This window comes from Octopus bimaculoides, chromosome 18, assembly GCF_046866305.1.
Source record: "Octopus bimaculoides isolate indiv1 chromosome 18, ASM4686630v1, whole genome shotgun sequence".
Taxonomy (NCBI): Eukaryota; Metazoa; Mollusca; class Cephalopoda; order Octopoda; family Octopodidae; genus Octopus; species Octopus bimaculoides.
The window spans coordinates 55,793,068-55,865,156 of record NC_142945.1 but is presented as its reverse complement, the minus strand read 5'-3'; the positions used below and the strand labels follow the sequence as shown (position 1 = coordinate 55,865,156).

The following is a 72,089-nucleotide window of genomic DNA, read 5'->3' as shown; positions in this document are numbered from 1 at the left end:
ATTTATGGACATCACTGAATGCTGAAAATGTTCAACCGTCTTGGATAATTTTTAAATGGCAAGATATCTCAAGCGATAAATTTTAATCCCTTTTTAACCAACAGCATTAACCCTTTCATGACCATATTTCTACTGAAATATGCTAAGACATCTAATTAATTTTGAAATTAATCAATAATTAGAAAAGGTTTATTAAAGTAACAAACTTAATCATAATTTAACTGAGGTTTGTAACATAATTTCAGAAAAGCTTCTTGCATAAAATTCTGGTGAAAGGTTTTAATTTGAATATGAACACTTTAAAATAAGAGGGTTTGTATGCATTGCAATCATGGGGGGTTCCAGGTGAATTGGTAGTGAAAGGGTGAACAGACATTGTTCAGAATGAAGGAATAAATTGTTCTTTATGTCTTTTATGTCTTCTTTATTGCAGCTTCTTTTGCAAGAAATCAAAAGCTGTTCTCGGCCCAGAACAGTCATAAATATTTAAAAATGTTTTTCTCCTCGTTGAAATCAAGAACCATTTCCATAACAGGGAAGGTTCAAATCAAGATCACAGAAAGACAAAAAATGATTGAGTTGTAGTTTGGGGGGGGGGGGGGGGAGTCTAATTGTTGTTGTTGTTGGTTAACCCTAGGTCAACCTTCATTAAGCAGATTTATGGTCAAAGCAGTCCACACTTGACCACAACAACTCACTTTTTGGGATATTTTTTTAAACATACTGTGTATGACACTACAATATCCAATGTGTCCTACCATTTAAAACAACAGAGTGTGATTTGAGCGTAATTTGGCTGCTATTTCAATTCAATTTAGCTCCCACTTTCGTTCATGTTACAGCTGGTTGAAGCAATAGAAGTGGATCACAATCTAAAAGGCCATTGATTAATATCCTGTGTGTCACCAGCACTGTATCCTGGCAACAGCACTGTATCCATGGCAACAGCACTCAACTTGCAATGAACCAACCCACTCGTCTACAAACAGGTCCCATCATGAGACAATACAATTTAACACTGTAAAGAGCAGCAGTAGGTACAACTAATAGAATTTAACAAAACTTCTGTTAGCATGGAAGTGCTCAATACAATGCTGTCATCCTGTAGAGTCATGATAGAAACAGTGACTTCTGACCAGCACAACAAACCCATGCAACATGTGGTGCAACATGTGAAAACCATTAACTTTGATGTCTATTTAAGAACAGGACTCTCAAATTTCACTTGTTCACTTCGTTCATGTCAGCAAACACTGATCAGAACTGTCAACCTTTTCTGTTTCCATGTCTTCTGTGTTTGTCATTTTTTTTTTTGTTTCATTTAACATTTTATCATTTGATTTTTGTATTTTTATCCAGTCAAGTCATGCTACAAACCAAAACCTGTGCCATGTTGTTTGGGATAATTATTGATTCAGTAATGGAGAGGCAGAAGTGAGAGAATGTCAGACTAAATCATCATCGTCGTCACAAGCTTTTCCATGCTGGCATGGGTTGGATGGAATTTGGTTGAAGTAGGTTTTCTATGGCCCAGATGCCCTTCCTGTCACCAACCCTCACCTGTTTCCAAACAAGGGAATATTTGGCCTGACATGTTTCCATGGAAGATTGGAAACAAACAACACTGCTTGTACGACAGTGACACTTGCTTACAACTATCACACAATGTCAAAACAAGGAGAAACTAATACACACACACACATACACAATGGGCGTCTTTCAGTTTGCGTTAACCACATTCACTGACAAAGCTTTGGTCAACCTAGAACTGCAGTAGAAATGGAGGAAGTTGGAGGGAAGGAGGAGGAGGAGGGGGACGAGAGAGGAGACGGCGTAGGGGGGGGGAGAAAGAGGAGGAGTGGTGTTGATGATGACCCTTCGGGCTTTTCTTAAGGATCCCTAACATTTACAGTCAACAAGAGCCCCTTGTCAGATCAGAAGAAAGACTATTTTTGAAGATATAAAAACTAGTCATAAACCACAAATTCTTCCCACACAACATGGAAAATGTTAAACAAACAAACAAAAAAGAAAAGAAAAGAGTTAAGCGACGAAAGTTTGAGACTTTTAGCCTCAAATTGAAACATTTTAGCAGCACTCAACAGTGTTATCAGCCATGGTGGACATAGCACAACTGGTGGTGGTGGTGGTGGGGGGGACACAGGAATCTTCCTCGTTTCATTCCCCGCAAACTCCCCACCCTCCATCCACTTTGCATATTCACTGGCAAAGGAAGAAGAGAAAGATATATGAAAAAAAAATAGTTATCTGTAAAATGCAGCTGGTTGTAAGCTAAACTTAGTTAACAGCTTGGACTGACACTGATGCAAAAAGTGGAGGAAAGGGAGAAAGAGAGAAGAATTTTAAAAAAGGGAGAAGGTAGAAATAGGAAATGACTGATAAAGCCTACGATGTTAGCATCAATGCCAAAAGCGGGAAGTACAATATTTGGAGAGTAACTGTCAATGAAACTATTTAATTCTAATGTCATAAAATCAATTACAAAAGAAAATACTTCATATTGGGCAACAAGTACAGACATAAACTAGATACAGAAGAGAAAATGGTTGATGTGTGTCTATGCACATTCAATCCTGTGCAAAATGTGTGAGGGTTTGTATGTTTGTGACGATGTAAGAAATGTGTGTGTTTTAGAGATGTTTTATGAATGAACAATTATGCAAACTAAAAGATTCGTTGCCAAAGATAACAAAACTGCAGAGACTTTAAGTAAATATTATTTTTAAAAAAAGAAATATGGTGAGATATGTCCAACTCAATATTTATTGACGATTCATCAGAGAAGTATGGCATGCAGATTTGTGCTGAAGATAAATCATTCTTTGAACGAACCTACAAGTTCCTACTTGACTAAGTGTCTAGGAAAACGAACAGAAGGCAAGCTTGTGCTGAGTAAAGATCTAAACAGGAATAGCAACAAGGCTGAATGAGTAGAAAGGTTAAAGAGATTGTTGGAGCAGATATATTAGGAAAAGGTTTGAAAATGTACGACTGGAATTCTATTTTCTCCATTGATGTAACAACTGTCAGTTAAAGAGATGCTGAAATATTGCTCAGTCAAGACTCCTGAATTTCAAAGCCGACACTTCTAAGAGATTACACCAGATTTATAGCTGAGAATTCCACATGTTTGTTCTTGATTTAATAGTTTGGAATAATTACATGTTCCATAGTTTTCCTATTTCATAATGCACCGTTCTTTTATTATTGTCACCATTAAATCCAATTTACTCAAAACTGCTTCGGAATTTAAAATACTCATAGAAGTTGCTTCTGTATTTACAACTTCGATGCTTCTCTGATTCAAAATGTCGTGTGTGCTTGTCAAACCAAGCCATATCAAACGAAATGAAAGTTATAAATATCATAAGCAATTTAGAAATACCATTATCAATTTTTTTTTTAATTTCAGGAGTTATAATTTTCAAATTTTTAAAATTAATTTCATTTGATTTTACATGCTTTTTCTTTGTCAACCTCTAGATGTAAGATTGCAAAGAATTAACACCAATTAAAAATAAATAAAAATCCTCATTATTAATTTTAATATCTGCTTTCTGTTTTCCATTCTAGCATCAGTTGAACAGACTTACAAAGCACATACCTCAACCCCAACATTTGTGTTGACCCTTTGTTGACCATTAACACATTTGGAGTTATTTTCTATTATAATATTATTATTATTTTACCTGGGGCTTCTGCTTGTAGGTTTTATAACTGTGTACCATTCCTGTAACCAGTTACTATAGCAGTACAAGAATTAGAAGAAAGTACAGATTTGTTACAGAGGCTGAAGGCTCCAAAACGGGGGAGGGGGGAACGGTTGAATATATCAACGCAAGTACTTGAATGCTACTTATTTTATAGTAGTAGGAAGGATGAAAGACAAAGTCAGCCTTAGTAGGAACTGAACTGAGGACATAAAGGACTAAGAATAAATACCACAAGGCACTTTGTTTAATGCTTTATTGTTTCAAGCCGTCCCCAAATATTAACAAATCTTGCTAGGATACATGACCACAAACCAAAAATAAATAATAAGATTGGAAGCTGTCTACTGAAAAAGGTGAAGTGTTTTCATGGCTAAGATTTCTATGATGAAATATTTCCAAAGACAATCCAACATTTCCAGCCTTTCAGAGAAAATAAATAGCAACAGAATTAAGACAGTATTTTATATCATCATCATCAATGCATGACATGCTTCGTTCATTTGAGTGATAACCTGGTAGAGATGACTCAATACCACCACCACCATTTGATCTCTGTTAGGATGTTACTGCAGACACATAACCCATAAGTGGCTATCTCTAAAGAAGAGGCTACATTTGGGAGATGCAATAGTAGTAAAAAAAAGAAAAAGGTTTTTTGTTTTTGTTTTTTCAACAAGCATCCACCATATTTTAGTCGTCCAAGAATGGCCTTGAAACTGACCCAGTCATCTTCATAGACCAGTCACTTCCACAAGATCTGACAGTCACTTCTACAAGTTATTCCAATGTCTGCAGATATCGAATAATCTGCTCCAACATAATGTTGTGGGTTATTTATATTTTTGCTTGTTTCCACAACCTTAGACTCTTATTGCTGCATAATAGAGTCCAAATCTCTTCATAACAACTTAGTCTAACCATTTCTTATCTTGTTATAAACTATATAATCACTAAAATACATTTAGACTAATTGAAACCACACAAACAAAAGAGCACAACCTGCTGCTGCTGCTGGGATAAAATAAATGATTTCAATTCATTCCTGAGAAAAAAGTTATTTCTGTCTGAAATTTTGTCAGCTAAGCTGAGATACGTATCTTCTCTTGTTATATTGTTACCTTAAAACTAGTCACTGGAACATCAGGTCTTTACAAAGAAGAAGGACTTTAAAACAAAGGATTCAGAAACAAACAACAAGACACAAACAAGTTCTAATTTTTTTTTTCTTCTTCAAGGTTGTCTACAAAATGTTTCTTCTTTTTCTTTTCAAACAAGACACACATTTTGCCTATAAACACATTTTGCCTATAAACACATTTTGCCTATAAACACATTTTGCCTATAAACACATTTTGCCTATAAACAAATCAGTGCTTATTCTCCAGCTGGAAATCACGATGCATGGAATCATGTTACTAATTAATCATGTTACTAATGTTACTAATTAATCATGTTACTAATTAATCCGAATACACTTAACTGTTATTCCCTGGGTCCATCATTTTAACCACTCAACTATTATTTATTTATTTTACTTGATGGATTTGAAGGAAGGGACAACACCTTAGACTCTTATCAAAGACCAATGAGACTGTAGCAACTCAGTTTGTATTCTATTGGGTACAATAGTCCAAAGTAGACCAAATTCTTTACAATGACAAATTCCATTCAAATAAACCAACTTTTTCTTAATTCACAAATCATACAAAAATTTCCATTAAAGTATTAAAAAGAATCAGTTTTGGATAAAATCTTCACCATTCTGGGCCCAGATTGACCAATAGTGTCATCTTTCTTTACAGAAGATGCAGGCATGGCTGTCTGATTAAGAAGACTGTTTCTCAACCATGGGGTCTTGAGTTCAAGCCTACTGCATGACACTTTGGGGAAGCGACTTTTACTATAGCCAGAGCCCAACCAATGCCTTGGGAGTGGATTTGGTAGATAGAAACTGAAAGAACCCCATCATCATCATCATCATCATTAAATGTCTGCATGGGTTGGACAGTTTGACAGGATCCAAAAGGTCAAGCATTGTGTTCTAATGTCTGCTATGCCATGATTTCTACAGCTAGATGCCCATTCTAATGCCAACCACAATACAGCTTAGGTTTTTTTGAGGTTACCAGGCAACTCGCAGAACTACAAACCAGTGGGGGGGGAGCTTCATGCTAATGGGTGAGGGGATTGAACCATGAGAAGTGGGGGGGGGGGGCAGAGCGTAGGTTCTTGTAGAGGATCTGCATGGCTACTTGCATTGTGAAGATGAAGGAGTGAGAAAGGAAAATGAAGAAGGGGAGCTGGAAGAGCAATGAGGAGCCCAGGTGGCCCCACAAGGCCGAAGGTAAGTTGAAGGATCAGTTTGTAAGAGTGTATAGGAAGGAGAGTGAGGGGAAAGAGAGGCAGACTGCCAGAAAGGGTTGAAGAGTGGATGTGCAAAGAGCCATGAGTTGGGCAAGATAGAGGGATGTGGAAGGGTGGTGGGGATGTGGCAATGCAGGTCATAATTAAACATGAAATGAACTCAACTGGTTTCATCTCTCATAATGGAAAAAAGGGTCATTAAGCCAACATAGACAAACTGGATTATATCAAAGTACAGACCATATCGTTTCACCATAGAGCTTATTTGGCTATTTCAACTTGCCCAAATCACATAATAGACATTTTCCTCTTAACCTTTTCATATCAAGGATAGCTTACACTATTTTTGCAATCTCGTACAGTTCCTCATTTTTTTTTCCTGTAGAAGCTTATATGAAGGTTTCCTCACTCAACCCTGCTGAACAATGACATTCAATTATTCTTTTTTATTTCCTTTTTTTTTTTTTGTTATTTACACACTGTTTGGAAAATTCTATTCATTCTCTTCAAAAAGTTTTAATATCCATGGCTTGGACTCTAATCTAAATGTTTCTTAACCTTTTTTTTGTTAATTTCCTCTCTTTAAAAGTTCGCTATCATCACACACAGACACACATGAATATATGAACAATGAAAGAAAATGTTTTTGGTTTCTTGAAAGCAATTTGTTATATAAAACATTGCACAACTCAGAAGCCCTAAAAACGAAATCCAGGAGGAAATGAAGAGAAACAGGGTATCAGAACTAAAAATGACGAGAGGAGGCGGTGGACCATTCATTCTTGTATAAAAAAATAATAATAACGAATTAAGAAAGGAAATAAATATTGAGAGAGGTGGCTGGAATTGGAGTGTCTAACCTCAGAGGGAAGAACAAGGAGAAAGCAGAACCATCGATTCTGATTGAATTGTGCAGCCTTTGGGAATAACATTGATATCCGAATGAGTTCAGGTTTTAACACACACACAGACTGTACTGAACGAAGTCGTCATTATTAACTTTAAATTCAAGTGTTTAATTTTGAAATTCTCATCATAATTGTTAACTGAGGCCCTTTAAAGCAGTCAAAATACTTTCTAAAGAATCCAGATTCATACTAATTAGCAAACACATATAACAAATCAACGAGAGAACCTTTTACATGCTCGCTAGAGATTTTAGAAATAACAGTGAAAACGACTTCAAAATCACACCTTAGCGTTTTAATTAACAAAAGAACACCTTATCGTATAGTCCTTGTATACCCCTAGAACAGACGGATGGTAACAAATAGAAGAATGTCTTTGATTGACCAATGCTCGATCGAGGAGGGCGGGGATATAAGTTTTTAAAAAATCACTACCACCACCATCTGAGTGAGTTCGGAAACTTTGAACATTCAAAGAACATAAAGGATGTCTCTGTGGATCGTTCGCAATGCCAGAAATGGCAGCCAAATTCCTGTAGTTTGTGGGGGAGAAAAGGGCACTGGTGCACTGGGTAGTGGGCCCTAATATATAAGACGGATGGCCACCGATGGAACGCTTTTGATCACGTCTGTCTTTACACAATAATAAATACACGAGAGAAAGAGCAAATTAGAATTTCAAAAGAGAGATTTTCTCTGTTGATTCGTTTCTGGGATTTACTGAATTAGACAGGTTTACTTAATTAAAACATGTAAATGAAACAATGTCGAAATATAAAAACTCGTTTATACAGAAATACTAAATACTTCCTGGGTGGTTGGGAAAACTCACTGGTTTGTAGAGGAACCAGTTACGTGGTCACACAAACTGCTAAAAATGGCAGCCAAATTTCCTTCAAATCACCCCCACTCCGTTGTCTTAGATAATGACACATTGTTTAACGTGGTCTGCGATACTTTGCAAATGGGAGAGTCACGGGTGGATTGTTTCTGTTTACTTGATCAGGACTGACCTAGAGCTAAACAACACTAATATTTAGATAAATAAGAACTTGTAGCAAAAGGGTGAGAGAAAAGGAGAGGCTTTGTAAAGCAGGGAACCGACACGTGAAAACAAGAAAAAAAAATGAATGAAAGGAATCTATTGATATTAAAAGTGTAAAAAGTCTTCTTTCTTTACTTTCCTTTTAACATTTCTTCTTTGCTTCTGAGAAAGACTGAGCAATATTTGATCAGAAGAGAAATACGTGTATTTAAGAAAGAAAAGATAAAATAACGTGTTACATGTGGCAATGGTGTTGCTTTTGCCACATCGACAGTGGTCTCCGAAATGACCAAAGGTTTAATTAAAGTTGAAAACCAAAAAAAAAAAAAAATCTATGAAAGAAAACAACGTGAAACCGGGTTATATGAGACTATGACAGTATGTAGAATATCACCGAGGAATTTACAGAGGTATTCGTTGTATGAGAGGAAGAGAGAGAGAGAAAGAAAAGCTGTGTGTGTTAGAATCCTTCCGGAGCCCGGTCGAAATGTCATTAGGTCTTTGCGAAAGGAAAACATAAAACAAAATAAGTAGATAAGGAGAATGTTTCCATGCAACCTGGGGCAGAGTATTTGAATGACCTGACATAAATAAACACGGTAAAATAGAAGAGAGAAAGAGGAAGGGAGGAAACACGTTGCCGGGTTTAAAAGATTTTACCGAGAGGTTTGTTTAACGAAAACAAAATCAGTTCAAATGAGAAAAGGAGAGAGAGAAAAAAAAAAAGACAAACAAAATGATTAACGGAGAAACAGCTTTTGATCAATGAATATGTATATATACACATACACACACATGTGAAGATGTAACTATGGAGCGATAGTTGAAAAGCTGAATAATTTGTCATATTTGTAAAGTGTTGTTCACTTACCATTTAATGTTGTAAACGAGTCAACATGCTTCCGATGTGAGAAGAAGAACAACAAGTCATGTGATGAGAGAAAAGGGTGGCGGCTTTGGTGGCCATGTGACACGGCTGGGGCGGACCAGGGCGCTGAGCAGAATTCTCAAAAGCGACGATGGTGACACTATCAATTGTCATACGCACGCATACAATTACAATTAATATTACAAGCTGACAATAGACTTGCAGCTGCTTTAGCAAAGCTGTCTGGAGACTCCCTAGCTCAGCTCTGACGCACTGACAGTTAGCAAATAACTCCCTCAACCAAAGATATGCTCTGAAACTTTTTATTCAATTTTATTTTTTACATCTGCAAAGAATGGAGGGAAACATTATTCTGTCCACAATATGTTTATTTTCTCGCAGCAAATTACATTTAAAATATATTGGGCTCAAAATTTAAAACGAAAGCATTTCAGTTTCACGAAACCCCCGACCATTGTCATGTTGAGAAGCCATCCACACTGACAGGGATCTGCGGTTGTAAGCTCGTTGTACCCGGCCATTCTATCTTACGTCACCTCAGCTGTGAGGCTCAGTCGTCTCAGATCTGATTGAGTGCTTCTGGACCGACTGGTATCATTTTAATATCAACTCTTGATACTTTTTCGCTTGCTGTGCATACCATGCGGTGGCCTACAACTCATTCCTCTTACCCCCTTAACTCAATGAGTTATCTGATACAACCAAAGTGGTGGGAAGGCTTGTATGTGTGTGTACATGCATGTGTATCTATCTGTGTATGTACGTGTATATATATATATATATATATATATATATATATATACACACACACACATATATATATAATATGATATATATATATATATATATATATATATATATATACATACACACACACACATATATATATAATATGATATATATATATATATATATATATATATATATATATATATATATATATATAATATAATATAATATATATATATAATATAATATAATATATATATATAATATAATATATAATATAATATATATATATATATATAGATATATATATATATAGTTAAAAAAAACACAAAAAACAATAACAAAAAACAACAAAGTGAGGACGTGATACGGATAGTGTTATTGGACGCTCGGGAAAGGAAGGAGAGAGAGTATTAGGGTTAGGGTTGGCACTCTGTCAGTTACAACGACAAGGGTTCCAGTTGATCCGATCAACGGAACAGCCTGCTTGAGAAATTAACATGTAAGTGGCTGAGCACTCCACAGACACGTGTACCCTTAACGCAGATAGTTTGTGACAATACGGCACTTTGAAATAAGGTACAACAGAAACAGGAAGAAAGAGTGAGAGAAAGTTGTGGTGAAAGAGTACAGCAGGCTTGACCCCCCCCCCCCCCCACTGCATATATATTATTATTATTATTATTATTATTATTATTGCCTTTGCTGCACAGCTTCTAACACTGGAGTTGTCCTACGGTGCCAGCTGTTCCCTACCAGGGAACTAAGGTAACACCTCTTATTTTTCAAGCACCGTCCGGAGTATTCGAGCAGTTTCAAGCAGTGCTGTTTTCTGCAAGTGGCCCACCCTTATTGCAGCCCCTATTTGTTCCACGTACTTCTCGAGATTTTTGCTCACTGTTCCCAGGGCTCCAACAATTATTGGTACTACTACCACCTTTTTCATCGACCACAACTGCTTAACTTCCCAAGCTAACCTGTCATATCTCTTGACTTTTCTTTCTTCCTTATCGCATAATGTGTTTTGAATTTGAATTTGCATTAATCGATCCCACAAGTTGTTGCAAATAGATATCAGATGTGTGAAAGTCACCAGCAATAAACAACAGCCCATTCTCACAGGAGTAAATATCTCTCATCCAGAACTAAAAGAAATGGGTCTTAGAAACCTGTAATCATATTTTTTCCTCTAATGGAAGATAAAAGAGATCACTATTGGTTGAGCACCAGATAAAATTCCTTGCCATATCTAATTGCATTGTTTTGCATCTGGGTTCAAACCTCATAGCAATCGACTTGACTTTTATCTCTCAGGCGTCAGTAAAATAAGTATTAGTAATATGGTGAGACTAACTCTACTCTTTCTTAATTAATTATGTTCCTTATCAATAAATTTGATCTTTTGTTTTTTTTTACTAATATTGGAAATCAATATTTTTTTCTTCTTTCGTTAGTCCTGGCTTCAGCTAAGAAGAAATATCTGGAATTAATCATTGATTTGAGTTGAAAAACAATTCATTTCTTTAGGCTCAGCACAAATATTTTTAGCAAAGAGTGGTGGGAAACTGGAACATTGTTACCTTTCCTAAAGACATCAACACATTTAACTAACGAAACACCATTTATGGCTTGGAGTGGCCTGCTAGAAATAGCAACAAAAATTCCTTTTAGTTACACTCTTCCACTTCAATAAAAGGAAGAACACATTATATGGTTCTGAATATTTTGTCTTTAAAAAAATAAAAAGGAGAATATTTTTCACCATAGTTCTGCTTGATCAGAACTGATCTACAATTAAACAACAACAACAACAACGTTGAGATCTAAAATAAATTGAATTTGCCCACCACGACCACCACCACCAAGAATTGAAACGGAGTTATAATTGCTGCTATTGGTTTCTCACAACATTATATCTGGCTCCAACATATTTTCTGTGAATTAAAGGGAAGAATATTAAGATCTATTCAGACAAACACCAATATTTGGCACTGAAAAAAAATCAACAGACATTTATTGATCTCTTTAACCCCATAATGCCTCAATGATCAATCAATATGTTTGCACATTTTGGTGCAAAACAAATTGTTCTTTTACTCTTTTACTGGTTTCAGTCATTGGACGTGCAGCCCATGCTAGAGTACTGCCTTTAAGGAGATTCTCTTATTTCATAGGTGCAGGAATGATTATATGGTCTCAGGTTCAGTCCCACTGCGTGACACTTTGGGCAAATATCTTCTATTATAGTCCCAGGCTGACCAAAGATTTGTGAGTGGATTTGGAAGATGGAAACTGAAAGCCCAATTTTATGTGTGTGTGGAGAGGAGGGGGAGGAGAGAGAGAGCCTGCTTGTGCAAAGGCCGTCAATTGAAAGCCTCACAGACTGGATGCCAGCAGGTTTGACGGATCATCGGGAGAGAATGCAAAACATTTTGGGGCCTTCCTTCTGATGGCTTTACTCCAGCCCAGTTCTCATCGTTCAAAGCTTTCTTCTTCTGTTCTGGGTGACATCCAATGCCATCTTTGACCTCATAAATAGTTTAAGAGCTGAGATCACTTCATAGGAATTGACTGTTAGAGTCACAAGTAGCTTAATCTCACCTAAGTAGTTGAAATAATTTGAAATAATAAGGAAATTTTGGCAATTATAATCTGGCTGCAAGCCTTTATCCACCCACAAATTAAAATATCGAAGATTCTTATGTTTGGTAACGAGGTTCTAAAATGAAATATAGAAATCTATGAAGCTAAAAGACATGAATTTAAATGGTAACGGAAGTCTGCCAAATTAGATGTTTCTTTTGAGGTTCTGCAATTGAGAGTGTTTGCTTTTTCAATTGTTTCACAATAATGGAATACAATTAAAGATTAGTCAACAAACCAAGAGACACCCCTGAAAATAGAACTTTTGTCTCAAAGATTTGCTTGAAGAATTTGCTATAAAGCCACAGATTCATTCTGAAAAAATATATAAATTTTATTTGATGACGACCAATGCAGAAATACAATTTCCTCACTTCTCAGGTTCAGGGGGAAAATCAATTCTGAGAATTACGTTGCTGAGATGTTAAATGGCCAATTCCTGTTTTGCAGGAATTGCTCAGTTAAGTGTTTTGGTTTTTTGTTTTGTTTTTTTACCTTGCACAACTTAGCTATATCAGCAATAAACATCACCCTTAAATTGAAGTAGTAGTAGCAGTAGTAGCTGCACACTGTAATATTTTCATTGGTATCACCACCACAATCATAATCATTATTATCAAGACTGCATAAAAAAAGAAAAATCAATATTGATTTTTAATCAATTTTCACACATACAAATTTCGTATGTAACTTTGTTAGCAGTGGGCAGAATGTGAGAAAATAATATTGATTGATAAAGAACAGAATTTTTCTGTGTATATTCTGGGGAATTTCATGTCAGTAGATCATACCTCAAACTGTTTGATTGGTTTACTGACAGACAAGTTCTATTTATTTCAGTTGGAGGAAGATCAAAAGAACTCATTATGTTTTATGGCTAAACATCTTACATAATCTCACTCTGTTTGCCTTTAGATCTCAGAACTGTTTGAGATTTGTCTGCAATGATTTTACCAGATTGAAACAGTTTATTAAACCAGGTCAACTTGACTCAATAGGCTCAGATGATACAGAAAGAATCTTAGAAAACCACAGAGCATGAGATTAGCAAAGGGAAAAACAAAATTAGCAGCCAACTGATTAGGCCAGGCATTGGGATGACTGAATGGTTAAAGAGTTTGCTTCCTGATCACATGGTTTTAGGTTCAGTCCCATTGCATGGCGCCTTGGACAAATGTCTTCTATAACCCCCAGGCCAACCAAAACCCTGTGAGTGGATTTGGTAGGTGGAAACTAAAAGGAGACCATAGTATATATGTATGTATGTATGTCGTTATCTTGACAGGGGAAATGTTTATTTACTTGAGGGTTGGGAACAGGCAGGGCATCTAGCCATAAAAAGGAATTCTACCCCAACATATTCCATCTGACCCATTGCACGAATGGAAAAGGGAGAGAGAGAGAGAGAGAGAGAGGAGGGAAGGTCCAGCAGTTGGCCTGGTCTGAGGCCTGGTCGAGAGTCAAAGTGGAACCTATAACTACCTGCTGGGCACTAAAAAAAAACAAACAAACTCAGTACCCTTGTGTTTTAAGAGGATCGTTAGATCTGAGATAGAAATCCTCTTCAAGCAGTTATGAAAGTAATTGCTTTAGTAACTATTGAACACTGTTCAGCTGTCTTTTAAGTAAAACCGTTATCCTCATCGTCTGAAATCACCAACTCTTTCAGTGCCTCAGCCAACAATTCTTTGCCATTGGTCTTTATTTTCTGCTGTTTTAATTGTTGCATCTTTGTCTCTCTCTCTCTCTCTCTTTCTCCCTCTCTCTAATCATCTTGGCCTTTATCTTTTCAGGAGTTCTCTCAGCATCCAATAATTATGGTAGGCTGTCTGCCCTTTAAGAGACGTTTCAAATATCGAAGCTTTTGCTTGATCAATTCTTTTACAAAACCCGTTCAAATTCAAATTAATGCTCTTCTCCCTTCCTCTCTCTCTCTCCGTCGTTGTCTCCCCCCTCTCTCTTTCCCATAACACCAAACTTATTGAGAACTCTTTCTGTCAACTTTTTCTTAGAGTCGCCGACATCCACATCTCACCGTTTCTATGGCAAACATTAAATATCTTCTCTAATGTTTACCTCTGCCATAAACGCATTCTTTTACTCGTTCGTTAATTCATTCCTTCGCGTATATTCTGTTATATAGATTGTCTCCCTCCCTCTCTCCTTCTCTATTTCTGTATGCGTATCTAGAATTTTAATGTGTATCTATAATACGGCTAAATGATTGCTCCTTAAGTGACATCCAACACGTGGTTATCGCAGCATCAAAGCGAAACCAACTCCACTCTTACGACACGCCATTAATATGCCGTGCACTTATTTACATACACACACACGCACGCACACATACACACACAAGGTTTCTATTTAAGATAATGTCTATAAAGATGAGTATTAAATCATTAGGAATTCGAGTGAGTGTGTGTGTGCATGTGCGTAAGTGGGTGGACGTGTCGATTTCCGTAGAAAAATTATTGTTCTACAATACCTGCACGTTTCGAGGTTAAAGTAATCTGGCCATTAATATTTGGTGTATTATTGGTGAGAAGGCGAAACGTGGTGCCTGGTGGGAGATGGAGATCATACAAAGAAACTGTGGAAATGGAGTTGTAATGTTTTTTGCCTTATATGGCTTTGTGGTGAAGAAAGCTCCGCGAGAGGTGAGCAGCGGCAAGAGAAGCAACAGTGTTCTACAACTAATAACTGTCGTAGAGATTCTTCTTCATCAACATAATAACGACTGCATTACGTCATATCGAATAAATCTCCACCGTTTGCGATGTGAGGACGGATAAAGCAGGAGAGAAGATGTGAAAGGAGTTTAAGGTTTGTATCAAGCAGTGGTTGTCAACGGAGAGAAGTGACGATAGGAGACATGGACGACAGAGAGTGAAAAAGTGGGACAAGAAGAAATAAAGGAGTTCCCTTCGATCAGAGGAAAAAAGAGAAATAAAAACCTGAAAAGCATGTTTGTTGTAATCAGCTAAAAATTGGTTTCAATTTTTGTTTTTCATTTGTATTATTATATTTTTTTATTAATAACAATAATAATTTCTTTAATTAGCCACAGTGGCATAGATGGGGGGGGGGCATCACAAGGATAGTAAACAAATTGTGTGATGCTAAGGATTACTTTATTCTCATGCACTAACCAAATGCTCGAAATATATTCATTTGTCTGAAGCTAAAAAAAAAACAAAATTCGTCGTTTCTCGATAATTTAAAAAATTCTCCCAAGTAGCTAAGTGCTAGGGAATTAAATTTCTGTCTACAAAAAAAGGTTAACATATGGTGCAGTGTGTGGTGGGTAACGATGACTACGACGACGATATCGAGGGGTTTCCAATTTCATCAACTCCTGCGTTTGACTGCTCCCTCATTTTATCCACCCCAGAAGAGTCCACCACCACACAACCTCCGAATAATATTGTGTTGATCTACTTGTTATAAACAATAACCTAATCTCTCTCTCTCAAAGTTGCACCCCACCTCAAAGAGAAAATTAGGATATTTGGGATAACCTGAGACGTGTTTGACTGAAGATTAAATTAAACTGTCGTGATTGAATGAGTTTTTTTTACTGCTCACTCAACAGGAGCTGACCTGAACTAAATAACTATAAGATTGGTTTCAAATTTTGGCACAAGGCCGGCAAGTTCATTACATCAACTCCAGTACTCAACTGGTACTTGTTTTATCGAAGAGGCTGAAAGGCAAAGTCAACTTCGGTTGAACAACAACTGTAAAAGGAGAGCTGAAACCTTTTCGTCGCTCCGAAGCCAGTATGCTCCGTTGGATGTGTAATGTCAATGTGAATACCCGTCAGAGTGTAAGTATCTTGAGAGAAAAGCTGAACATTAGAAGCATCAGTTGTGGCGTGCAAGAGAGACGATTGCGCTGGTATGGACATGTGGTGAGAATGGAGGAGGATAGCTGCGTGAAAAAGTGCCACACCCTAACAGTTGAGGGAACCCGTGGAAGAGGTAGGCCCAGGAAGACCTGGGCTGAGGTGGTGAGGCAAGACCTTCGTACATTGGGCCTCACCGAGGCGATGACTACGGACCGAGACCTTTGGAAATGTGCTGTGCGTGAGAAGACCCGGCAAGCCAAGTAAGATCGTTGCCAGTGCCCCTGGACTGGTTCTTGTGCGGGTGGCACATGAGATGCACCATTTTGAGCGTGGCCGTTGCCAGTACCGCCTGACTGGCTCCTGTAGGATTTTCGAGCGAGATCGTTGCCAGTGCCCCTGGACTGGCTTGTGCGGGTGGCACATAAAAGACACCATTTTGAGCGTGGCCGTTTTCGTGCGGGTGACACGTAAAAGCACCCACTACACTCTCTGAGTGGTTGGCGTTAGGAAGGGCATCCAGCTGTAGAAACTCTGCCAAATCAGACTGGAGCCTGGTGTTGCCATCCGGTTTCACCAGTCCTCAGTCAAATCGTCCAACCCATGCTAGCATGGAAAGCGGACGTTAAACGATGATGATGATGATGATGATGATTTCTGTCACTCTGCCTTTGCTTGTATCAATTAATTTTGAAAATGATGATGAATTTATTAAATAATTTTGCTACATTAAGCTGGTGTTTGGAAAAGGGAATTTTGATCAAAGGTGAGAAACTTGTATCACAGAGCCAGAGACAGTCTCAGGCAGCCTGTTATCAAAAAGATTAGAGTTGATTCTGATGTGTTTATACTGTTTAAGTATGGGTCTCAAGATATCTTTAGTATAGAATAAGTCTTAGGATTAAAGGGGAGTTTAATCTGTAAGATATTTGTTGATGAGAGTGTTTGTTCCTAGATCTATCTTGCTAATGGTCTGGGATGTTTCATCAGGGATATTTCTGGGGTCTTAGAGAAGGATTTCAGCTGTTTCGATTTCAGACCAATGCCTCCACCCCTCTTTGCCCACTTGGCCCAACCAGGGTTGATCAAGTCCCCATTTGCATTTGCAATAACAGCAGACCATCACTCTACTCTATCCCAAGCCACCTAGTGGCCTTCTCTACAGATTCAGAAACAGCATCTATTGCTCTCTTCTTTACTGCACCAGTAACTTCAAGCCCAGTCAGAGCCTTGCAGAATGAACCCCTTACAATACCTCAGCAGCCCCCTTCAATAGCCTCAACGACATTCCTGGTTTCTGCATTGCTCTACCAGTTCCTCGTATTTGGCTTCCTCTCATCAGCCCCCTCCATGTGTTCCTGTCAGGACACAGACAGTCCCCACATGATCACTTGTTTGGTGCAATTTGCAAAGATCACAATATCTGGGCAGAATGTTGTTGGTGTGAGCTGAACCTACATCTGTCTGTCTGTCTGTCTCTTTCTCTCTCTCTCTCTACATACATACAAAATAAACTAAAGTTATATTTATTTTTTATTTTATCTTCTTGACCTAACCATATTGCTCATAGAGTTTTTAACCCCCCCCCCCCCCACATATAGGAATGTACCACTAAGTATTATGACTACCTCAATTCTGTTTCTAAATTCCAGTTGGTCGAATGTTTCACACTGGGTCAGATTCGTTGCATGAATTGATTGTCAACGCTGTTCTCACTTTCTCCTGCTTTTTCTTCTTTTATTTTATTTACTTTTCTGCTGATAAATTTCCGTGATCCAAATTGGTGTAATTAATTACTTACAATGATAACTATTATTATTATTATTATTGTGGTGGTTAAACCTGGGAATCACACTAACAGAGACAGCTGTAAGATGAGATTCTGTCTTTTTGTAATTAATTAATAAATGATAATTGATGTAAATCAATTGTTATTCATCAATTGTATTTCCATTTTCTGCTTTCCTCACACACACACACACATACATATCTTTTATCTTTTACTTGTTTCAGTTATTTTTTACTGTGGCCATGCTGGGGCACTGCCCTGAAAGGTTTAAATCAAACAAACCAACCCCAGGAGTTACAGGGATGTAAACACAGCAACACCAGTTGTCAGGGGTGGTGGGGGACAAACATATTTATATATGAATGTTTATATACATATTTGTATTCACACACACGAGTGTATATATACACACACATGCATGTATATACATTTGTGTATGTGTGTGTGAAAGAATGTGAATAAATGTGTATGTGAGAGAGTGTATGTGTGTGTGTGTGTGTGCTTGTGCATGTGTGTCTTATCCCAGTGCATGATATAAACACTGGTGGGAATCTAAGAACAAAGGACAAACAAAACCTTCTCCTCCCCCTCCCCCCACCATTGACATCAATCAGAAATGTAATAAAACTGTGATTGACCTGCGATGTTGTTGTTGTTATTGTTGTTGTATGCAGAAATGCAATCTAAAATAACTAAAGATATGAATAAGATGGTTAGCTTCTCAAATTCAAATAAGCAGCCACCAATAATCGAATAGCAAAACAAGGTGGATGCCAGTGTTGTATCAGGTGACATTGGTATGTCTACAGGGGATTACATTACAAGGAATAGCTTTAGCCGAGTTATTAGAGCATCTGACAAAAGATCTCAAGTATTTAGTTATGTTCTGTGATCAAATCTTGCTTAAAACTGAATTTCTGTCATGCAATTATTTTATATCACAACAGAGCCTGGTGCAGCCTCCTCGCTTCCCAGACCCATGCTAGCATGGAAAACGGACGTTAAACGATGATGATGATGATGATATTTATCTACATATTATGACAGAGATTTAAAAAACATAACCTAAGTTTTGACAGATAAATATCTTAACAAACTGTTGTTTATAATATATCTACTCTGCTGGAAGAAGTCAATACAACAGTGATTTATTTATACTTACAGGCATGAATACAGTATTAGATAGAAACATATACAATTGCATAAACATATATATACACATACAACTACATAAATATATATAATTATATAAACATTATACTGCTGAAAGTGAGTAGCGGTGGCAGTAGTCAGGGTAGCAGTTAACTCTGTGACACATTGCTGTCCTTATAGAAGCTTTATGAAATATAGTGTAAGTAAGAAATAGCCATCAAACCATTTCGGCCTCTACAAAGGATGACACTTAAGCCATCTCTAGAGTCTGGAATGGAGAACACCCTTGACAGGCCTACGAAGTGACTGGTTCCCTAGGGTTTAAGCTACCATAGAGACCAACTACACCGTGGTAAACTTCTTAGATGTAACACTCAACACAGCCCCCTTTACTGTTTAAAAACCTTGTAAAGGGTATCAGTAATAGGATTTCAAACCTTGAATAAAGAAGTGGATCCCTATTACAATGAGGCTCTAGTAGCCAGTAGGTGTAAGGATCACATCGCTTGTATGTGGCCCTAATGCCCACAAGAGAAAGTGCAGCCTCTGCTTTGCCCCACCTTTCTCACTCAACATGAAAAACTTGTATGGCAAGGACTTACCTTAGATTTGTAGATAAATATTTCACACAGTCCCATAGGTATAAGAGATTATTCAATGGGCACAACCTAAAGGTCTTGCTTAGCTGCGTGCCTGGTGTGAAAAAAAAGTAATAGTAAATGTTCCCAAGCTCTGTGCAGACAGGATGCTCATGTAGGGTTAAGCAGGTCTATGGAACAGATTTGTGGGACAAACTCACAGAAATAAGTTGGTGCAACGGAGGGTCCCTTTAAGGCCAGGTTAAATAATCACAGATTCCTCGCTAGAATTCAAGAGAGGTGCAATGTTACAACATTAGCTAGCTATATATTGTGATTCAAAGAGAAAAGAATACCAACAAAAAACAACTGGAACAGCCTGGGTTATGCCTGAATGGAAGTATATGTTGCAAGTTTTGCTTAATTGCCAAAAGAAACATTCTAAAAACTTTACACAATCCAGGTGACTTACAGAATTCAAAAATGTAAAATATATTGTTGCTGCCTTCATGCTGGATAGAGTCATCACTTTTTTTTGGATGAGAGAATGAAAAACATGTTCAGCCGATTCCTTTCGTCCGCAGCCGACATTGTACCAGGGGACGCAACTCTTCTTTCCTTCAGAAAAATGTTCAAACTTTTTATTCCTTTTTCAGTTCTGCTTTAATCATTCCATTTTTTTCTATCATCACCGAGTTAACCAAGTCTGCATATTCATCTCCAGCAAATAAGAGACATTGTACTTTTGGTTAGCACAATGCCTAAAGAGTCATTGATCTTGCCAAGTGCAGTGGTTGGTGTGAAACCATCAGTAACATTCTGACATGTCATAAATATATTGTTCTACAATATAAAAGTATGTATATATAAGTTCAAGAAAATATAAATATCTATTTTTATGAAATAAAACATTTACATAGTTCACCATTGATCCCATGTTAGTAGGAGGAAGGATATCTTGTGAAACATATCCTTCCTCTACCAAATCCAATCACAAGGCAACCTGGGACTATAGTAAAAAGAGCTTGACCAAGGTGCTGTGCAGTGGGACTGATCCCAAGACCTCGTAATAAGGAAGCAAGCTCCTTGACCTCACAATCACATCTAAACCAGGATTCAGCAAATAAGAAACTTTCCCTTTAAGGTGTAAAAAAGCAAAATTTTAAACATTTTTTAACAATCGTTTAAGCAATTAAAAAAAAGAAGAAATCAAAACACACTTTCATTTTTATGAAAATAATTTATTTTATTAATTTTACATCTCAATAAGCGGAATGTTGAGTGGAACAGATATAAAAAAAGGTAAAGCATTTTATTTATAAAGAAGAAATTATAAAAGAAAAATATCTCTTTGAAAACAGTTCCTCAATTTTGTGCTTGTCTCTTACTTTTGAAATATTAAATTATGTTCTTTGGTTCAACAAATGAATTTAACTCATTACAAGAATTAAATCTGGAAAAACTAATTTACGTAAAGATAAATATAAATTGTATGTTTTACTGCCACACTCCAGTTTCCATCAGCTGGTATTTCGGTCGTGAGTTTTGATACTGGTTTATGGAATGGGTTGTTTAATTAAAGTCACTATAATGAAGTATGTCTTCAATAATTCAGTCGACTACGATAGGGATTGAACCTCTGCTTCATAAGAAACGAATCCAATGTGTTACCAGCTCAGCCCTTGCAGATCTATAAAGTGTTCAATCCTGAATTACTTGAGACAACAAATATAAACCACATATATAATATATATAAATGGCCAACTCAATATGATTGAGGTCTAACAGACTTCAGAAGAAATAGAAAAATAGTATTTTTAAAAGGTCAATGGAAAGTATTCCTCAGTTATTGAATTGTTTTCTTTTTTCAAGTAAGTTTGGGATAATTCCCAGTTGATGCCAAAGACAAAGTGATAACCCAACAACCCCTACAATATAATGAGTCCTACATCAAACTTTGACCAATGTTTCCCAAGTATGTCACCAAAAGTCTGAAATATAAAAATAAGAAAAACTGATATGATTTGAAATAGAAAATCTTCTTAAATTGTTTCACAAATGAAACATATTAAGAAAACTTTCTATGATTTAGATAACTCTAATATCTATATCTATCCTCTTTAAACAGTAAAGTTTCTGATACCTTTCAGAAATACGAGACAACGAATTGGTAAAATCAAAACTGACCAACTGAATAACTTGTAGTGTTTAGTTATGTCCCTTTATCTTCTCGTGTTTTTGAGTCCTGCTAAGATCAACTCCACCTTCCAAAGTTGACAAAATAAATCGTTAATTCTTTCCTCGCATCAAGTGTGATTTTGTGCTGATGTTAGAAACGGTTATTTGAAATAAATGCCACACAGACCAGTTAACATTCATTCTAGACAATTTCAAGTCAGCTCAAAACTCATCAATGAAATTCAAAGGCCATTAATTTCAGGTGTGTGTGTGTAATATAACAACGGCTGGGCCTACTTGAATTTACTGCAATGTAACGTGTTGGCTATTTATCAACCTGTAATGAATTAAGCTTTTTATTACAGCAGATTTATCTTTTGATATTCATATGTCTATGGGGAGAATACATAAATGTATGCATATCTAGCTATAAATATATACACATCCAGTGTGTGCATGCAAATACCAATTACTCTTCTATAATCCACCAGCAAATATTTATTGCAGGCTGTTGCAAGATGAACTAATGTGTATCCCTGTCATACAGGCAGCCTTATTATTATTATTATTATTCAATTCTTATTACTTAGCTCATATTATCACCTTAATCAAGGTCATAATACAAGGTTGGTAACTGTATTAAAGCCATACCAAAAAACAGAGCAATATAGTTATTAAATCTTGAATAAACCAAAAATTACCTGAAGTAAACACTAGAGTTTTTCATCTTCAAACATCTCTTGCATTTTTTTCTTGTAACTGGAAAATATACATTACACAAATTAAATGATTAAAGATAATAAAAATAATTCTGGTAACAGATACACATCCCTATTCCACAGAACCTGTTATTAAAGCAATTATTTATTGTTCACTAAGTTACATATTCTTAAAGCTGAAAAACCCACATTTCGACAAACAGTTTCTACTTTATTTCGTCTGTACTCCACTCAAAAAATCTTTTTTTGAAATGAAATAAAATTTCCTTAAATCTGGCCAGAATCGAGGTCGTTAGAGTAAGTGACAGAGTACTTAAGATCAGACTAGTGCTTCATCATAGATTAGCTACTGTCATCTCAGCCTATGCACCTCAACCTGGGCTACCAGATGGTCTGAAAGACCAATTCTATGACACCCTCTTGCAAACTACCTCGTCGACGAGTGACAGGGACCTTCTCTTTGTGGCTGGAGACTTCAACGGTCATGTCGGACGTCGTGCTGGGGGCTTCCATGGCATACATGGAGGCTATGGCTTCGGTTCCCGCAACGAGGAGGGAACCAGACTGCTGGAGTTCTGTGATGCAACCAATCTTATGGTCTGCAATACCAACTTCAGGAAACCTGCCAGTCACCTAGTCACCTACCGCTCCGGCAGACACTCTAGCCAAATCGACTACATCCTCGCCAGAAATAGGGAAAGAGGGCGGCTTATAAATGCCAAAACCTACCCTGGCGAAGAATGTACCCCACAACATAGATTAGTAGTTAGCGACTTTGGGATCAAGGCAAAATGGGTGCCCAGAATTAGACAGGCTTGGAGAAGAAGGGTGTGGAAGCTTAAAGACCCTGCAAACGGACAGAGACTTAGAGACAAGTTACTTGAAGCATTTAACGAAATAGAAGGGGATATAGCATCATACAACGTGGAAGACAATTGGAGATTTCTGCGGGACAACCTGTTGAAAGCCACCGACCAGATTTGTGGGTGGTGTAAGGTCCCCTCCCAACCCAGAGTAACGTGGTGGTGGAACAAGGAGGTAGACAGGGCTATTAGACAAAAGAAACAAGCTTGGAAGGACTGGAAGAACGGTGGTAGCAGGGAATTGTACCAATGTGCCAGAAGGGAGGCTAGGCGACAGGTTTATTTAGCCAGAGGGGAAGCAGATAAGGAAAGATTTGCCAATGTTCTGCGCCGTGAGGACCAAAGACTCGAGGTATTTCGGGTTGCAAGACAGTGTAGGAGAGAGAATAGTGATGTTGTAGGAGAGAAATGTGTTCGCATGGATGATGGTACGCTTGCATTAAATGAGGATGCAAAGAAAGAGGTCTGGAGATGCCACTACGATAGATTGCTTAATAAAGAGAATGAATGGGAGAAAGAGAGCCTGCCTTATGTCGACCCAATAGAGGGACCAGCTATCCGAGTTGATAGTACCAGGGTAGATAAAGCAATTAAGAGTATGAAGACCGGGAAAGCCCCCGGCCCATCAGGAATCACTGCAGAGATGCTCAAAATATCTGGCAGTGTTGGCTATAGCCTAGTCACCCGTATTACGAACCAGGTGATACACGAAGGAGTCATACCCTATGACTGGTGTAGCAGCATCATAGTCAACTGCTACAAAGGTAAAGGGGACGCTTTAGATACAAATAATTACAGAGGCATCAAGCTGTTAGATCAGGTTATGAAAGTTACAGAGAGGGTCATAGCCCAACTAATTAGGGAGCAAATCAATTTAGATGAGATGCAGTTTGGGTTCGTGCCAGGTAAAAGCACTACTGATGCCTTATTTCTAGTGAGACAGTTGCAAGAGAAATACCTAGCCAAGGATAAACCTCTGTACCTGGCTTTCGTTGACATGGAGAAAGCCTTTGACAGGGTCCCCCGATCCCTTATCTGGTGGTCAATGAGGAAACTTGGGATAGAAGAATGGCTAGTGAGAGCTGTGCGAGCCATGTACAGAGATGCGGCCAGTAAGGTGAGGGTTGGAAATGAGTACAGCAATGAATTCCGGGTAGAGGTAGGGGTCCACCAAGGTTCCGTCCTCAGCCCCCTATTATTTACCATAGTCCTCCAGGCAATCACAGAGGAGTTCAAGACAGGTTGCCCCTGGGAGCTCCTCTATGCTGATGACCTTGCCCTAATTGCGGAGTCACTATCAGAACTAGAGGAGAAGTTTCAGGTGTGGAAGCAAGGTCTAGAATTGAAGGGCCTTAGAGTCAACCTAGCTAAAACCAAAATCCTAATAAGTAGGAAGGTAGATAAAACACAAACCCCTTCAGGTAGATGGCCCTGCTCAGTATGTAGAAAAGGAGTAGGTAGTAACTCTATAAGATGTACCCGGTGCAAGCTATGGACACATAAGAGGTGCAGCAACATCAAAGGCAGGTTAACTAGCAAGTTAGTTTTTGTTTGTGGCAGATGTTCAGGTGCAATAAAGACTGCAAACAAACAGGAAACAACTTCTATCTCATTCCAGGGTGAAAAACTAGAGGTAGTCGATAGCTTCCGCTATCTGGGCGACCAAGTTAGTAGTGGGGGTGGGTGCGCTGAAAGTGTAGCTGCTAGAATAAGAATAGCCTGGGCAAAGTTTAGAGAGCTCTTACCCCTGCTGGCGACAAAGGGACTCTCACTCAGAGTAAAAGGCAGACTGTATGACGCATGCGTACGAACAACCATGCTACATGGCAGTGAAACATGGGCTGTAACTGCTGAGGACATACGTAAGCTCGCAAGGAATGAAGCCAGTATGCTCCGTTGGATGTGTAATGTCAATGTGAATACCCGTCAGTGTGTAAGTATCTTGAGAGAAAAGCTGAACATTAGAAGCATCAGTTGTGGCGTGCAAGAGAGACGATTGCGCTGGTATGGACATGTGGTGAGAATGGAGGAGGATAGCTGCGTGAAAAAGTGCCACACCCTAACAGTTGAGGGAACCCGTGGAAGAGGTAGGCCCAGGAAGACCTGGGCTGAGGTGGTGAGGCAAGACCTTCGTACATTGGGCCTCACCGAGGCGATGACTACGGACCGAGACCTTTGGAAATGGGCTGTGCGTGAGAAGACCCGGCAAGCCAAGTAAGATCGTTGCCAGTGCCCCTGGACTGGTTCTTGTGCGGGTGGCACATGAGATGCACCATTTTGAGCGTGGCCGTTGCCAGTACCGCCTGACTGGCTCCTGTAGGATTTTCGAGCGAGATCGTTGCCAGTGCCCCTGGACTGGCTTGTGCGGGTGGCACATAAAAGACACCATTTCGAGCGTGGCCGTTTTCGTGCGGGTGACACGTAAAAGCACCCACTACACTCTCTGAGTGGTTGGCGTTAGGAAGGGCATCCAGCTGTAGAAACTCTGCCAAATCAGACTGGAGCCTGGTGTTGCCATCCGGTTTCACCAGTCCTCAGTCAAATCGTCCAACCCATGCTAGCATGGAAAGCGGACGTTAAACGATGATGATGATGATGATCTTCAATTTGTCTCTAATTTAACTAAAAACTACATGCGAGTGGCTGTGTGGTACCTTGGGCAAATGTCTTCTACTATAGCCTCGGGCCAACCAAAGCCTTGTGAATGGATTTGGTAGAAGGAAACTGAAAGAAGCCTGTCATCTATAATATATATATATATAATGTATGTGGCCATGCTGGAGCATTGCCTTGAAGGTTTTAGTCAAACAAATACCAGTCTCTTTAGCTGATTTGCTACATTACAGAAACGTAAACAAACTAACCCAAGCAGTCACACAGCCGGATGGGGGGGGGGGGGCAAAGACATATATCCAACTATACACATAAGAGAGGTGTGTGTGTGTGTGTGTGGTATGTGTGTACAACAGGCTTCCATACAGTTTCTACCTAACAAATTCACTCAGAAGGTAATACTTGGCCCCAGGCTACAGAAGACACTTACTCAAGGTGCTGTACAGTGGAACTGAACCTAAAATCATAGATCAGACATTCAATCAAGTTTTAAACAAAGTTTAGAAGTAAGTTTTCAATCATTATTTTACTCTTCTTTTACAACAGGTGAGATACTTTGTTTGTTTGTTTTTTTATTGATTTCTAAAATATTTTCTTGTAAACTTACACTTCACTGTCCGGATTGTTTTCCTGATTACGACATTTTTCCAACTTCTTCTCCAACTGTCGGATGTGTTCCCTCTTCAAGCTGTTCTGATTGTTCACCGTTATTTGAATTACTAAAGAATATCACAAAGATGACATTGGAACTTAAAATAGAGCAACATTTGTTCTATAGAAAACATGCACCAATCTGAGAAAAATGGAGAAATTTCAGTGGAAGTAATTGAAAGGACTTGTCTACTGAAACAAAAATACTTTCATAATATAGCCAATATCATTAATTAATTTTGATTTTCCAATATTATACTCCTCCTCCTCCACCTCTTCAACATAACGAGTTTGTTTTTATAGTTTAGTCTTGAATTTAGCAATGTCTAATTTTTTTTAGTTATGTTTGCTTAATTCACAAGAAACTTTGAAGTAATAAAATATTTATTAGAAATACTAATAATTAAAAATACAATAAATTGCATAGATTTAGATGTCTACACACACACAAATATTACAATCAGCAAACTTACATTTAATTTGTTGCATTGCTCGTTTCTTCTGGTCGGATTCAGCTCCTTTCATTAAAACCGATGTGACGTAACTAGTAAAAGACAGATTTAAGGAGAAACCAGTCAAGATAAATAAAGGTTCAATATTTTCTTTTTGAAAACAATTGATTCAACTTGAGGATACGGAGAGTTCTTGTTTTATTGATTCTGCAGAGAAGAAATCCACCCTAAAAAGATTAATATTTTTCTTTTCTTTTTTATTGCTTAGTTAAAGGAAGGGAAAGTAAAAAGTAAAATAGAAATTTTTAAAAAAACTGTAAAACTTACCTCATAATATCAATGTTTTTTAAAGAACAACTGTCCAAAATAGCAGCTAATGATATCTGAAAATTAAATAACATGTCAATAAATAAAATCAATTTGATACAATTCACTAAATAATATAAAGATTGAAAAAAAAAAAAAAAACCCCATTTACTCTATTGTCTTGCAATGACATTAGAATAAAATGGAGAGACTAAGAAGACATAGAAACAGGGTGGACGTCTTAGCAGAATTATTGCCCCCACCCCTAGACAAATACAATAGTAATATTTATTATACTTAACCTGGGCTGGGGAAACCAACAGACAAATATCAGTCAACATGGATTTTTCTAAAAATTCTTCAGCTTGTGGTCGCAGTATTTCTGGATCACTACAAGTCTGACAGTTTGTCTGTAAGTAAAAAAAAAAAAAGAAAAAGAAAAAAAGGGCTGATTTAAGAAATAAATTTCAAAACAAATATATCAGAGAAATCCAAAGATATGGCTGTGTGATTAAGATGCTCACTTTGCAACCACATGGTTTTGGGTTCAATACCACTGCATGGCACCTTGGACAAGTGTCTAAGTGTCTTTTGCTTATAATCCCAAGTCAACCAATGTCTTATTAGTGTATTTAGTAGATGAAAACTGCATGGATGCCCACCACTAGAACGTCTCCTCTTGAATAATGCATTACACAACATGAGGAAGGTATGGTAAAAGATCCTGCAATTAGGAAGGGAAATTCTAACCAATGCCTCTGACAGCAGAGAGATAGATTTCGATTGTTGTATTTTAGATGAAAACTGAGGATTTCTATGAAATACCTTGTTAAGGGCTATGGAGCAAAGTTATTTGGTGGTGGAATGATACAGTTTGCCTGAGTAACCCATCAAGGTGGTGTAAGAAGTTCTGTGAGTCTCACCTTCATATCAATGAGAAAACCTTCCAGAGGACGGAAAGGATTGTGCACAGTTAAATGATAAGACAGCTTCTCCATGAGCAACAATTCAAATCCAAGAATGACATTAGCAAATTTGTCCCGATCTCCTTTCAGATTCCCAACAAATTGGTTGATAGACACATTGAATTCTTCCACTTTGCTTGCTAAATATACACTTGTTAACCTGGATGAAGAAAAAAAATGTAAACTCCTTTTATTAACATATTTAACTATTTTAACCATACTTCTCTTGAAAAACACGTTTTATAATTAAATCCTATTTCTGTAATTTGAGAAGAAAAGGTTGCTTATTTATCAACAAAAAATGTCCAAGTCGTATAGCTCTTAAAATCTGCATCTAAAACATCATTCATGACTTCAAGCCTCTTCAAAAGAATTACTCCTAAATTAGTGAATGAAAATGTTCAGAAAGTAAAATTACTAACGTGATATCACGAGGGTGGAAATCCATAACTGAATTGTAAAGATAAAACCTTTTGAAATATGTCATGGCTGTTCCCTGAGGGAAGAAAACAAATTTAACTTTAAAAAACATACAAAACAATTCCAAAGATGCAAAAAGAAAACTAGTATTGCACACTTCTTCTAGTTTTAAACCAATTGTTCTAAAACTGGCAAATAAAAATTTTTAAAAAAAGAGTAAATTTTGTTTTTAAGAAAATGATTTGTTTTGGGGGACTCCCTTTACTTTTCTTTGGGCAGTAAATGCCAACAGGCATTATTACATTGCACAGCTTTTTGGACATGATGCAATTCAATAACTGACCCTTATGGAACACCATGTAAATGTATACAGGTGTTATACATGTATACAGGTATAAATGTATACAGGTATAAATGTATACAGGTGTTATACATCAACCTTGATGTCTATTTTATGAAACCTAGAAAAATGAAGAGCAAAGTTGACCTGAAAACATAAAAAGACCCCTAAATACACAAGGCTGTTTTTGAAGACTGCATTTCAATGGGCTGTTCCATAAAAATTCAATATCCTCCTGCTGAATCTGCTTGCAGAGGTCAGGTGGAATTTGTCAAGGTAGATTCTTTTTATGGACAGATACCCATCCTATCACCAATCCTCACCTATTTCTAAGCAAGGTAATCTTTTCCCATAACCAGACATGGAATGTCTGGAAATGAAGAATCTCGCTTGAATGGCTGTGATGAACTCATTTAAAACCATCACCTGATGTAGAAACAAAGTTACAGGCACAAACACACACATAATATATGTGTGTGTGTGTGTATAATGGGCTTCTTTCAGTTTCTGTCAACCAAATCCATTCACTCTACATCAGTAAAATCAGATTTCAGTAACACTACTAAATGGCTTACTAACCAAAACATATTTAGGCATTGGTGGCTGGAAACGATTGCAGAATTCTTTCATGATGAACTCATAATGACGGGCAAGTATATATTCCTCTTCATAAGTAAAGAGAACTGCTTCAAGATCTTCATCCTAAATGAGATAAAGTATAGAATCAACATTATTTACAAGGAATTGGCTTCCTGCTGTTTTACTCTTCTTCTTCTTTTTTCATGAGTGTCCTTCTAAGATCCTCGCCTTTCTATAATATACCGTTATCATGGAGTCAGTATTGCTCTTTAACCCTCACCTAAGATAAAATCATTTCAAGACTAAACTTTATTTTCACTGGAAACAGATTTCGATAGTAAATTGCAAACATCTTTAATTTCAGAATGACTTTTTCATTAAGTGAGGAGGAAGAGTTAGAAGAGGATCAAGACTGAAAGTTGGAAGGAAGTCAGCATCTTTGTTTTAAATAGGTTTCAGATGAGGTTGAGGAGAGGAGACTAGTCCAGAAAACACAAGAGGTTGATAAATCTGAATGTAATGAGTGTATCAAAAGTCTTACTGCTTTTTTCTCAAAGCTTCATCCTTATTCATGATTCTAGATCAATTTTTATTTCTCTCTTTTATTGCCGAGTTTATAACAGGTTGGCACACGCTTGCAACCGGAACGTCGTCAATATGTCTTCCTGTTGACACATCCCTCATGTCTTCGTTGTATTACTTTAGATGCAGCTTCTTAAGAGTTATTTTAAAGGTGTAATGTTTTACACCACCGAGAACTTCAATATGAAGATTAGGGACCTCCGTATAAAACATCCTGGAAGCCCTCGGTAAATTCTGAGGTTCAATGATAGCGTGGAAATAGGTGAAGCTTGTCCCCTCTCTCTCTTCCCCCTTACTCCAGGAATTACAATTAGGATGTTTTTCAAGTGGACTGAATTTAATTTTTATAGTTCTGAACGTCAGAGTAGCTTCCATTTCGTGTCTCAGCAATAGCAAACCTCATGTTAGCGCTTGTTAGCAAAAAGGCTTAGAGTCGTCAGAACAAGGAAGTTGAAGGGAAATAAAAACTACCATAGCACTAATTAGTCGTCGTCGTCGAAGAAGAGATGTTGGCAAAGAGCAAGTGGTTGTAGCTTTCACATAAATATTTATTTTATGACGAGAATACATAATTATGATGGATGCATGATCAATAGTGAGGATTTTGGGGGCTTTAAAAAGGTTAGCGACCATCGAAAGAAATGGTCATGACTAACATCCTCCCTTTTCATTCTGGTTCTTAAATACATGTTGAACAATTCTAAAATTTACTAACAGCACCATTTACTTTCATACACCAAATTCTTAAAAACCCCAAATATACCTCTCATTCAAGTTCTACATTTATCGATGGAAAAAGTACATTTTAGGCTACTGGTTGCTAGGGTAACGCTAATATTTAATCCATAAAATAAAGTTCCTATTCTGTTGTTTTCCAGATATTTTTCTCGAGTAATCTAAAATATTTTTTCACTTTATCCATGTCAATCGACTCTTAAAGATTCATCAAATATGTTAACATAGAAATATAAATTCGTATGTATTGGAGATATTTCTTAACTAGAATGAGAACTTCAACAAGAATCGAAGAAATAAAGATCTTATGAATCACTCCATTTCATGGAATACAATGAAGCAATAATTATTCGTGTAATCGCAATGAAATTGACGGTTTAAAGTTTCTCAAGAGATATACCTACCGAGATCGAACCTCTGTGGCTTTCAACGTAATCATCGTGAGCTTTTCTTCTCAGCCGTGTGAGAGCTGAGTCTGAGTCAAATGTCCAGTGTGATTTCTGTGTGCTAATGGCAAACATTACTATTATTACGGAAACAGACACAAAACACAAACCAAATATAACAATCCTGAACACAATTAAAACAACTCCGTGTTAAAGGCTTCCGATGTAATACTTTGCTAATTACATAAGTTAAACAGTTTGCATCTTTGCATAGTACCGTACTAGGCAACGTTAAATATCCAAGTATATAACCAATATATATATATATATATATATATATATATATATATATATATATATATATATATATGCAACACTGATGTTAGATATCCGACCAATAACACAATATAAACATCAATGAAGACGACTCCTCTACCATGTGGTCATTAAAGCGGAACTCACCTGACGTCACTTCCGGCTGCATAACCCCTCACAACAACCGTGAAACCGACTTTGAGACTTCCACATGTGAGTAACAAACGGCTATTTCTTGCCTGTTTTTATTATATTTTGGCTACAGATCTTTTCATTTTCAACTCAAGATTTCTTTTTCTACAGATTTTAAAACTGATGATTTGTGCAAACCATGAGATTTTCCTTTTCTCTCCTTTATTTAATATAAAATTTCGATGATCGAATCTCTGGTGTGAAATTATAAAATTTACCGATTTTCATTTCAATCGCTGCACAAACATCGATTGCATCTTTTTTAATAATTAAATGCAAGTAATGATTAGATACCAGTAGAACTTGATATTATTTAATTCTCCACTCTAACTAAATATTTACGACTGACTTAAATTTGAATCTGATTAAAAAGTAACCTTTTAACATTTTTAATTTAGTCATAAGTTTTAATTAATCCTTTTGACGGTGTTTATCAAGAATCTAAAATATTTTTGTTGTGCAAACAACTTTATATTTTATTTGTGATTTGTTCGGTTTCTCATTTTAAAATGTGAAATAAACTTGAATTTATAAACATCGAATGTTTATTTAAGAAAATAAACGTTAAATATTTTAATAACTAAAACGTTAAGTGCTTATTTAATAATTAAATGTTAAATATTAAATATTAGTGAACCAAACTCAAAATATTTCCTAAAAGTCTCAAAGAATCCAAAATTCGAACAAAAAAGACATTTGACTCCATCTTGGTCACGTGGTAGTTTCTTAAGAAATTTCAAATCAATTCGGGACAAAAACTCTTCCCCTCAACTCTTCTCAGCCGTTCGTTTATTTTTCTTTTATATATAAACTATCACTTTATATTCTGATGGTTTTTATTGCTTCACTGATGAACGAACAATTTAAATGTTGCTCTAAACAGTAAATATTTTTAAATGTTCGTAATGTTGGTAAACTAAGAACGCAGATTATCACCAAATTTCAGATTTGATCGGCTTTTCTAGATTAGCAATATTTATTTCTGCAGAGATATATTAATAACCTCGCCGAATTGTACATCAAACCGAGTGAGAGATAAAGTTGCCACTGAATTATGTTATTCATATTTTTAATTACGAAAACATTAAGATTAGCTTTATTTCCCTTCACAAAAGAATTAATTACGTTGTGGGTTTGCATAAAAAGCGACATGCATACACACACACACGTGCCTCTCCTGGTCTGTTGTTATTAGGGTTTTCCTGACAACAGAGTGGATTAGGGAATGATGGATCGAAAAGACAAACGCAAACTTGACCCCTTTTTTTTTTTCAAATACAATTAAAAAAATAATGTCAGAGCAAATAGCAAATATTTAGATCCAATAAAGATGTGTATGTTTTTTTAGTGTTGAAGCTACTGGTTCGTTTTGTATCTGAATTCATTTCATTTGATGACCGGAGCTAGAATGTTGCGATTTGCTTGTGGATAAGGAAAGTTAGTTTTACAGCACAGCAGTTACTCATCTTAAGCTGCGGCCATTGGTGCGTGACGAAGTATCTATCAAAGAGAAATCAACTGGAACTTATGCGTGGCCTATTTACCTGATAGGAAATCCATTGGTGTAGTTGATGGGGTTATGAAGACAACATCCTAGATCGGGTGTAACAGATCGTGCGTGGGGTTCGTGACAGCAAGATAATCTTTAAAAAATCATTGGGTCGCTTTTTGAGTGGTTAAAAGAATATTTCCAATAAAACGTGAGAGAATATTTGTAAACATCTGTGTCCCAACAAATTATTCAAGTCTTGATGAGAAAACGATTTCATTAAAGCAAGTACATTTAAGGCTTAGATAGATCTGGTTTATATTCAGCATCAGACACCTACACTACTATTACAATGTCATTTAAAAAATAACCCTGTCATCAAAATCTTAAAGCTACAGGATTATGCATAATTCAAAAGCAGTTCTCTTTACTTATGAAGAGGCTGTTCTTTCTACTGAATCCAAGAATTATAATTATTGCAACAACTGTTGATCTTGTTATAATATTTATTACTTTTGCTTGGACCAGGTATGCAACTCTCTCTTACAACCGGGCAATCCTCTTACCTGTCAGCCTTAAGATCTCAATTTACTACTTGACCCTACCACTTTTCCTATATTTTGGGTTGTCTCTATTCTACAAATTCATTAAACCGTTAGCTATCTGCAGCACATGTCCCCCTTTTCAATGCTGGCATGAATCATACATGTTTTGTTATTTTCATCTGAATTGGTACAGGGTTAACTAACAACCTTATCCAGCAAATGAGCTGAGAAGTTCATGGTTGCTTATATCAGTTGTCTTAGTGCACTTGTCGAAGACATCCAGCCATAGAAACCATGCCAGCATGGAAAACAGGTGTGAAACGATGATGATGACCTTTCCCCGCATGCTGCTCTTCCCTTTCTTATCTAGCTGGGTCAGGCTCCTTATGTGGACACCAATAAACGGTAGCTTTCTTTTGTCATCTCATAGAAAAATGACTTTTTCTTCCTTACAGTTAATATGTCGACTGACAACTCTGAAGACGAGGCTGTTTCAAGTGACTTTGAAAATGAACTTGAAGAACTCTTTAAGCATCGTTACACAGATGAAGACAAGGAATATCAAGAAGTTGTGGCACAGGAAACTGCCCCGCCGCCAGCCGTAATCCCATGGCACACCAAGTCCAAGAGAAACTACGATTGGTCAGGGTAAGTTGAAATAAATTGTCATTTCTGAAGAAGAGTAAACATCATCTGGAACTGAATGGAAATTACATCAAATAAAGAGATTTCCTTGTGTTTTGGGAGGGTCGTTATACCAGTAATGATAATAAACATATGCTCTGTTTCCTCGTCTTTATTGTGAGTCGATTGGACCAACTAAATAATGAATTGTTTGCCAAAGTCCCCTTTGTCGCTATTCACAGCCTCATCAATGCCCTCACTCTTCGAGGCAGGTGTGTGTGTATAGACACTGCTGGATAAAATCTTATGACCAGTGAAAAAAACTGCCAAAATGAACTCCTTGCACACTGATATATTTGACTATTTTTCATTATAGATTCATAATTGGCAAATAGAAAAGTATGCCTGGTCAGACATTTAAGACCATGACAAATAAAAAGTTTAAATCTGGTATAAAAATTCTAGTGTTTATGCTTTCTCTATGTCAACAACTGCCAGTCACTTGCTATCTGTTTCACAAGAACAACAATGAGTAAAGCTAATATGTTGATGAATTTTGAACTTGGTAGAATTGTAGAGTTCCAGAAGCAAGGTCTTTCTCGGTGTGCCATCTCCAGTGAAGTTGGTCGCAGTAAAACCACCATTGTGAACTTCTTAAAAGACCCTGAGGCATATGGATTGCAAAAATCAACCAAAGAAAATTTCACCAGCGTGGAGTAGAAGGGTTTCAGTTCTTCAGAATTGCTGCTTCCGGTTTCGGATACAGAAATGTCCAATTCATTGTCATTCACCATGTGCTTTTGTACCTCATTCATTCTTTTTCTCGATATCTCCATATCTTACAGTTCTATATTTAAGAGATGAGGAATTATGTACATTATTTACATTTGACAGATATTTGTCCTAATCTTGTTTGTTGTTAACACATTTTGGCTGATATACCCTCCAGCCTTCATCAGGTGTCTTGGGGAAGTTTCGAACCTGGGTTCTCATTCCTAAGGTATTTTTTCGATGTTGTTGTTGTTGTTCACTGCCTGGAATCAAACTCGGAATCTTGGGGCTAATAATGACCAGCAAATAATAAAGTTGAAGATTTTAAAGAGTTTTATTTTTGTTAAAGCTTTCAATTCTCTTGTAATGTAAATATTTATCAAGTAAGATGTGTCTTGAAAGTTGTGATTGAAATCTAATATTTTGTTCTCTCTGCAGGTATCATGGTCGTGATCGTAGAGGATGGCACGGTGGGCGTGGTGGTGGTGGTGGTGGCGGCGGCGGCTACAGAGATCGTGGCTATCATGATCGAGATGGAGGTTATTATGATCGCAACAGTGGTTACCGCAATTACCATAATCGCAATGATGGCTACCATTATCGTGACCGCAGTAGTGGCTATCACAACTATGGTGGTAGTGGTGGTGGCTACCATGGCGGCGGTGGTGGTGGAGGATACCATGGTGGAAGGAATCACGGTGGGGGTGGGGGTTATCGTGGTGGCTATCAAAATAATTACCAAGGACGTCCATATTACAATAGAGACCGATACAATCCATACCAGAGGAATTAACTTTGGGTCATTGGTATCTGGTGGTGCTCCAGTCTAATAAAAGACAGGGCTGAGGGGGAAGTATTGTTAAATCCTTTACTTGGTTAACTTTCAAATGAAATATGAATGAATTTCCTATTTTTCAGTCCATTGCAGAAAGACAAAAAAAAAGGTTAACCACCATTATTCATCGTTTTAAATTTGATCATTATCTTTTTTTTTAAACATTGGTTTTTGGAAAAATAAAATTAAAAATAACAAAATGTATTTGATTGTAATCTTTTTAAATCTGCAACTCTTTAATTCCATTTTACTCGGTTTGTGTCTGTTACAAATCGGCTGATCGTTTTTAGCTGTACTTCTTACTTTTAGGCACAAATGTAGTTCTTTCCCAAATAAATTGTACTTTATATTCGAGGCTCTGATGAAGCTGTCAGCTGTTATTCAGGTACTCAACTATGAGTCTGCTGCATCGCACAGCAGAAACAGCTGTAAGCAAATGAAGTTCATAAAATAATCGTTTATTCCTTTGTCATCTCTTTCTTCTTTATTACCATTCTATACTCAGCCAACGCTTCATTCTCAAACATCCGTATATTGAGTTCTACACAAAGTTATTGGTTTCGCGATGCCTAAATGAGATATGTATTATTGGAAGAAAGAAAAACTTGCCTCAACAAATGGAAAAGTGAACATTGAAGAATGCTGGTTATTATATATGCATATGTATATATATATATACACGGACATACTGGGTGTTTAGACTAAATTTGCACGAAAGGGAAAAGAAAACAATATCCCATCAAAAAATAAAAGTATTTAAAAAAATTTTTTAATTCTCAGATTATGGCCGGGAGATAACAGTTTCCTCAAAGTAGTATTGGTCCTCAGCTTCCCTTCCTCCACAGCCTCAAGACAGCTCTGGAATGTGGGGCATGCATTCCACTCAGTGTCAACACCTCCTTGGTGTTGCTGGCAGACTGGTCAGTGTGTTGACCATACCCAAAACATAGTAATGCATAGGATTACAATTGAGGGAAATTAGCTGCACAGAAATTGAAGTTGTGTAAGTTTTCAAACAACTATTGGGTTATCCCATAAATAATGCGTTTTTTTTTATGCTTCATTTATTTTTCAAAATTAACACAGAATTCTTTTTTAATCTAAAATATACACTCCTTCATTTTCTACAATGCTCTTCTTCCATCTATCTGATAAATTTGCAAGGCTTCTCTTCCAAAATTCACTTGTCCATGATGAAAAATACTCCTCCACTACTGTTCTAACCATGTCTACAGAATTCCTGTTTTTTCCGTCCAAATGATTTTGATGACTGTGGAATATGGTGAGTGGGGCATCATTTTCCATTCAAACTGCTCCAGCCTTTGGAATGTCATCCTTGCTGTATGTGGCCGAGCATTATGCCGATGAAAGATCACCTTTCATCTTGAAACCAAAGATGGTTGTGTTTCGTCCAGTACTGACTCGAATGACCAAATCCAAGCTTCTCTGCTAATTCCTCGACAGTTGCGATGGGATTTTGTTCCACCAGGGTTTGCAGGATGTCCTCGTTGAGTTCTACAGATCTTCCAGCACAAGGCTTATCTTCTAGGCTGTAGTTTCCAGTTCAGAATTTCTGCAACTACTGGTCAAGCGGGGAAGCTTTAGGTTATAACTGAGGGTGGGCTCTTGAATGAGGATAATGAGCAAGAATGTTCTTTATACTGGGACAGCAACTTTATGATATTTTTATCAAGCATCTATTAAAATTCCTCCTGCAATTATGGTTTTACCAGGAAATGTTTATCTAAAAGAGCCAGGTATTTCTTGACTACATTTAGGAAGAAAGTGGGGAGCAAATCTTTTTCCTAGGTCTATTTTTAGGTTTCATATTTTTAATTGAAGTGTTGTAAATATACCTTATCTTAGAAGCTGCTGTTAGCTAGGGTGTTATAGTAGAGGGCTGTCTTATGAAATACTTTTTAGAGCAGGACAGATTAGATATCCTATCATTGGTGATAGCTATCAGGTTTTTAAATACTATAGGGGTGGGGGGCACCACAGGATTGTTTGTGTATATAAGAGAGTTCCTCCTTTAGTTTATGGTGGGGTTTATAAGCATGGAAGTTTAAGGTCTAGGGAAAACGTCTGAAAAATTGACTTTGGACTGTGAGCCTGTAGATTGCTTGGAGACATAAGGCAAGTTATTAAACCTGCATAACCACATGTCTTAATGGTAAGAAACTATTCATAGCTCTATTTTAATACAGTGTACATTAAATGATATCTATTTCTCCATGGATGGAGTAATTTTTTTGTTGATCTTACCTTAACAAAATAATAAGCTGTGTCCACAAAAGCTCTCCCAGCTGCATTGTTCTGGGGTGGTGGCCATCTTGGATTTCCTTGCGTTCACATCAAAGATGATAGGTCACCTGAAAGTAAAAGAAAATTGTTAGGGAATCTGTGGACGAATTGCTTTAGATATAGCATCATGAGATCGGAGTGTTGTTATTAACACCCTGTATATATATATATATATATATATCATCATCATCATTTAACGTCAGCTTTCCATGCTAGCATGGGTTGGACGATTTGACTGAGGACTGGTGAAACTGGATGGCAACACCAGGCTCCAACATACATATATATATAAATACACATGTATATATATTGAAAACACTAAACGATATAAATCTTTTGAGATATGCCTTCATACACACATATTTTGATTATTTTATATACAAATAATAAATATAAATTACTAGCAGAAATACCCGGCGTTGCCCGGGTTAAAGAGAATAATGAAATCTAAAAACGCCGTCTAGACTACGCATCATCTTTATATATAGAGATGTATATACACACACACACCCAAACACACGTATATATATGTATATCAATATAAATATATGAAAGTCAATGAAGTTTCGTAAAAGAAGGTGATCATGTACATACTTTCTTGCTGTTGTGATTATAACACCTCATTGTAAACTATGTTCCTTGTTTTCCCTTGTGGAGCATATACAAATAGGTTTTTTGTTGCTGCCCACTCTTGAGCAGCCAACATACAGTTGTCCATGTGAGAAGCAGGGCTCTTCCAAGAGAAGACCAGCTACAGACAGTGTATGACCCTGATATTTGTTTATGGACATGGCAAAAGTCACACGAAGGGGGAATTGTAGTCTTCTGAATGTAAAAGGAATGTCTGCTCCTGATGGAGTAAGAGGAATTCTTGGAATAAAGACGTCATCCCCTTTTGCACATCCAGAAAGAATGGTAGCCTCGATAACGTGTGACATCATTTTCTAAATAATGCTCATCTGTTATGTTCGGGTTAAAATTTCATCAACATCAAAAATATATGAATTTTCATGGGAGTTATGGCCGTTATGCAAAGAATATAATTTCCAAATTTCATAAAGATCCATTCAGAATTTTTGACGTAGTTTTGGATAAGAAAACAAATGATTAATGTGTGTGTTTGTGTGCATGTGTATGTGTGTGTGGTGGGTGTATATATGTATAGATATCTGTATGCATGTATATATGTATATATGTGTACATATTACATGTACAACTATATATTTATATACATCTACACATATGTATACATATACATGTATGTATAGATCTATATATATATACATATACGTGTACATCTATATGTTTACATATACATCTCTCTTTCTCTCTCTCTCTTTCTGAAAGTATCTGTCATTACAGTATCGAAATGGTGTACATATACATGTATATGTATACATATACATCTCTCTGTCTCTCTCTTTCTCTCTTTCTCTCTCTGTGAAAGTATCTGTCACTACAGTATCAAAATGTGATTGTTTCAGTTAGTGGAATAGTTTCATTTTTAAAGTGAAAGTATTTGACATGAGTGTTTTTGTTTCACTTTTGACACGTAATACTTAAATAGTGGAGGAGATATTATGTTGCCGTGTGCTCGAACTCTGCAAGAAGTTAATTTTTTTTTACTAAAACACAACTGGAACCGTAAGTAAGGCATGTGTAAAATTTGAATGAAATTGGTTGCGTAGTTCTCGAGTTTTAGGGATTCACACAGACAGACACACATTCTCATTTTTATATATATAGATACAGGGATGAAAGTTTGAAGTGTTGTTTTTGCTGGTGGTTACAGTGATGGTAATGGTGTTGTTTAGCGCCAGATTTTCCATTGTTTTTCAGACTCTAAAACCAATCAATGCCATTCCATTCCAGCCCTGACCCTCCTGACCACCTTCTCAGGCATTGTGTATCTAGGATTACACCATGCTATATGTCCTTTTCAAGATGACAGTGTATATAACTTGAACAAAATACCTGCTATTTCTAGCAGGTTGACTAACTACACAGACTCCTAAATTTGTTTTGAAAGTCTGATATATAATATATATATATATATATATATATTTGTCATGGTGGCGGGGGGAGGGGCAGTTGTCTTTCCGAAAACTCCTCAACAGCAATGATTGATGGAGGAGACACTGAAATAGCAGCTGTGACCGACTGCCAGCTCTGCTCATAAAATAGCATTTTTGTTATTCATTGCACAACGGTTAATTTTTAATGACAAAATAGAGTTGAGAATAAATCATTAAAAGAAGTCGAAAGTTTTAAGAGAGGGAAAGAAAGGCATAAAGAATGGTTTTCTTCTTCAAATTTTAATTGGTATCTGGTGTCTCTGAGGTTTCCAATAAACTTGCCTTCAAATAAATAAAATAATTAAAAGATAAAAAAAAAATTAATATTACACATATCTGATGTCGCTAATGTATATATATACTGCTGTGTGTGTGATGATTTAATTTGCTTATGTTTCTTTGTTATCAATTATTCACTTTATTGTATAAACATGCTTCCCCACACTTAAACACATTCACAACAGAGGTTTATATGTGTGTTTGTGTGTGAGTATAAGAACAACAGTCAGTCACTAAACACACTCATTCCGGAAGGGGATGTTGTGTGCATGAATGTGGCTGTATAAGTGTGTGTGCGTGTTTGACAATAACAGTCTTTATATATTTGTGGATTTCAACGATATCTAAATTATATATTTATTTATATATACATGTGCAGCTTATAAAATATACAGGTATGTTTCCATATGTGTGTGTATGTATATACTATGTATACATGGATATAAAATATTCAAGCATTACTTTGGCAAAATATTTTTGCTGAACTAACAAATATGGATTATGTCTTTTATTTCGTTCACGCTCACACTTATCTTTGAGTACTTTATTCATCATTCAATGCTTGTCTTTGATGCTGGCATGGGTTGGATGGTTTGACAGTTTAAACACGCTGGAGACACAGAGCAGAGGGGCCCGGGAGAGGTAGGTGTTGGGAAACTGACCAACATAACCCTAGAGTGGACTGGTGTTTGTAAGGATATGGCTTAATCACTGAGCATAGAATGGCAACTTGAGTCATTTTTGTTTGACCTTACAAGAGGGGAAGGTCAACAGAGAAGATAGCATAGTGGCAAGATAAATGGTTGGCATAAATTTCTGGAAGCTAACAGCGTCACCACAATCTCTTCCGACACATCCACTGAAGAGACACAGGACATAGAAATCATGGGAGCAGGCCATTCTGGATGCCATAACAGATGATTCTCTCATCTGCCAATGTTATAAAAGAGCATAAAATTTATTTGATAGAAAGACAGGGTGGCAGGGATTTCATGCCACAGTTGATATGAGTTGTTGCTAGTTCCATGAGAGATGCAAAAAAAAAAGTCGCTAAACATTTTTGAAGTGTTTGTAATTTATTTATTTCAAATTTGATGATTCGCTCCATGTTTCTTTTCTCGCTCTGTGTGTGTGTGTGTGTTCAGGAGACAGAGATCAGTGTGTAGGCAATTATTGAAATAAATTGGTTAACTCTAAATACTTCAGCAATTACTTGACCACAAATAAATGTCAAGTAATTCTATTCACTTCACAAATTTTGAATTACCTTCCATTGCTACAATTACACAAAACAAAAATGGCAAATACTTTAAATACGCAATTTTCTTTTAGTTTTCACTTGGCTCAAATGGTCAGCTTTAAACATTTTATTGGATTTTATCCAATACAAACACAATTATTTTCTCAGGAAACTGCTTTCACTAAAAAAACATCCATTATAGCCACTACTTCTCAATTCAGTATCTTTTAGTCTGGCACCAACCAATCTCAAATGACTGTTCACCTTGTAATCTGCTTCACTGCTAGGGTGGAACCATGTCACTAGTTAATATCGTGAAGGAATTCCTGAAAGTCTTGAATATTCATTCCACAACCTCTATAATAATTCATAATGAAGAGATATTCTGTGAGAAATCAATACTATACAAGTTGCTTTTCTCTGGATAAAAAAACATGTTTACACTTGTTCCAGTGATCAATCATAGACATAAATCCGAACCATCTACAATATTGATGACAAAAAATACAATCAAGAAATAAAACAAAAATCAATGTAATGGTATACATGCGTCTTCAGTGGCTCAGTCCACTCTCCTATGTTGTACTTGTTTAAAATATTGTATAACTTGGAACAAAACAATATACAATACACACTCTCTCTCTCTCTCTCTCTCTCTCTCAAAATAACTACTAAAATACCAAGAGTAATTTGAGGCAATAGAAAACAAATTTCTGAAGTCAGTATTGATTTCAAGTTTCATAATATATTCTTGATTTTGAACTTAGCAAATTTTTCTGACAAGATTGTTACTGCAGCGGGTGAAATTTCAAATTTACTTTAGAGAAAGTGTGAAAGGGTCTTGTGATGTAATCAAGATATTTACTAAGCTGATGGTTTATAAAGTAGTTGTTCACATGAATCTTTTTATATGGATGTGAAACCTGGATATTCCATTGGAAAGACAGAAATACTTCCATTAGACAAAAACTACAAACCATCATGTGCATATATTAGCAAGACTATATTTCAAATAACAAAATTCTTGATCAGACAAGATTCAACAGCATTGTTGCTGTGGTGGTATAGCACCAGCCATGATGGGTTGGTCACTTTCAAAGAATTCAACTGTATTGACTCCTGCAAATGTTTAGGAACAGAGAATTACGAGAAAGAGAAGTCCATGGCAGTTGTGCAAAAGCCAAGGGGAACATTTAGAAACTTTGGATGTTCTGTCATGGGTTGTTGTTGTTGATGTATTTGAATCTTTCACTGGAAATGTAAATACATGATGTTGTTTGTTTCCAGTCTTTCCTTTGAAAATATGTGATGAAGAAATATTGCCTTGGCTGGAAACAGGAAAGGGTTGATTACAAAAAGGACATCCAGCTAGAAAAGATCTGCATCAACAAATTCTCTCTGATCCACGTGATCTTAGAAACCATCATCATCATCTAACATCTGCTTTCCATCCTGGCATGGGTTGGATGGTTCTGAGAACCAGCAAGCCAGAAGGCTGCAACAATTTGATTTGGTAAGGTTTCTACAGCTAGATGCCCTTCTTAACATCAACCACTCCAAGAGTTTAGTGGATGCTTTTTACATGCCACCGGCACTGAGGCCAGGTCTGTGAGGCCCAATGTTGAAGGTTGTGCTTCACCACCTCATCCCATGTCTTCTTGGGTCTACCTCTTCCACAGGTTCTCTCTACTGTTAGGGTGTAACACTTTTCACACACCTGTCCTCATCCATTCTCACCACATGACCATACCAGTGCAGTCGTCTCTCTTGCACACCACATCTGATGCGTCTTATGTCCAACTTTTCTCCCAGGACACTTACACTCTGTCGTGTATGCACACTGACATTAACACATCCAGCGGAGCGTACTAGCTTCATTTCTTTCAATCCAGCTGAGCGTACTAGCTTTATTTTTTAAATCATGATGATAATAATGAATGTAGGACAATAATGTTCAATGTCTAAGGAATAAATTTGAGGGAAATTTGGTTGCTATTTCTAGAAAGCGAGTGACCTCATAGAAGTTCTCCCATTGGTGAGGCACCTGGAGTTGTTATTGTTTCAGTTTTAGCACTGAGCAGTTCTATGAGCCAAGTGATTCCACCCATGCCCACCATTCAGTTTCCCCTGCCATATGCTTCACTACAAACCTCTCAGAGAGTGGCCGATACTTTGAGTTTGCCCTTCTTGGCTTGATGTGCAGTGGTGCCTGGGTTGGTAGTTGAACAACTAGAGGTTGCCACTGGAGAAGGCCAGATGAGGAAACAGAAAAATTGTCAAGCCAAATCCTATTAAATATTATATTATTTCAGAACCCTATTAAATATCATATTATTAAATTATCAACTAATTTATGATGAATCTACACAAAATCCTTTATATTTCTTCAATTTTGGGCCACTTTCTAATGCACTGTATTTGTTGGAATTTTTTGGCTTCATACCCTATTACATACCCGGGACTTCGTCATTTAATGTCTCCCACTAAAACAGCTGAGAGATTTGGTTGCTCTTTCTAGTAAGTCGAGTGACCCGTAAAGTATCCCACATTGCCTTATAGTGCCAAGAACTGATGAGGAAGAATATGATATTGTTAACAATGGTTCTTTGTTACCTCGGTGAATTGGAGGGGGGGTTAAGGTTTAAATCGAACAAGGATCAAAACAAATTAAATGAAAAATTGAGGCGGTTGACAAAAAGAAAAATGTTAAAATAAGAGAGAGGGGGAGGAGGCGGAGAGAAAGCAAAAAGAGGAGAAAAATTTGAAAGGAAAGATACATAAACTAACGAGAGGGAGAGGAAGAGTGATAGTCATAATGTACGGCGAGAGAGAGAGAGAGGGGGAAGATAGACAATGACAGAGAGAAGGGGGGAGGAAAATGAATGTTGAGAGAAACAGGAAGAAAGCCGTATTTAAGTCTTCTTATTTTGTATTTGACCGCCAAAACCAGCTGCTTTGTTTTGGCGGCGATTTTTCTACATAAACCAAGTGGCAGCTGGTGTAGAAATTAGTTGAAAAGGGATTCTGGTTTTGAAAAGAGGATCCCCCCCCCAAGCTCTGTGTGTGTGTGTGTGTGTATGTATATAACTGTATATGTATATTAGATTCATTATTCATTCGACCAAATTATTACACACGGAAGAAATTGCATCCACATAAAAAGCAAAAATAAATATTGAAATGTTTTTTTGTTGAATAGAAATTTTTTTATGGAGATTAGAAAGAAAAAAGTGACAGAAACCACAGATTTTTATATTCTATGGATCAATATAATTGAGTTTGGCCTCCGCTGAGTTTGGGTTCAAATCCCATCCAGTTTGACTCAGTCTTTCTCGCGATTAAAATCAATAAATAAGTATCAATATTCAATTAATTGATTATTTCCCCCACCCCCACCCCTGGTTCCACACAAAAAGGCCTTTTTTTCTTTTCTTTTTTGGCTATTCACCATTATATATATTTCATTTGCTAATAGGAATTAACATACTTTTACATGTTAGATAAACAGCAGAAGTGCCACAACAGGACACAGTTTGCATTTTACTACACAATGTGTGTCGATCATTTAGTGCCGCTCTCTGTTCTAATAAGCCTAGCAGAAAGCCTTCGCCATAATCTTGGATATTCAACCAAAGGTATTAGAACAATCAAAACATAATGTGGGGCACCTCTCAGGTGTGTTGAAGAATTTACTTCTCTTGGTTGTAAAATCTGTAGGTGGAAGGTGGGGGGAGATAGAGGGATGGAGAAGATAATGAGTGGGGAGGGGTAAGCAGCAGGAGTTGGGGAGAGGAGGACAAAAGAAAGGGGAGCTGGGTGGCACAAGAAGAGGCAGGCCTCGTGCACTGCAGATGAAGACGACTCACTACATATGTAAATATATATATGAAGCTTTAACGGTTAAACTAAGTCGTTTGACTCGGTGACAAAAATTGGGAAGAATTTGTTCCGAAATAGTTTTAGTTTCGTCATTCTTTTGAAATTTTTTTTTCAGATTAATGTTTTAAATATTTGAGATTATGAATCTTCAAAAATAGGCAGAACTTTTTTAAAGCATACATCTGAAAAAGTAAAATAATAAAAATAAAGTCTTCAAAATTGAAAAATTACCGTTTAAAGTGTGAATCAACCAAATTCTGACCCCGGAATTTACGATGCTTAAAACCTAATCATCCAAAGAAACGAGTTTTTGGCGCACTTCGATAATTTCAGACTATTCTACAGGAACAACCTCCAAATGCGTAACGTTTGTTAGTTTGGTTGTTGTTATGATTGTTTGGTGTTTGTATTTGAGTTGGTAACATATCCTAAACTGCTTTTATTTTCCGAAAATAATTTGTAGTTAATCGAAGTAAAACTCTCTAAAATCATATCAAGATATGTTTAAGAATTAAATGTTGATGTCGATGATGCTAATGTCCAGTTCCAAACCAACCCCGATCCAATGTTCAATTCCAATCAATTTATTTCAGCCACAGATTTCCATCAGAGTGGAGATTGAGGACAGGGGATTAAATGACAGGACCTTTTGCGCTTTTCGGAATTGAAATAAAATAGCAAAATATTATATTAATGAAAAGGGAAACAGTGATTTTAATCTCTAGTTTTTTTTAGCAGACCCTGGAATAAAAACTTTCCAGCCGTGACCAAACTGACTTTTAGGGATATTTACATGTCTTTATAACAATGGAGTGTGATTCGAGAAAAATTTAGCTGCTATTTCTAACAAATCGAGCATCTGCCTTGAAGGTTCATTTCGTTGATAAATGTCTCTTCAATGATTGTAATGCCGCGATTATTTGAAATCATAATAAGTGGGGAAATGTTTAGTCTCCCACTCAGCCAAGATCGAACAGACATCACAGCCGGGACCATCCCGTTGATTATTTTTTTTACACATAGTATCTAAGACGATATCATTTAATAATTTCCATCCATTTAAAACTTTTTTATTTTAAAAATGACTGGGCGTGGCTGTTATTTCTAGCAGGTCGAGTGGCTGTGGGAAGGTTTTCCTTGCTGGCTGTTTCTCTGTCTGGGTTTCTGTATTTACATTTTAAAGTTGGATAACATCCTAATTCCAAATACAAATTATACTCAACTGAAATTACGGTTATAATTTCAATCGATTCAACATTCTTTTCCCTATTTAGAAATCAAATCTTAACACACCCATTTGGGTCACCTGCACTAAACTCTAGTCTTTATCCACTGACGTCAACACAAACGATCATTATTATTATACAAGATACAAAATTAAACTGAATATGTTGGAAGCCGGCTTATTCTGGTGTAATGTTTTTGTTTTTTTTTAATAAAATAATAATGAAAAGGAGGATATATCTTGATTATAAGGTCTGCTTAGGAAGGTTGACCTGAGACTAAAACAAAACTTGTGTAGATTTATTTATCATTAAAAGTAGGATTAACAATTTCAGTATACGGTCGACACGCGCGCGCATGCAGGGGTGTGTATGTATATGCTGGAGTACACACGCACACATGTATGTATAGGTCTATATGCATATGTATGTATTGTATGTTTATATACTTATTAATGTACACACACACACACACGCGCTACGTTAAGGATTGTATTCAGCATTTAATTATCTGTAATAGGAAGAATTATCTATAATCATAATTATTTAAATATCTGTAAGTCTATATAATTATGAAGGATGCCAATGTATATACTATCCCAATGTATGTATTGTATATATATGTACACCAGAGTAAGCACATAAATGTCTGGTTTTTCTATGGCTGGGTGCCCTTCCTAACACCAACCAATCTGAGAATATAATGGGTGCTTTTATGTGCCACCAGCACAGGTGCCATTTGCACGACACCAGGATCTGCCACTTCTGTGATTTTACTTGGTTTGATGGGTCTTCTCAAGCATGGCACAATGCCAAAGGTTTTGGTCATTCATCATTGTCTCTGTGAGACCCAACATTCGAAAGGTGCTTTTCACATACCACCAGCATCGGCCACCTTGCCTTCGTGAGGCCCAACACTCAAAAAGTGCTTTTTACATGCCAATGGCACGGGTGCCAGTTACATGACACCAGCATTGGCCACAACTACGGTTTCAATTGGCTTGATGGCTCTTCTGAAGCACAGCATATTGCCAAAGCTCACATCACTAGTCATTGTCTCGGTGATGCCTAATGTTCGAAGATCATGCTTCACCATCTCATCCCATGTCTTCCTGGGTCTACCTCTTCCACAGGTTCCATCCACAGTTTGAGATCAGCACTTCTTATATATATATATATATATATATATATATATATATATACACACACATTTCAGTGTGTATGCGTGTGTGTATACATACACAGACACACACTCAAGAATCGCCTGCATTACAGAAGCAATGCATTTTTGAAAAACTTGCCATAATGCAAAAGCTGTTAGCTCTTTTGCATTTAAACTGGCCCCCATATCCAGCCAAAATATTCTGCATGTTTTATGTGCAAACTGCCTTGATCTGGTCTCTCACATCTATCCTACAATATCATTCTAAATATAAACTATCACATCATTAAAATCTCAAAGCTATGAGATAATGAATGCTTAATTAAAAAGAATGTGAATAAAGAAGCATTAGTTTTGACAGAGAAATCTTAATGCTAACGAGTTCAACCCAAATTAATTTTCTCACTGATCTTCTTGTTATGAAGTGATAATGCATTCCAATGGAATTTCAAGAGAGAGAAAAGAAAAAAAGAAAAAACAAGCACCATGTCCACTTTTATGCATAAAAATAACACTAACAGAATATGCAGACATAAAAAACATTAGAAGCAAAACACACTTGGGAATAAAGAATTGTTATAGGGTACCTTCTTAAGATGAGAGATGTTGACTGCTATGAGGAATGATGGTGGAATAAAAGTTAATAGGAGGATGAGGGGAGACTCCCTTTTATCTTATCATCATCATCATCAACAACATCTACTTGAGCAGCAAAGAACTTAGCCACAACTGATGCTTATGGTGCATCATCTCTTTATGCAGCTCAGTGCAGGAACTGAGCTCACTGTAAATTTCTCTTGCAATTCTTACGTTCATAATTAGGTTTTTAATCAGTAAATATTTATAGATCTTCCTCTATAAGTGCCAATCCTTAAGTAATATTCAATTGAGATGGAATTGGAAGAGTTTCCATTCACAGCTTGCTCTTCCTCTAACATCAATTCCTCATTAGATAAATTTTCTCTACAGAAAACAAGCAACTCAACCACATCATCCTTTAATAATGACTTCTTCAAATCTTACATCATTTGCAAGTGTCACAATATCTTTCCAAATCTGATGTAGTTTTTCTGCTTGTAGACAACTTGTAGTCACGGACACAGTTTGGCCTTATACTTCCCCGAAGCACCATTCATAGTTGATGCATTCACTTCATTCCATGATTCAGTAATGCCATCCACGTCATCCATTATGTTCAACTGTTCCTTTGAGTCCCTAACTCTAGGTTTATTCTCCCTGTCAATTACTTTCATAAGTTTGTTTAACAGTTCCTCTCTGATAATATGCCTTCAAGTCAGCTATCAAGTCTTGGGATATATTCTACTCTCATATATTAACAGAAAGCTCATTTAAGTTCACTGGGTGTCTTGGTGCATTGTCTAAAAGGAGTGAGGCTTTATTGGCAACATTATGCCCAACACCGTCCTTTTCAACTGTAGAAGAAAATATTTGAGAAGGCTCTCTTACCCATCCATGACTCCTTACTAGAACACCAAATCAGAAGTAAATAATCTTTGCCTCACCATCCAAAGCCCTTAGGTTTTTGGAGTGATACATGAGGAGGGGGTTTAAATCCTGGTGTTAATTTTTCTTCTCAAGAAATAAAAGCTCTGGCAGGCAAGAAGTGTCAGAAAAGTGCAGATTCATCCCACATTGTCTACTTTTGCTCTGATATGGAGACTCCCTTTAGCAATCAATTTTTATGTCTTCAGCTATTCAAGATAATTAGTAACAGCCTCTGTATCAACACTGGCAGTTTCACCAATCATTTTTTGTGGTGCAAATTGAAACACTTCTTAAACCTTTCAAACCAGCTTCCATCATCCAGAAAAGCTTTTCCATCAGAAGCTTCATCCTCCATTTTCTGTAAATTCTCATACAAACTTTTTTTTTTTTTTTTTTTAAATTACCATCATGCTTATTGCCAGGAGTGGTCCTTAATCTATAACACCCAAGAGCTGTCCCATTTTGATGGTACAATATAAAAAGCACTCATACTGGTGCCACATGAAAGCATCCAGGACACTCTGTGAAATGGTTGGCATTAGGAAGGCCATTCATCCGTAGAAACCAAAACACTAAAACAGACGCTGGAACCTGGTCTTGCCAGCCTCTGGCAAACTGTCCAACCCATGCCAGCATAGAAAACAGACGTTAAATGATGATGATGATTTTAATTACAAAATAAAGCTCATGTAATTAATGGATTAACTTCTGGAACACTTGACGTTTCATTTGGTTAATGTTTTGGCAAAATGGTTGATATTTTTCTCCCACCTGAAACGTTTATCAAGTTTAATATCCAGTGTAATTCTTTTACGGTTCCTTTTCGTGCTTTTACCTTCATTTCAGATAGTCCTATAAATATATATATAGACAAACCTACCTACCTGTAACAAACTTCACAGGTATAACCTGTAAATGGAACAACAAACCAGCTTCGTCATTGTCGGAAGAATAATAAATGAAAAAGAAGAAGAAATATAAGAAAAGAAAGGCAAGAGAAAAGCAGAGAGAAAGAAGGGGCAGGAATTGGGGAGAGAAAGATAGAGCAAGAAAGGAGAGAGAGAGAGAGAGAGAGAGAGAGAGAGAGGTGTTGGGAAGTCGTAGTTTCTGTCTTTCATTTAATTTTTCCTCTGAATATGAAAACATTTCATCCGTGTATGAGAGACATTGGTTAGGCAGAATAATTGTTTAGCATTTGTATTTTAAGAGACTGGTCGTTGTTAAGTCATCCCTTCTATGATAAAAGGAGTCCCACTTGACTGTCGTTTAATTATACAGTAATAAACAAGATATTATTCCACTCTTAATCTCTTTTCTTAAAGCGCTAATTTATGGTAGAACTGCGACTTCTAGTGGTTGGATTACCGCATAGACATTGCCTTGTTAACACGGATTAAAGTTTATATTAGTTTCATGGCAACTGGTAACTGGCGCATTAACGATGTCTGATTAAGTAGTGGCTTGCTTCTTATCTTGTTGAAGGTCCTTTAATGATTTAAACAAAAATAAATTGCTTAATATTTCTGTGAGAAAAGTGGAGGGTGTTTATATACAATTAGAATAATAATAATATTATTGCCATAGTCACAGGTCTTGCTTTCGATCCGCTAGAAATAACAGCCAAATCTTCCTTACATAAACGATAGAGAGGACAATCTAATCCCTTATCTATCTTTTATTAAGCATAGGCACATGTATATATCGTCTTTGTAGTCGCTTGCTAGAAATAACAGCCAAATCTCAAACTACACCGTACTACTGCCATAGTGGAAAATTTAATGTCGTTTATTTAAAAAAAAAGGGAGGGGTTCGTACCTTGTTCGAGCTACTTTAATAACTTAAATATCTTTAACAGTCAGGATTTGTTTTTTAAGTCTGATCTCGGCCTGAATTTTATATGCTTCGTTTGTAGGTTTCGTTAGGCTTCCCGCCTGATAAATTAACGGTTAGTCTCATATCTATGTCGTTAGATATCATTTTATAAAATTATATACTTCTGAATCAAACCTTAAAACCACTGAATAATTCAATTTCAAATAAAATAATTGAAGTCCGAAATAAACTATCAAATGATATAATTTAAACAACCTTCATTTTCACATTTCTAAATATGTGTAGAGTAATTTAATAAAAAACCTTGAGAAGGAATCTGATTGTAAATCGATCACTTTGTCTATAATTTATATCTTCAGTGGAAAATTTGTCTGAACCGTTACTTAAAATCTTTTCTTTCATAAATGTCCTTAAATTTATATTTACGTAATCTTTCATTTTAATTTTCTAGATTATAAATATATTGATTTAATCACGAAATTTGTATTAAATATGAAAACTTTTTCTCAAACCTTATTTTATATAATAGTTGAAAACCAACTTTTGAACAAATATTTTATTGTTTGCACGTTCAACTTTTCCCCATGAAATAATCATAAATCAACATCACCTGAAAAGTATTTATAGAAAATTTCATTAATAGTTTTTCATTAATAGTCAACAGTCATGGGGGTATGCTTGTGCAGTTAGACCAAATATTTCTTTTATAAATCTCTAAGTAGCTATTTTCTAGTATTTAAAAAAGTATTGACACATACATAGCTCATATTTTGTACCGAATTCTATTCACTTTTATTATATTTCAAGAACATTAATTGTAAATTCGTCTTTCTTAATTCCTTCTTCACACCTTAATTTTCTAATATAAAATATAAATTTAATAAGTTTCTATTTAAATACTGTGTCCCAAGAATTCACAAATTTTCTGGTAAGACTTCATCTTCCGTATTAAAACTTAGTCAACTCATCGATACGGTTTCAATTCAGCTGTTAAACACTTCAGTAAAAGTTGTTACTGTCCCATACAATATCCTCACCACAATCAATTTAACAAATAACCTTGTTTATTATAAAACATTTTATCGTACTTTAAAGCTATGCTGTAACGAGACACGTTCCCACATAATTAAAGTCAATTTCTTAATTTAAAGAAGTAAAACGAAAATCGCGATAAAATTGCTAAAAAGTGGCTCCAGAACGCAAGCTAAAATCAACTAATCAGAAGGCAGAAAATGGTTTGTTAAGAGCCAATGAAATCACGTCGTTTAACAGCCAATCAGAATAGAGGCGCAAAATACAATTTACCAACCAGGGGGAGTGTGCTGGTGTATATAAGGCTGGTCTGTTTGCGTGTCGTCAACATTCAGCAAGTTGACTACGTACTATGGCTCGTACTAAGCAGACCGCTCGTAAATCTACCGGAGGAAAAGCTCCCAGGAAGCAACTGGCAACCAAGGCTGCCCGAAAGAGCGCCCCAGCTACCGGTGGTGTGAAGAAGCCTCATAGATACAGGCCTGGAACTGTTGCTCTTCGTGAGATCCGTAGATACCAGAAGTCTACCGAATTACTGATCCGCAAACTTCCCTTCCAGCGTTTGGTCCGTGAAATTGCTCAGGATTTCAAGACCGATCTTCGCTTCCAGAGTTCAGCTGTAATGGCCCTCCAAGAAGCTAGCGAAGCTTACCTCGTTGGTCTCTTTGAAGACACCAACTTGTGCGCGATCCACGCCAAGAGAGTGACCATCATGCCAAAGGACATCCAGTTGGCCAGGCGGATCCGTGGCGAACGAGCTTAACTTCCTTTTTGAAGAAAGAAAAAAACACAAACGGCCCTTTTAAGGGCCACTTCAATTCTCATGAAAGTGATTCCATCTTATTAATATTTGCATTTTTTTTTTTGTGTTTGTAAACTAATAATTTACGAGATTGTCGGTTGGTCGTGTCCAATTAATTACTGTTTATATTGAATTTTTGGCGCTAAAATCTGACAATCCAACGAATAGAGTAAACTGGATTTGCAGAGAAATCATTTTTCAACGTCTCTTACCGAATTTATTTTTTATTATAGAAACTTTTAACCATCTCCTAAACACTTCTCTTCCCGCCTTATTTTTATGTCCGTTATTTTTGTTTCGTTTCTCACGTTTCTAATTTAAAATTTTCCTTTTGATAATGAAAACACTTGCACTGCTTGTCTTTTTTTTAATCCACGTTTCGAAATCTAAGGAAGGATTCGTTTTGAATTTTGTCTTGACGCTGTCCCTTGTTCGATCCGTGGGGAATGAATCGGGGGGGGGGGGGGGGGGGCTAGATAGTAAAAAGTCTTTGGCCTTGTCTGAGGATTAAAAATGTAGACAAATTGCAGACGGTAATAATTATCAGCCTTTTCCTTTTTTTTTTAAAGGTAGAAATGAACTTTTAAAACCCGAGATCTATTATTCCCTGAACGAAACCGACTTAATCGCAGCAAATTTTTTAGATATCTGCTTTATGATATATCCTTCGCCGATAAAACTGGAAATCTGCGAATGTTCGAAATACCTGTGTAAGATTTTGCAGATTAAATTGTTTTTTAGATTAAATTACACATGACTATGTTAAATCGAAATGTTTTAATTTCTTTGTGTTTCTCCTGACAACCTTTAAGAAAAAAAATTTTTTAATGAAATCTTCTACAATGCTTCAGACAGTTTAGATTCCGATTAAATCTGAATTTGAAAATCTTAGTTTCAGGATATTTACCGGTTAGAAAAAGTGAATATTTCAAATTTCTACAAATCTCTTTCCCAGTGTCGATTATCGGCAAATTAGACTCGATCACCTGCACGCATGCATTTTTTTTGTTTCATCTTCAATTCCTATAAAATCTTAATTTACACTTTGAAAGGTATAATTAAGTCAAATACCTGGCAATTTTTAGTCAATGTATTACGTTTCGCAATTATAGCTGGACGTTGGGTCGTTCAGCTAAAATTGATGAACAAACAATATCGGATAAGTTTTACACAAGTCTTTTATTAATATTTATAAGATAAACTGGAGAAAAACTTTCAAGAGTAAAACTTGAATTTTTATTTTATTTTGGTAGTGGTTAATTTTGTATTAAATTTTTAGTGGTGACAAAAAAAGATTGTAAAACAAAGGAATGTGTATCCCTGTTTCAGGGTGGCATGAAATGAAGTTAAACATAAAGTGAAGAGGCGGGGGAATTCAATTAAGGCAAAGTTCATGTAACTATTGTCATAATTATCACAATTATGTTTCATAATTAAAGTTGATGACAATAGCAAAAAATGTAATTTTTAAAAATCTCTTCATTTGGTCTGCCATAAGCATCTTCCCACTAAAACTGATACAAACTGATTTTCAAGGAAACTATTCCTTGCCTGACAGACAAGTCCCCATTTTTTTTTTTTTTACTTATGGTCCTGGGGTATAGTTTCAACGTAGAAAACTGAATTGTGAAATAAATGCAGCTTTCCTTGAATTTACAAGTTTATTAAACTGCAATTGTGAATTTAAATTCAACCCTGAGCACTCGCTTTCAATGGTTGTTAGCAGCAAATACAGCTTATTAACAAAGTTATTCACAGGTCAGGTTCTTAGTAAGTACAGCTTAGCTGTGTGGCTAAGAAGGTTCCTTTATAACTATGTAGTTTCAAGTTCGATCCCTCTGAAAGGTAACTGTCAACCAAAAACCATATGAATGAAATTGAATCAACCAGTTGAGGTGATTCTCCCAATTCTTGTTTGGTTGACTTAATCTGCTGCTTGTTTAAACACCATTAAAACCATTTAGTGGAGTTACTCTGGCAAGTATTCGGACTTGGTGTCTGTTGTGAGGATAACTTCTTGCCTTCCTGCTAGCAGTCAAAACATGCTCTTAAAATAAGGGGGGGGGGGCTCAAGACTGCTACTCCTTTAACTTGGTGATAAAAAGTAAATAACCCCAAATGATTAGTTGATCTACATTGAATTATCACCCCGAAAGATGTTTTTGAATATTAATTTAGATTTTCGAAGAAAGTTTGATATAATTTTGATGCTACAGATTGAAGATCCAGTTCTGTAAGTGCAAGTCATGTGGAAAATCAATGTTGCACTTCCTACAAGTTGAGTCTTCAATTGTTTATTAAATGGTAGCATCCCAATAGGTCACAGCTAAACCAGCCGCAACAAGAGTAATAAACGTTATAAATGAAAAAAAGAATCGAGAAGAAACCGTAAGAAAATTAGTGAGAAATACACACCACACAATCTATGGAAAGAAAATTTCCTCATATTTAGTTTAAAAATTCTGAAAAAGAAAAAAAAACCCCAACTTCTAACACATTTTAAAGAATTATTTTGGAAGTTATATGCATGTGTGTAAAAGAAACCATCTCATTTAATCAATGAGAACTTTTGCTATAGTCTTAATTTTGCATGAATGTAGTGAGCAGCTCAATGGCTATATATGTTCCTGGGCAAGGCACTTATCACCAGTTTCCTTGAGGTCAAGCTACTGCCAGGCATGTGACTCCGTTCTTCTCAGGATCATACTGGCAAGACAAAAGGAAGGAATTCTGATGTCTGGCAAGCCAGGGTCTTAGATACCATTCTGCCCAAGTGTGTTTTGGAGGCACACACTACCATTTAAGGAAACAACGAAAGTTAAGAGATGTATAAAGTTAGGTACTGACGTGGAATTATATGAAAAATAAGAAATAGAAAGACATTACTCTTAGCAACTGATTAAATGTATCGGAAAGAATAAATGTAGATGACCGACGAGAATAAAAATTTCAGTCACGAGTTTGGCGTTATTTGGCGAAATTTGTGTTTCAGGGGAGATAACTTCGCTAATCCAGAAATACTCAGGGACGCCTTCTTGAGGAAGAAAAGAGTGAATCAGAAACATCCTTTTCCCCGACAAAAACCCCAAATTATTAAGTATTGGTTCCCTACAATTTAAGTCTATCAAGTAACGAGGCAACAGTAAAGTCGTTTGATTAAACTTTCTAAACTGTTTTTTTTTCAAATTTATCCAGATAAAAACGGGAAACATCTTAGCAACTCTAGTTTGAAATAAAGAGAAAATTTCGTTTTTAGTTTTATATTTCTTCATTGAAATCTCTGGAAAACTATGGTATCACAGAGTAGCCAATAGTTATCTCCCCTGAAATGTTTGAAATACGTGACGGGGCACGTTTTTATCCGTTTTCTTCTGCTTTAAAATGACATTAACCACAATCCAAGTGAGAAAAGGAGGCAATGGCTTATGGCTACAATCGAAACTGTTGCTGTTCGTATAGTCTTTCCTTCAAGGCAACGTTTATAAATGAAGCCTTTGACTTCAATACAATTGTGAGCAGGGTCGCAACAATGCGAGTTGTGCATACAGTCACCCCATTCACCAGCACAGCAGCGTTGGTCGCTGCCACAGATCAGTCGAGTAACACAGTGATAGTCGTAAATACAGGCGTAATTCATTGGATTCTGAGTGCATCTGTAATTTGTCCCCGGATGTGCTTGTTTGCATTGGTGACTACAACATTCAGAATCGTCTGAACAATCTTCATTTGACCATTTACATTTCCTTCCTAGAAAACCAAAATGCAAGAAGACAAAATATTATTATTATTATTATTGTTTCAACTTCAGATCAACAACAAAATATATTTCATGCATTCATTGAATAGTAATTTATCATATTCAGCAATGACTATGTCAAACTGCTCGTCTGCTCATTAGCGGTGATGGCAATGGAATATTCTGCAAGAAATTTGGGTGTCGGTTAGGAAGATACTTTATAAAGCAGGTTTAGGCAGCAAGACGTTCCAGGAGGCAATGTCTGCTGGCCCTTAAACCTAGGAACGAACTGGTTGACATGTTATGAAAAAACGGATGAAAGGAGTTGAAAAGATAAGCAAGCTAATTCAATCCTTCATTAGTAAGCGTAGACATTTGATAAATCCCTGTTCTAGGGATTACGTCTAACATAGTCCCAAGGTGACAGATTTAATTCTTTTTGGTGCGGGAGAAGGAAGGAGTTAACTGATTAAATCAATCACAATATTTGACTGATACTTCATTGAGTCGATCCTGGAAGGATAAAAAAACAAAAATTAATCAAGGCATGATTTGAAATCAGAACAAAGAGTTATAGCTAAATACCACAAGGCATTTGTCTGATTCTCTAACAATTCTGACAATTCACAGCCCTTACTCTAGACACAAGGGCCAGCAATTTTAAGGGAAGAGACTTCATTAAGACCAATGGCCCCAGTACTTTCATTGGTTCTTTCTTTTATCAACCTTGGAGATATGTGAAAAGCAAAGATGATTCTGGCAGGCTTTGATCTCAGAATGTAAAGGACCAGAACAAATGCCATTTTGTTTGATACCCCGATGATTCTTCCAATCCACTGACCATTCTAAAAATTGCTGCATTTGCAAAACCATTCCACAGATAACTGATCAAACTAGGAACTTAGTGCGCCATATGAAGTGTCTAAAAGGGCAGTGGAAACACTTTATTATAATCTCTATCTATCTATCTATCATCATCTAACATCCACTGTCCATGCTGACACTGGTTGGATGGCTTGACCAGGCTGGCAAGTTGAAAGGCTGCACCAGACTCCAGTCTGATTTGGTATGGTTTCTATGGCTGGAAGCCCTTCCTAATGCTAACTGCTCCAAGAGTGTAATGGGTGCTTTTACGTACTTCTAGCATGGGTGCCATTTGCGTGACCCCAGTATCTGCCAATTTTATTTGAATTGATGGGTCTTCTTCTCTACCATGGCATAATGCCAAAGGTCTTGGTCATTCGTCATTGCCTCTGTGAGGCCAAATGTATGAAAGATGCTTTTTATGTGACACAAGCATCAACCACAACGATTTCACTTGGCTTGATGGGTTTTCTCAAGCATAGCATATCGCCAAAGATTCTCGGTCACTAGTCATATATATATATATATATATATATATATGTTCATTGATTAACTGTTTTCTGTTAAATTCTGCAGCAAAAGAAATGATTATCATTGTCAATAGGCAGAAATGTCTAATTAATACACAGATAGGCAAGAAAAATAAATGTGAGAAATGAGGATAAACTTACCAGCTGGTACCTGAAGAATTATCGCCATGAAGATGGCCAGCTGGAGTAATCTTTGATATATCATAGTGATGATGATGATGATGGTAACAATGACAGTGGAAATGTTGGAGAACTGTGCAAAATCTGCATTGCCACAGACAGTGGTAGATTTGTAGGTTCCTGTGATGTCAGCCTGTCCAAGTAGTTGTATTACAACAAAGAAGTACAAAACAAGAGTTGCCTATCGCAACAAAGGTGGGATGCTTTGACTGTTCACAGGACTGTTACTCACACTTGTATTCAGGTAAACATCTACAAAAGAAAAAGACCATCATTGTTATCTCAGATGATGATTATTGAGTGGGAGAGCAGTGCCTGCCATCAAAGTAACACTGGGGTACAAATATATGAAGCCCAACATATCCATCACAACCATGTGTATGACATGGTGATCTAATATCAAGATAAACAGCGCATGACCTTACAGGTGGGGCCCAGTTAGAGTTTTCTTCAGGTCGAGTAGCCCATCCCGCTCAAAAGGTCCCTGAATAAGGTTTATTTAAGGAGGATGAATGAAACACCCATGTTTCCAGGAGTGCATTATTCAAGCCCCAAAGAATTCCTCTCAACACAGGGCCATGATGCTCCCCCACTACTTCTGCTCATGATCAGAGATGCAGATATTGTCAGCCACAAAGAGATGTGCTCAACTGGTTGAGGTCAAACAACTGACAAACAAAACAGTGGTATTGAGCAGAATATTTGCTGTTGCCCATCTTTTTTTTTTATACCAAGACAAAACATGTACGCGATAACACAATCAGTTAAGATCAGAAGCCTTTATTATTATTTCAAATACTATTAAAATCACTGTTGATAATTTAAATACTGCTAAGAATATTTGCCTTGTGGAAGTTATTTAGTTTTATAATTCTTCTGACTTCAGACATGCAACACTTTGCACTCTCAGTGTCTTCTGAAATAATCATCTGATCTCACAATGAAAGAGTTTCATCATTTCATGTTGGTTTTTCCATGCTGCCATGGCTTCGGTGGCTTCATTCCAACACTTCTGCAGTTTGGATATCTCTTTTGTGACGTCCAACATTCACAGAGTTTGCTTCACTCCTTCTTCCCATTTCTTCTTTGGCCTTTCTTTTGTCACCAAAAGCAGTGCAATGTTGCAATTCAAAACAAAATAGCAGAATGGCTTCAGGTTCAATTGGATTGTGATTTGAAATTTCCCAGGCAAACTTGGCCATAAAGAATGTGCCTTGGGAGAATTTGATAGAGCAATTTGCATTCCATTCAGACAATGGTTCCACATCAAAAATGCTGCTCCATTGGAACAAGTCTTCCTCTTCTACAGGCACCTGACACTTACATCATTTGACGTTTTATTTTAACCATCTCTCATCCTTCATACACCTCACCTGAGAGCAATCTTCTCTCTTACAACTCACTATGGCTTATCTATCCACTGCCAGCACACTTCTGACCTCTTCTGATGTGAACATTACACAATCATCAAAATATGCTGCCCTCATTTCTTTCCAGTTTTCGCACACCATCTTCATTCAATCTGCATGTCTTGCCATATCAAAATCAAAATCGCAATTCAATGTCTGTTCAATATTGTTGGATGATAATGTTGGAGGTGACTAATCTATCTTGATTCTATCGACCAATGAGGTTGGAAATTCTTTGGATTTTCACTGAGAGTACAAGGCTCACCTCTGACTTTGATGCAAGACTGTCACAAACTAATCCCTACAACTGGGACTCAATTTTAGCTGATGGACTGAGATAATGTGAAATGAAGTGCCTTGCTCAAGGGCACAATGCATTTTCAAGCCTGAAAATTGAACCTGCAACCTACAGCCTAACCACTTAGCCATGAGATTTCACTGTTGGGGACCTGGTACAAGATAATTTAGTTCTGATAAGAATAATGATTCAGAGGGAGGGGTCAGTTGATATGATTGACCCTACTACTTGAATGGTACCTTATTTATTGACCCCAGAAAAATGAAAGGCAAAATTGACCTTGGTGGGATTTGAACTCAGACTGTGAAGAACCAGAACAAATACTGCAAGGTATTTGTCCAACACATTAACGATTCTTCAAGCTTGCCAGTTTAGAACTGACAATTTAACAAATGCTGTGTGGAGTATTTTCTGAAATAATTTGCCATAGTTTTGCATTATGTAGTGAACCTGTTTAGCATGCACCTGGCTGTCCAGTTCCCGATTCTTAGAGAAAGAACTCTATGGTACTCTTATGTGTCTCTTTGTCTTTGAAAATAACAATGTAAAGATACTATAGAATATTAGCACTGTCATATAACAAGCCTGACATTATTTTCCAAAGACAAAATAGTTTAATGGTCAATTTAACAATACCGAATGGTTGCAATGTGGTGCAGAAATGAGCTGAAAAGCTAAGGAATTCCAAGAACTTAGCAGCTTTTGAATTAAACACATAATGGGTAATAAAGAATGTATAAATCTTTACATTTGTCATCATAAATAAATGTAAAAACACCACCACCACCACCACTTATGTCATTATATTGACAATTCCCTGTCAAAGACAGACATTGGTACATTCTAGAAAACAGCAATGTTAATATCTGCAAATATTACTGGAACATCTTGAACATTCTCCAACTCTATTATAGAACACTGAGCGTGTTTTCGATAGAGGTTTGGCAGTGTGTTAAGGAGCTTGCTTCTCAACCATATGGTTCTGGGTTCAGTCTTTCTGCATGGTACCTTGGGCAAGTGCCTTCTACTATAGCCTTGGAGCCAACCAAAGCCTTGTGAGTGGATTTGGTAGATGGAAACTGAAAGAAGCCCATCATAAAATATCATCATCATCATTTAGTATCTGTTTTCCTTGCTGGCATGTGTTGGATGGTTTGACTGAAAACTAGTGAGCTACACTAGGTTCCAATCTGGTTTGGCATGGTTTTTACGGTTGGATGCCTCTCCTAGCACTAACCACTCCAAGAGTGTAGTGGGTATGTGTGTGTCTTTGTTGTTACCCCCACCATCATATAACAACTGGTGTAGGTGCATTTACATCCCTATAACTTAGCAATTCACGAAAAGAGCTTGATACAAGCATCAGGCTTTGAAATATAATATAAGTCCTGGGGTCAATTTGTTTGATTAAAATTCTTCAAGGCGGTGCCCCAGTATGGCCACAATCTAATGACTGAAACAAGTAAAAAACGTTTTCCATGCTGTGCATAGTTGTGTGGTCAAGAAGTTTGCTTTGTAACAGTCTTGTTTTAGGTTCAAGCCCTCTCGGTGGAAGTTTAGGCAATTGTCTTTTATGAAAGCTTTGGATTCTCCAAAAACTTACAAATGAAATTTTATTGATGGAAACTGTGTGGAAGCCTGCTCAGAGGACAATTTCTTGCTGGTGGGGGTGGGGTGAGGGGTTAGACTTATTCCATTGCCTGGTTCAACATTATCATGAGTTCAATTGGTTCTGAGAAGTATTTGCTAATGTAAATGAAAGGCAGGAGACAGAGACCAAAGGACAGCAAGGAGGTCCTTTAAGACAACCTGCTACAAAGAACAAAGTAGATCTGTGACCAATGTTTTGGATGGATGGATGGAAAGGGATATAGGTTCCAATTACATGGAGTAGATCCCTCAACATTGGAGACCCTTCTCTCTTTTATACTTTTTCCTTATTCAACAATATTATAATATTCCGTAGTTTGTTTTGGTGTTAGTGAGTGCAAAGTGTGGTGAGGTAAGTTTGAAAAACAGGCATTCATAAAAAATTAAATTCTGTCTGTTGATTCTATGAAATTTTGAAAAGGAAATATATTTTATTAAACACTGACTTTGTAATCACTTAATGTGTATATACATGTTTTGGACACACACACACACACACACTGTTTAATGGTTGTAAAATTTACCACATTACTCAGCCAGCTGCCACACACTCACTCTCTCTCTCTCTCTCTCTCTCTCTCTCTCTCTCTCTCTCTCTCTCTCTCAATTACACATTGCACAATGAATGAAATTATGATTTACAAAAAAATTAGGTTGGAAATAAAAGAAGCAATGTTGTCTCCTGAATAATAGGGAATGGCTTGTTGAGACTGACATGGTAAAAGTTCTCTTGAATTTTAACAGACAGACAAGTGAAAGGAAAACAACAAGAAAAAAAGGTTGATCTCTAAATCTTTGTGGATTTAGGCCAGTTGAAGTGAACTAATCTGTTGTTATTATTATAGAATTGTAGAAAAACTGTGAAGTCATGAGTGAAATCAATGAAATCATTATTGCAAGTGGAAGCATGAAGACGGCAGCTGATGCCACAGCACTGAGCAACATTATTGGCAATGTTCAAAACAAAACAAACCAATAAACATATTTTTTCAATTCCTAATCCAACATACATTCAAATACACACACACACACAACACTACATTTGTTATGTTAAATTTACCACTTCATTCATATACGAGCACACACATGGCCTCACCCATCATCACAAACACACACATGCCCCCCCCCCCACCAACTCCACCCTTACTGCCATCTTTTCAATTCCATCACTTTGTTACACCCAAAACATTAAAGATACTAGAAGCAGCTTTGTTGTCATCTAAATCTGAAATAATAACACACTCTGTCTTCAGATAAATTGAGTACTTTTGGGATTTTCAGACACCTTTACTGTATAACTAATGCTACATGTACTATGTATCAATCACTCATGTACTATGTAGAAATCAATCAATCAGTCAGTCAGTCAGTCAGTCTGTCTGTCTGTCTGTCTAAATATGTCATCTCCACCCCCTCAAATACTACCCCCATGCCATGTAGTTGAGAGGATCTTTATCTTTTCTCCCTTGCTTTCTCTTTTCTTGTTTTTTCTCCTGTTTTGCAAATTACTTGGCCACCCCACAGGTGCCAGTGCCACAAAAAAAGCCACCCAGTACACACTATGAACAAATTTACTAAACAAAGCCCTTGGAATGTGCATATATTTATGTGTGTGTGTGTGTGTGTATTTATGTGTGAATGTGCATATATATATATATGTATGTATTTATGTATATAATAAATTGTCATATCTATAGTGAACTGTGAGAATCAAAGTGGTAGCTTTGCATATTTATATTCCAGTAGATTCAAATGTGAATCTGCGAATCAATGCTGTTTTTCATTACAGGAGAACGACTTCCTCTTTAGATGACTTCCTCTTTAAACGATTTCCTCTTTACAAAGAATTTGTGTTCATAACATACTCGGTTCATTAACAAAAGAGACGTTGGGACAGTTAATGTTTTGATATCATTGTATCTTGTCAGACAGAGGCACCCAAATTAATTTATCTGACTGGAGTCAAACCTCTTGCTTATAGCTTCAGTATACAAACTGTCTTGTGGGCCACAATGAACAAATTTAACCATTCAATGACTGTACACCAAAGTAGCCAGTGCTGTATTCCTGCAAGGCACCATTGGAGAATGGTGCCATACCGCTGTAGGAGTTTGTCAGGGATGATCCATCTCTCTTACCTCCCTCAAAATCTTCCTAAAAAAGGATCCTGAATGATAGCTTTGAAGATTTTGTGAGCACACTCTTTTTTTTTGTTTTGAGGTAGGAACATTAAAAATCCAAGATTTACTAGTGACATTGATGGAATGGTCGGAAGAGGAGACAAATTGGTTGAATTACTTCAGAATCTTGGTAAAACTTGCATCTACGTAGGGGATGGAAGAGTCAAGACTGTAAATACTAAACTCTAGACAAATACCAACAGTCCCATCTCAACAGACATCTTTGTAATAAGGAGTGAAATTAGAGATATTGGAAAAGTTTAAATATACCTGGCTGCAATTAATATCAATGGTCAATAAGGTCTGAAATCATGGTAAGAATCACACAAAAAATGACAATCAAAGCGAAACCAATGTGAAGAGATAAGAATGGCACATTGTGAACAATAAAAACAGACTTTTGTGTACACTTGTGCTTTCCATCTACCTGTATCCATGTGAGATATAGACTCTCAAGACAGTGATTCAGAGGAAGAAACAGATCTTAGAAATGTGATTCTATTGCAACATCTTAGGGATTTTATACCTGGATCATAAATGAGTGGGTTTGTAAAATCATTCAGCAACACATTAGCTTCCAGTCATATAACAAGATCTAATGGCCTTGCAAAAAAAAACATTCTTCAAGGAACTGTGGAAGGGAAGGGGGGGGGAGATAAGGACAGAGAAAAAATGGACAATCAATATAATATATATATATATATAAGTAAATTGTTAGCAGACACCCAGGTTCTGGCACGTTACTGTGACTCCACCATGACCACGACCACCACCACCACAAAAACAACAAATATTTTGCACAGGGCAATTTTTCTGCTCCATACCTACTATGAAACATATAAATGAGAATTCTCCTTTCATAAACTGAATCTACAGAAACAATTGGCTAAATGTATGCAAATTAATTTGCCTCTATCAAAGACATTCTGTCAACCACAGTAAGAGAGTCAGGTGTTGTGTCTTAGAGGAGAGAAAACAACTTCAAAACTATAAAAAAATAAAAGACATGTTGAATATATAAGTAGTATAAAAGAAACCTCTTATTTCATTAAGAAAAACGTTTCTGTGAAGCATTTTGGTGAAAATTAGTTGTTTTAAAGAAGTTTTGAGAATAAAGATATTAGTTTCTTGACTCAATAAAAGCATAGATAAATATTGATTTAATTCTTTTTGACTTCATATGTTGTACACACACACACACACACAAATGTGTTTGACGAAATCTATATCGTTGGCAGGATATAAAAACATTGCTCAACTTATTGATATTTCACTTTATGTCAACATTTTCGGTGACATTTGCAGTAAGACTCTTGAAAAACTTGGCTTGTGAATCCATTTGAAAAATCAACATTATCATCGTCACGTGACAACTAAGTATTATAACGTTCGAAGTATGAATTCGTCAAAACACAATGACCCACAATATCTAATAATGTCGCGGAATTATTTGACAAGTAATAGAGCTGTGAATGTGTTAATCCATTTGGTATGTGCGATTCCGAGCTTTGCTTTCTAGCTGGCGAGGCCAAGTTGAATTAATATAAATTATAATTCCATTCACAACTAAGATATAGTAAAAAATACAAATCAATCTTAGTATAAGACTATTTTGCCCTCGGAAATATGGAAGATAGAGTTGACCTCGGTCAGATCTGAACACTAGACCGCAACTAAACACTTAGTATTTTGCTCAACTCTCTAGCGAGTCCTCTATTGTACGGTTAAGTTAATTCGTAGAAGAGCCAGATGACAAAACGTCAGACTAAAAGCTTCCTTGAATGGTTTTATATTCGTAAGTTCTGGGTTCAACTTGCACCGGAATCGATTTTTGCCATTCCTCATCTCGGTTTCACAAAGACAAGTAACAATACTAAAGAGAGTCAATGAACTCGATAAAACTTGACTTGCTGACAAGAAAAAAAAAATCAATTGAAAGCACGCGGACATTTTGTGGTGTTCTAATTATTATTATTTTTTTTTTTTTAGTAGTAACAAAGAAATTGTCGATAAACTGAATGAGTAAATTATCCGTACACTCATTAATATTCCTCGTCTGTCCGATATAGAAGTTTTGGCAACCTGCGCAAGTAAGGACATAAATGAGGTTACCCGAGGAACAAGAGAAATTGGTTTTAATTTTAAACTTTGTTCCTCGTTTGAAGGTAAATTTAGAGCCTTCAAGTAGGTAGGGGCAGGTTCCACAATTAGGGCGTGCACATTTTTTAACTGATGGGGGTGGAAGTGGTGTATGTAGTTTGGAATTGGTTAATAATGTTTTCAAAGATTTGTGTTGCCTTTTGCATTTAAGGACTTTGTGTGTATTAATGATATTGTTCATTTTCGGGTCTGTGGTGAGTAAGGGGAGGTTTTGTTTAATTGTGGTGAATGCTTCAATGTTTTTGGGGTTATGGGTGGAGATGTATGGAAGTATTTTGGGGTTGGGTGTGTTATTATGTTGGTTGGTTTTTAGTGTGTTTAGTGTTTTTAGTGTGTTTTGTTCAAAAAAATTCCTCCATAACTATGAAACACAATTGATATTAAACCTCAAATCAAAAAACCCCTTCACAAAAGGACCAACAATACATACTACCACTGCTCCCCACAAACACCACACTACAAACACACATACCCCCCTACCTCCCTCCACACAAAACACATCCTCTTCCAACCCTACAAAAACCCTTTTTCCCCCACAAAATAATCCAAACAAGACCCAACTCAACCATTCTCCTTCCATATGGACTAGAAGCATCATGAACCCCCCTTACACTTGCTATTATCCCCATCTCAATGCCCCTTACTCTCACACCAATAACAAACAAGGAATCCTACCCACACCTATGCATAAATCTCCCACCCAAGGTACCCCATACCGTCCACCCAACAAACACCCACAATCATACCATTTTTTCTACAGATCTTCATACCCACGCAACTCACACCAACAGAACCACAATAACTACCTACCCAACTCCAACCTTGCATACAATCCACCCTACAAACACCCAAAAACCCACCGCATTTCTCACAAAACCTTAAACCATCACATCCCATACCAACACAATCACTATACCTACCCATCCACTTCCAGCCTATCCACCCAACAATACCCCTACCCCTACCCCTTCTACCAGAACTCTAACAATCACTACACCCCCTACTTCAACAACCATTTTTTAGACACAGGGGAGAAAAACAGGCACTACCGCTAATACAGACCCATCAAAAGAAAACTAAAAAGAAAACTAAAATAATAAACCTCTCTAATAAAACCCTTACACAAACCCAAATTAACATCCTAGCCAGAGGCTTAAAATTCACACCCACCCCAAGAACCCCCAACCCCCCTGAGATCAAGGATGACATTTCAGAATTTTGCAGAAAGCTTCGTTTAACAGAAGCTTTCATAGACTTCAACAATGAGGATGACTCAATTATTAAAAACAAAAGCAACTTCATACCTTCCAAAGGAAGGAATAAAGCACTGGATGATTTTTGCAACCACATCCAGAGTTTCCCTTTTACCCCACCTAAAACCAAGGTCAAATCAAACTTTAATAGCATAGAATGGAAAAATCTAAGAGACTTACAACAGGACAAAAGCCTTACTATCAAAGAAGCTGACAAAGGTAGTACTGTAGTCCTAATGAACACAGATTTTTACAAACACCTAGCACTCTCCTTACTAAACGATAACTCCTTCTATGAAACTATCACCAACTATAAACAACAAAAAACTCTCAAAAACCTCACCACCCTTATACTCCAGCAAGGTCAAGGACTCACGGACAAAGAAAAAGATTACATCACTAATTTCAAATGCAAGCCCAGCCTCTTCTATGGCCTCCCTAAAATCCATAAGAACAAATCCATCACCGAAGCTTGCAAACTCTCCTCTGAAATCTACATCAACATCAAGGCACCGGAAGATTTAAAACTAAGACCCATTATAGCAGGCACCTCCTGCGAAACACATCGCTTAAGCAATTTCTTGGACATTCTTTTGAAACCTTTCCTAAGCCACATCAAAAGTTTCATCAGAGATGATCTTGACATGCTCAATCACCTCCCGAAAACAACAAACGAGGAGTCACTCTTGGTTTCTTTTGACGTGGTCAACCTTTATACAAATATCCCTCATGAATATGCGATTGAGGCAATTAAATTCTGGCTGCACAAACACCCAGAAACATTTCCTAATCGCATCAACACAACTTTCATCATAGAATCACTTAAGTTCATTCTGACCAACAATTACTTCCTGTTTGCAGACACATACTTTCGCCAAAAGTGTGGTATCACGATGGGTACTAAAGCTGCACCAGTCCTTGCGAACCTCATAATGGGTTTTTTTGAATTAACACTATATGAAACCTCACGCCAGAAATTTGGACACCTTTTCCACATCTTTTTAATGGATAACTGGAAAAGATATTTGGATGATTGTTTCATCATATGGAATGAACCCTATGAAAAACTTCTAGAATTCAAATCCATACTTAATAACATACATCCCAACATTCAATTCACTATGGAATTCAGCAAACATCATCTCCCTTTTCTTGATCTCTTAATTATAAAAACACCTAATAACCAAATCACAACCGACATCTACCACAAACCTACAGACTCACAACAATACCTCCTTTTTAGCTCATGCCACCCAAAACACACCAAGATAAATATCCCCTTTAATTTAGCTAAAAGAATTTGCACCATTGTCTCTGACCCAACCACTCGAGAAATACGCTTACAAGATCTCAAAAAAAACACTGTTACAACGCCAATATCCCTCCACACTCATAGATCTTGGAATAAAACGTGCCAAGGAACTTGACAAAAACACACTAAAAACCAACCAACATAATAACACACCCAACTCCAAAATACTTCCATACATCTCCACCCATAACCCCAAAAACATCGAAGCATTCACCACAATTAAACAAAACCTCCCCTTACTCACCACAGACCCGAAAATGAACAATATCATTAATACACACAAAGTCCTTAAATGCAAAAGGCAACACAAATCTTTGAAAACATTATTAACCAATTCCAAACTACATACACCACTTCCACCCCCATCAGTTAAAAAATGTGCACGCCCTAATTGTGGAACCTGCCCCTACCTACTTGAAGGCTCTGAATTTACCTTCAAACGAGGAACAAAGTTTAAAATTAAAACCAACTTCTCTTGTTCCTCGGGTAACCTCATTTATGTCCTTATTTGCACAGGTTGCCAAAACTTCTATATCGGACAGACGAGCCTCCCATTATGTAGAAGAGTAGCTGTCCATAAGGAACAAATAAACCTCCCTCAATACCGCCAAATTCCACTCAGTGGCCACATAGACTCTTGCGCCAGAAACAAAAACCCTAAATTCATTATATTCCCTTTCTATCAATGTAAAGACAGAATCTCCACACAAGAAAGAATCAACAAGGAGAATCTTTTCATAGAGAAATTCCAACCATTTCTTAACACACACACCCCTCAGTGACCTTATTTCTCTATGAACAGACACAAACTTCCTGTTGAAAAAAAGAGTTCATAACTCCAACTAAAAACACTTGTCTCCCCTTACACACACTTCCAGTTTTGACTCCACATTTCCTGCTTAACACAAACTTTTAACCCTTTTTTTAAACCTAACAAAACTCTCAACTCTCATGCATCCTTATTTTTCCTACCAATTTATACATGAACTACTATTGAACTACAAAAGCTCAAAGACAATATAATGTATGGGTATATTTATTTTTTTTTTATATATTATTGGTTTTTATATATTATTTTCTTCATTTGTACTTCTTTGTCAAAAAACATTTTCATTCTCCTTCTTCTTGATAATTTGCTTCTTCGCAATGAAAACCGGTTAGAAAATATCTTTATTAAAATATGCTTCCAGTTCAGCATTCTGGCTTTTTTTCATTTTCCTATTATTTCTCCACGTGCGGTTAACACAACCCCACTATTTACTGACTTATATATATGTACATATATATATATATATATATATATATATATATATATATATATATATATGTGTGTGTGAGTGTGTGTGTGTGTGTGTTTATTTGTATGTGTGTATGTATCTGTATGTGTGTACGTACGTACGTACACATGTATGTATGTATGTATAAAGCTGCGGCCCAACGTTTGAGAATCAGTTTTTTAAAATGCTTTTGTCAAATTTGTGAATTCTAGTTGTAAAGACGAATATTAATAATACAGAAACCAATCATCACAGATCTTATTCCAATCGAATAAACATTATTGTGGCCTCCATCGTTCCATATTAATGCTCCCTTCTTCTATTTTCCCGTTTTATACGATAAAAAATATAAAGATAAATATATAAATACTTACAAAACCGAAGATCATTCGGTAACCCAATGGCTCAGTTTCATTTATTGCATTTTACTTGGTAAAAAAAGTACTTTCACCAACGACTAATCCTTTGGAAAAAAGAATGATTTCTAAGAATTCTTTTTGGAGAGGCTTTTAATCGTAGTTTATGTGGCACAACGATGTATTTGAAATAAGAGTCTGACAACCTCAATTCTAGCGAACCACGCCCTTCAGCTCCACAATTAGTTCAGGCAATTATTTTATTAAAGTATCAGCTTTCCTTAGACCGTTTCCCTGTTTTTCTGATTCTACTATAAAACACTCCAAACAAAGATAAAGGAAATCAAACCTTTAAACTAATCCCATGTGATTCGACAAATTCATTTATCTGAAAGGTGGGACCCAATTATTCGGCATTTGAAACTACATGAACGACGATCTCTTCAATGACAATTCCCAACTCTATTTCCTATTGACAATAAAGGTCTATAGAACTAGAATTCAGTTTCTTACGATCTTTTAAACGGGTGTCTAGAGTTTCAAAATACCCAGGAATTAATATGTCCACAGACGTCCTTTCTGTGGGTAATTTTTCTAACACAAAATTAAATTCTTCATCACCACACACACATACGCATACATCATGCATCCACACCCACATACAGATATACATAGATGTGTCCATATACATACATACATAAATGCATACATACATACATACACACACATATACAGTATTTCTCTGTGTATTTACCGACATGTTTACCTATTGTATTTTAAAATTAAATTAGCTGTTTCCACTGCTAATGTAAAGTATAAGTGTACACACACACACTTACTGGGAGTTGAAAATGCCAAGTACACACATACATCACCCGTAAATGACTGAACTCTCATAAACAGTATATTGCACACACACACACACACACACACAATGTGGCTCAATATAGATGTATAATACATATGAATAGATAAGGATATGGATAAGGATACACAAACACACATCTAGAAAATAGTCATCTAAGTAATATATCATATATCATATATATATATATATATATAATATATATATATATATATATATATATATATATATATATATATATATGATATATGATATATATAAGCACAGCGTTATTTGCCTATTGTGCGTATTTCATCATCCATGGTAAAGTTCATCAATATACTTTCATCACACAAACCCACATGTACCATCAAATATACACATCACATGTAATATATATACACACACATATATACATATACGAGAGGTCATTTACCGTATCGTCGACTCTGGAACGGTGATAGATC

General features: G+C 36.6%; 4 protein-coding genes across 24 annotated transcripts in view; 2 read left to right on the top strand and 2 right to left on the bottom strand.

The window, feature by feature from the left end:
• Positions 1-14,936, bottom strand: part of LOC106879469 (coronin-2B) — a 76,940-nt gene extending 62,004 nt beyond the window's left edge. For 4 of the 13 annotated variants that reach the window (XM_014929045.3, XM_089366318.1, XM_089366316.1 and 1 more), the window contains exon 1: positions 8,923-9,061. Coding sequence is in view for 1 of the 13 variants with exons in the window: in XM_052974492.2 (XP_052830452.1) it covers positions 8,923-8,925 (3 nt within the window). In the remaining 12 variants the exon portion in view is untranslated. Of the gene's footprint in view, positions 1-8,922; positions 9,712-14,800 lie in introns of those variants that run through there. The other 9 variants (XM_089366341.1, XM_089366342.1, XM_089366330.1 and 6 more) reach the window with 9 other exon arrangements.
• Positions 14,937-20,898: 5,962 nt separating this feature from the next.
• LOC106879470 (cyclin-H) lies at positions 20,899-51,618 on the bottom strand. 9 transcript variants are annotated; one of them, XM_089366344.1, is made up of 13 exons: positions 50,791-50,929; positions 38,504-38,610; positions 33,519-33,617; positions 31,486-31,588; positions 29,765-29,887; positions 28,848-28,921; positions 28,384-28,585; positions 27,763-27,870; positions 27,482-27,537; positions 27,176-27,246; positions 26,659-26,770; positions 22,558-22,615; positions 20,899-21,669 (listed from the first exon to the last, which is right to left on the bottom strand). In XM_089366344.1, the coding sequence occupies exons 2-12, from the start codon at positions 38,548-38,550 to the stop codon at positions 22,570-22,572; spliced, it is 1,041 nt and encodes a 346-aa protein (XP_089222470.1). In that variant the 5' UTR covers positions 38,551-38,610; positions 50,791-50,929; the 3' UTR covers positions 20,899-21,669; positions 22,558-22,569. The 9 variants fall into 9 exon arrangements, with proteins under 9 accessions (XP_089222470.1, XP_089222471.1, XP_089222472.1 ...); XM_089366345.1 differs by having other exon boundaries at positions 50,787-50,850; XM_089366346.1 differs by lacking the exon at positions 50,791-50,929 and adding an exon at positions 46,247-46,355.
• LOC106879471 (uncharacterized) lies at positions 31,839-36,442 on the top strand. Its single transcript, XM_014929060.2, has 3 exons — positions 31,839-31,995; positions 34,464-34,656; positions 35,842-36,442. Exons 1-3 carry the CDS (start codon positions 31,905-31,907, stop codon positions 36,194-36,196), a joined length of 639 nt encoding a protein of 212 aa, XP_014784546.1. The 5' UTR covers positions 31,839-31,904; the 3' UTR covers positions 36,197-36,442.
• Positions 51,619-53,076: 1,458 nt separating the features above from the next.
• On the top strand, positions 53,077-54,957 carry LOC106879474 (histone H3). The gene has a single exon (XM_014929063.3). The coding sequence runs from the start codon at positions 53,124-53,126 to the stop codon at positions 53,532-53,534; it is 411 nt and encodes a 136-aa protein (XP_014784549.1). The 5' UTR covers positions 53,077-53,123; the 3' UTR covers positions 53,535-54,957.
• The last annotated feature ends 17,132 nt before the right edge of the window (positions 54,958-72,089 follow it).

Excerpts from the sequence above, each read along its gene's own strand:
- LOC106879471 (XM_014929060.2), top strand. The coding sequence starts at position 31,905 with ATGTGGTCATTAAAGCGGAACTCACCTGACGTCACTTCCGGCTGCATA. Across the intron at positions 31,996-34,463 it reads CGACTTTGAGACTTCCACAT|TTAATATGTCGACTGACAAC; the intron begins GTGAGTAACAAA and ends TCTTCCTTACAG. Across the intron at positions 34,657-35,841 it reads AGAAACTACGATTGGTCAGG|GTATCATGGTCGTGATCGTA; the intron begins GTAAGTTGAAAT and ends TTCTCTCTGCAG.
- LOC106879470 (XM_089366344.1), bottom strand. The coding sequence starts at position 38,550 with ATGCAGCTGGGAGAGCTTTTGTGGACACAGCTTATTATTTTGTTAAG. Across the intron at positions 29,888-31,485 it reads GCCACAGAGGTTCGATCTCG|GATGAAGATCTTGAAGCAGT; the intron begins GTAGGTATATCT and ends TATCTCATTTAG. Across the intron at positions 28,922-29,764 it reads CAATGCCTAAATATGTTTTG|GGAACAGCCATGACATATTT; the intron begins GTTAGTAAGCCA and ends TTCTTCCCTCAG.
- LOC106879474 (XM_014929063.3), top strand. The coding sequence starts at position 53,124 with ATGGCTCGTACTAAGCAGACCGCTCGTAAATCTACCGGAGGAAAAGCT.